This window comes from Manis pentadactyla, chromosome 3, assembly GCF_030020395.1.
Source record: "Manis pentadactyla isolate mManPen7 chromosome 3, mManPen7.hap1, whole genome shotgun sequence".
Lineage (NCBI taxonomy): Eukaryota > Metazoa > Chordata > Mammalia > Pholidota > Manidae > Manis > Manis pentadactyla.
This window is the reverse complement of record NC_080021.1, coordinates 166571396-166643484: the sequence shown is the minus strand read 5'-3', so window position 1 is coordinate 166643484 and position 72089 is coordinate 166571396. Positions and strand designations below refer to the sequence as shown.

At 35.6% G+C, this 72089-nt stretch overlaps 1 protein-coding gene across 1 annotated transcript; it reads right to left on the bottom strand.

Moving 5' to 3' along the window:
• Window positions 1–11982: 11982 nt before the first annotated feature.
• On the bottom strand, window positions 11983–61525 carry LURAP1L (leucine rich adaptor protein 1 like). Its single transcript, XM_036926662.2, has 3 exons — window positions 61135–61525; window positions 60404–61014; window positions 11983–12712 (listed from the first exon to the last, which is right to left on the bottom strand). Exons 2-3 carry the CDS (start codon window positions 60701–60703, stop codon window positions 12338–12340), a joined length of 675 nt encoding a protein of 224 aa, XP_036782557.1. The 5' UTR covers window positions 60704–61014; window positions 61135–61525; the 3' UTR covers window positions 11983–12337.
• Between the last annotated feature and the right edge of the window lie 10564 nt (window positions 61526–72089).

Sequence of the window (72089 nt, the reverse complement as noted above, 5' to 3'; positions counted from 1 at the left end):
ATCAAATACCTGAATGTAAGTCATAAAGCCATAAAACTCTTAGAAAAAAACATAGGCAAAAATCTCATGGACATAAACATGAGCAACTTCTTCATGAATATATCCCCATGGGCAAGGGAAACAAAAGCAAAAATGAACAAGTGGGACCATATCAAGGTGAAAAGCTTCTGTACAGCAAAGGACACCATCAATAGAACAACAAGGTATCCTACAGTATGGGAGAATATATTCATAAATGACATATCTGATAAAGGGTTGACATCCAAAATATATAAAGAGCTCACGCACCTCAACAAACAGGAAGTAAATAATCCAATTAAAAAATGGGCACAGGATCTAAACAGACACTTCTCCAAAGAAGAAATTCAGATGGCCAACAGGCATATGGAAAGATGGTCCACATCACTTATCATCAGAGAAATGCAAATTAAAACCACAATGAGATATCACCTCACACCAGTTAGGATGGCCAACATCCAAAAGACAAACAACAACAAATGTTGATGAGAATGTGGAGAAAGGGGAACCCTCCTACACTGCTGGTGGGAATGTAAATTAGTTCAACCATTGTGGAAAGTAGTATGAAGGTTCCTCAAAAAACTAAAAATAGAAATACCATTTGACCCAGGAATTCCACTCTTAGGAATTTACCCTAAGAATGCAGGAGCCCAGTTTGAATAAGACATATGCACCCCTTTGTTTATTGCAGCACTATTTACAATAGCCAAGAAATGGAAGCAACCTAAGTGTCCATCAGTAGATGAATGGATAAAGAAGAGGTGGTACATATACACAATGGAATATTATTCAGCCATAAGAAGAAACAAATCCTACCATTTGTAACAACATGGATGGAGTTAGAGGGTATTATTTGCTCAGTGAAATAAGCCAGATGGAGAAAGACAAGTATCAAATGATTTCACTCATCTGTGGGGTATAAGAAGAAAGTATAAACTGAAGGAACAAAATAGCAGTAGACTCATAGAACCCAAGAATGTACTAATAGTTACCAAAGGGAGAGGGACAGGGAGGATGGTTAGGAAGGGAGGGATAATGGGGAAAAAGGGGCATTATGATTAGCCCACATGGTGTGGGGTGGGGGCACGGGGAAGGCAGTGTAACACAGAGAAGACAAGTAGTGATTCTATAGCATCTTACTACGCTGATGGACAGTGACTGTAATGGGGTATGTGGTTGGGACTTGATAATGGGGGTATCCTAGTAACTATAATGTTGCTCATGTAATTGTACATTAATGTTACCAAAAAAATAATTTATCACCTTAGCACAGGTAACAAGTAAGTAGTACATGAGCAAGGAATATGTTAACAAACTCTAAACTGTGAACTTATTAGCATTACCTTAAACGGTTCCTTTGGGAAATGGTCCAGGAGTAATACGCAGTTTAATAGCAGTAAGATTTATACAGACATAATTTAAATACCCTTGTAAATCTCGGGAAAATCCCAGGGCAAAATAACTTTGAAACTGAAATCAGTCAAGGAGAGAAATAAAGTTTAAGAAACCTGTTTGTTGCTTACAGGCAGTTGTCCCGCTTCTCTCTCCACCCAGCTGACACAGCAGAGTAAAAAACTCCACCCATCCTGCCAGCTCCCTAGCTGGACCTTGTAATTACCTACTGATATGGAGATGCTCTACTTCTCTTCACCCCTTGGAAACATCTATTGATATGGAGATGCCCTAAAGCCAGGTGAGAGTTTCTGGAAATACTGAAATTTTACCCACATACTGTATCCCTTATTAAGGAAATAATAAAATCAACCTCCCTAAGATATGGTTTTGATATTTCCCAAGGATTTATTTTACTGATTTTGCATTAATTCTCTTGTAATAATACCTCTTTCTACATTAGACTATGCTTTTTATTCAGCAACTATCATACTATATTGTAATTGTCTTTCTTCATTCCTCCTTGGATTGTAAGCTCCATGGAAGAATCATGACCTTTCCGCATAAATGACAAAATAGTTTAGAAAATTTTTGATATTTTGGCTGTGACTCAGGTGGGATTTAAAATAGGGAGTAGAGAAGTCAGTCCCTTACTTGTCACAAAAGCATTTTATTGAAACTAATAACTATAAGTACTTTTATAATATCCATTTTGGCAATACAGGATATACTTGAAGCTTAACAGTTCTTAAAACAAATGTCCATTTGGGAAACACTTCAAGATGAAGGATTACTCTGAACCATAAGAATCACTGAAGATGGAAGCAAATGATAATTATTGTCTGTGGAAGTTAAAATACCTAGTTTTAAAAGATGGTTTATCTCTTAACCATTGTGCTGGGGAGCAGATTACATAGCACACAACTGATTGGTCCAAGTGATATAGCCCAACTCATCATCCTAAGCATACAATGTGCTTTTCAGGTATATAGGATTTTCGGGGCTTCATCCCAGAGTTGTTGCTAGTAGTGTCACTTTACCTATTAGGTGACAAGTCGTATAGTATTCATCATGTTCATGTATGAAGTCAGAAGGAATCGAAGTTTGGTCCACATGAATTACTTTAAAACATGATTTGTGAAAATTGTGGGCAGCTGGCCAAATCCTAATATTGTCTCTCTCTCAATTTAGCGCAGAACTCTTTCTTGTCCAGGTATCTACTTTTGTCCTTGTTAGTAAAAAAGCACAGAACTAAAGCAGAGAAAGACTGAGGTAGAGACATTTTATTAATATAGTAATATTTATAGGTTTTGAAGATTAGGAGGTAGACATCTTTAGGGAATCATTGCACTGCATACCATAGCTGGCTGTGTGGTCCTCCACAATGCACTTCTATCTCACATACAAATGACATTTCACCCCATTCCTGAATGTCTCAATATAATACACTATTTAAGTCCAAAAGTTCATTTAAATCTTATCACCTCAAAAGTCCCACATTTCTTCATCTAAATCTAAATCAGTTATGGGGAGGCTCTGGGTATAGTCCATCCAAAAGCACAGTTCCTCTCCATGTAAACCTATGAAACTCAAGAAATAATATGCTCCCAAAATACAGTGGTAAAACAGGCATAGGACAACCGTTATAAATATTTCAATTCAAAAAGGGAGAAAAGGGAAGGGAAAAATGGGTTGTCAGTCCTAAGCAATTTCAAAATGCAATTGAGACATCAACACTGGGTTTCAAGACCTGGGAATAATTCTCTGTGGTTTTTGGCTCTACCCTCTGGTCTCATGACTCTTTCCTCTGAGGTTGAGTCTCCACGCTTGGCATCATTCTCCCTTTTTCTTCAGGATTAGCAGGTATGCAGCTGTATAGTTTGATCAGCCTGTCTTCTACCTGTGGAATTTTGAGGGTCCAACAGCCTTTTTTTTTTCATTTTGACCTCTCTATCCATTTCAGTCCAAGCTGGCAGTATTTCTGAAGCTAGTATAGCATTACTAAGAACCTTATGAGTCTCCCATGTATGTCACAGGAATTCACTCCATTAGGAAAGAACCCCATCCACAGCCTTTATTAGATAATCTCATCTCTATTTTTAGCTTCTACTAAGCATAGTTGAGGGGATCCATCAGTCACATGCTTAATCTTTTCAAAGAGATCTCTCTGTGACTGAATACTCTGACCTTTTGACCCTTCTGAAGCCTTAGAAAAATGTTGTCCAGGCACACTTTTGGCTTTCCTCTTCAGAAAATTGTTTCTCAATAGTGAATATCCTAATGTTACCATCTTCTACAATCTATATAGCAAATAATTTCCTATTTTATTAAGTTATGTTTTTTTTTTATTAAATTCTTTCCCTTCTTTACCTCTTTATAGAAGCAAAACCCATCCATATGCTGCCTACTCGAGACTCATTTCAGACCTAATGACATACATAGAATGAAAATGAATGGGTGGAAAAAGGTATTTCATGCAAATAAGAGGGAGAAAAAAACAGGAGTAATATTGTTACTGTTTATCAGATAAAATAGACTTCTAAGAAAGAAAGAACAGACAAAGGACATAACATAATGATAAAGGGATCAGTCTAACAACAGGTTATCACAATTATAAATGTCTGTGCACCCAGTATAGGAGCACCTAAATACATAAATACTAATAGACCTAGAGGGAGAAATCAATAGCAACACGATAATACTAGGGTGTATTAACACTCCACTTGTATCAGTGGTTAACTTACACAGACATTACACCAAGAAGGAGCAGAATACACAATTTTCTCAAGTGCACATGGAATGTTCTCTGGAATGGATCAGATTTATGACATAAAAGAGCTTGATAAATATAAAAAAACAAGGTTTATCAAGCATCTTTTCAGATCACAGCAGTTTGAAACTAGAAATAAATTACTTGAAGAAAAAAAAACCCACAAAATACATGGAGGAGGCTAAACTTCTAAATAATCAATAGATCAATGAACAAATCAAAAAGGAAATCAGATGATACATGGAGAAAAATGGAAACAAACACAATGGCTGAAAATATGTGGGATGCAGCAAAAGTAGTTCTAAGTGGGAAGTAAATAGAAACAATCTCAAATAAACAATCTAATCTCCCAACTAGAAGAACTAGAAAAAAAAGAACAAAGTCCAAAGTTAGTAGAAAGAGGGACATAAAAAATATCAGAGTAGAAATAAATACAGCAGAAAATAATAAAACAACAGGGAAAAAAGAACAATGAAACAAAGAGCTGTTTCTATGAGAAGATAAGCAAAATAGGCAAACTACTAGCCAGACTTATTGAGGAAAAAAGAAAAGAAGTAAACAAAATTGAAATTGTAAAAGGAGAAGATATAATTGATACAAGAGAAATTCAAAGAATTATTAGTTTTATGAAAAATTATATGCTGATAAATTGGACAACCTAGATGAAATAGACAAATTCTTAGAAGTGTACTATCTTCCAGGACTGACCCAGGAAGAAGCAGAAAGTCCGAACAGACTAATTACCATGGAAATTGAATTGGTAACCCCAAAATTCCCCACAAACTACCGAGACCAGATGGCTTCATAGTGAATTCTACCAAACATTTAAAGAGCTAATACTCATCCTTTTTAAAGGATTCCAAAAAATGGAAGAGAAGGGAATACTTGTAAACACATTCTATGAGGCCAGCATCACTCTAATACTACAACCAAAGACATTACAAAAAAGAAAAGTATAGATCAGAATCTTTGATGAATATAGATGCAAATTCCTCAACAAAATATTAACATACCAAATTTGAAAATTCATCAAGAAGATCATTCATTATGACCAAGTGCTATTTATTCCAGGAACATACAATATATAAAAATTTATTACAGGACAGTACAATATTTGTAAGTCAGTGTGACACATTACATTAACAAAAGGAGGGATAAAAATCATATCTCAGTGGATTCCTAAAAAGCATTTAACAAAATTAAACATCCATTCATGATAAAAACTCACAACAAAATGGGTACAGAAGGCATATCCTCAACATAATAAGAAGCATGTCTGACAATCCCACAGCATGGATAGGAAGAATTAATTAATATCATAAAACAGTCATCCCTCCCAAAGCAATTTACAGATTTAGTGCAATTTCTTCCAAATACCAATGGCATTTTTTGATAAATTATAACAAATAATCCTTAAATTTATATGGAATCACAAAAGACAACTAATAGCCAAAGCAATTTTGAGAGAGAACAAAGTTGGTGGTATCATGTGCTCTGACTTCAAGCTATACTATGAAGCTACAGTAACTAGAACAAGAACAGACACATACATCAAAGGAACAGAATTGGGAGCCCAGAAATAAACCCATGCATATATGCTTAATTAATATATGACAAAGCAGGCAAGATTATACAATGGTGAAAAAGACAGTCCCTTCAGTAAATGATGTAGGGTACACTAGACAGCTACTATACAGAGAATGAAATTTGGATTACTAACACCATACACAAAAGTAAACTTCAAATAGATTAAACACCTAAATATAAGACACGAGACCATAAAACTCTTAGAATAAAACAGGCAAAAATATCTAGAATATAAGCATGAATAATTTTTTTTTTGACAAGTCTCTCTGGGCAAGGGAAACCAAATAAAAAATGAACAAGGGGGACTATATCAAACTAAAGTCTTCTGTTCAGCCAAGGAAACCAACAAAACAAAAATGCAACTTACTGTATGGAGAATATATTCACAAGTGATATACCTGATAAGGGACTAATATTCAAAATACATAAAGAACTCATGATATTTAACACCAAAAAAACAACCTAATTAAAAATATGCACAGATGACCTGAATAGACATTTTTATAAAGAAGATATACAGATGGCAACTGGCACATGAAAAGATGTTCCATGTCACTAATCATCAGGGAAATGCAAATCAAAACCACAAAGAGATATCACCTCACACCAGCCAGAATGGTTACTATCCAAAAGACAAGAAATAACAAGTGTAGGGGAGGATGTTCAGAACAGGTAACTCTCCTAATCTTTAGGTGGGAATGTAAGTTGGTGCAGTCACTATGAGAAGCTGTATGGATGGACCTCAAAAAACTAAAAGTAGAAATACCACATAACCAGTAATTCCACTTCTGGTAATTTACCCAAGAAAACAAAAGTCTCAGATTCAAAAAAATATATTCACTCCCATGTTTACTGACACTTCATTTAAAATAGCCAAGATAATGGAAGCAAATCATATGTCCATAAATAATGAATGGATGAACAAGGAGTGGTACGTATATGCACTGGGATATTATTCAGCCATAAGAAGATAATAAATCCTGCTATTTGTGACAACATGGATGGACCTAGAGGTTAATATGCTACATGAAATAAGCCAGGCAGAGAAAGACAAATACCATAGGATTTCACTTACTTGTGGAATATAAAAACAAAGCAAAATAGAAGAAACAAACAGCAGTAGACTCACAGACACTGAGAAGTGACTGATGTTTACCATGGGAGAGGGTTTGGGATGCGGATGCTGAAATAGGTGAAGGGGATAAAGAGACACTAAAAAAAGATAAAATCAAGCCACATCTTCAATACTTTGCTTGTATATCTTCTCAGAAAATATCCAAGTTTATCACAAGTTTTATTTTCCATATAATTGTAGGACATAGCCAGTTCTGAACTTGATGCTACTTTATAAAAAGAATTCTCTTCTAGTTTCCAATAATGTCTCTCATTTCCTTGCAAGCCCATAACACCTGCAATTTTACTATCCTTTCTACAAATAGTCGGCTTATAATGACTTAAGTATTCCCTCAAATAAAATAGGTTTTCTTTACTCTGCTTCTCACTTCCTTCTGAGTCTTTAATAGCAGAGTCATTAAAATCCATATTTGTAGTAACAGTCTGTGCAAAGAAATCTAGGCTTTTTCTATCATGGTCCTCAAAATTCACCTACTATCTACTCTTTACTTAATTCCAAACCTCTTCCCCCATTTTTAGGTATTTGTTACAGCAGCATTCCCCTTTCAGTTACCAGTGTCTGTATTAGTTTTTGTTGTTGCTTCAGCAAATTACTACATACTTAGTAGTTTAAAACAGAACTAATTTGTTATCTTAAAATTTTGGACATCAGAAGTCCAAAATGGGTTTTACTCAGCTAAAATTAAGGTGTCAGTAGGGCTGTAGAGGATATGTATTCTTTTGCCTTTTTTAGAATCTAGAAACTTCTTGCTTTTCTTCATTTATGGCTCTTCTACTCTCATGGCCAACAGTATAATGTACTCATCTCTCTCTTTCTCTGACACTTCTGCCTATTTCTTATAAGGACCCTTATAATTACATAGGGCTCACCTGGATAATCAAGGGTTTTCCCATCTCAAATATGTAATTTAATGACATTAAAAAGTCTCTTTTACCATTGTAAGATGTTCATAGGCTCCATGTGTTGGAACATTGTCATCTTTTGGGGGTGAGGCATTATTTTTCCTACTGGAGAAACATATAAAAATGATTTCCTTGAGAGCAGGGATAATACCTCCCTCTTTTTTGCTTTAGAGGACAGTCATAGCTTGGTACCTAGCACATGTTTAATATTTGCTTTTATTAAAAAATATATCTATTTGGTATCTGTTATATGACTGACACTCTTCTAGGTGTGGGGAAATATGTGAGTGAGCAAAACACAGTTCTTTTTTTCTCATAAACTTTACATTTTAGTGTGGTGAAGCAGAGTACACAGAAAAAGTATGTTATTAAGTGATGATTTAAAACCAAACAAACAAACCCAGGGTTAAGGAAAGAATGTGCCAGGTGAGCTATGTAAGAAGTCCTCTCAGACAAGGTGCCATTTGATTGAATACCAAAAAGAACTGGAGTATGAAGACTTTGGAATATGTGGGAGAAGAATGTTTTAGAAAGAGGAAATGTAAGTGCAAGGATTCTGAGGTATAAACATTCAGTGCTTATATTTAAAAATTTTTAAGGAGTAGTAAGGGTGCAAATTAAACTCACAGTGAGAGTAGGGAGAATGGTATGAGGTCAGACATGTAGGAAGGTGACAGATTGCATAAAACTTTGTATTCTAAGTAAAGTTTGGATTATACTTGGAGGAAGATGGAAGTACATTACAGGGTTGGAACAGAGACCGGCAAAAATGTGACTTGCATCTTAAAAGATTACTCTGGTTGCTCTGTTGGATACTAACTGAGGGAAGGGAAGGGTGAAAGCAAGGGAATAGGACAGGGCTGTTGTAGTAGTCCCCAGGAAGAGTGATGGCAGCTTGGATTACATTGGTAGTGTCGGTAGGAGAATTTATAGCTCATTCTGGATATATTTCTCAGGCAGAGCTCACATGATTTTCATGAAAGATTGGATGTGCTGTGAAAAAAAAAAGGAAGAATGACTTCAAGGATTTGGGCTGAACATCTGATGAATGGAGGTACCATTTGCTAAATTGGGGAATATTATAGAATAAGAACAAGAACATTTCAGTTTTGGGTATGTTTAGATCGAGATGCTTATTAGACATTGAGTAGAGATGCTATGGGGACAGATACATGGAAGACGGGAGTTCAGGAGATGTTATGGGGACAGATACATGGAAGACGGGAGTTCAGGAGATCTTAGCTAGTAGATAACACTTAAAGTTGTGAAATTGGATGAAATCCCTAGGGGAGCCATTTGAGAAGAGAAGTGGTGCCAAAATTGAATAAAGGAGCACACTTGTGTTTGGAAGCCAGGGTTATGAAGATAAACCAACAACAGACTGAGCTAACAAGCAGGTACTGGGGAGTGAGGGGGTCCAAGAATAATGTCCTGAAGGCAGAATGAAGGTAGCTTTTTGAGAAAGGAGTGATCAAATATGTCAACTGCTGCTGAGATGTCAGCAAGAGGAGGACTCCAAAATAACTATTTGTTTTGGCATCATGGAGGTAGACTGCATTTTGATGGAGTTGGGGATACAAATGCCTGACTGAAGTTATTCATGGAGTTCCAAGTGCATTTATAATCTACCCAACAGTGAAGAATCTTTATTGCATTTCTAAACATTGACAAATACTTAAAATTTTATGCTATGCAGTTTAGCATTCACTGGTGGTATAAATATTGGAGTCTCTTTGAAGTTTAGTTACGATTTCTAAGTTGGTCATCTAGAGTTTCTTTATTTGCAAAACCCCCAAAATATCCTGTCTTTAAATTGTCTAAATTCCTTACCTCCAATTATCTGCCTCCCTTGTAAGACTCCATAAAATGGAGAGATTAATTTAAATGAGGAACATTACATTTTCCTGAGAGAATATAACTTAGTGCTGGTGGAATAGTTGGAAAGGCACTTTTACTTTAACTTTTACCCATTTCCTCATGGTGCTGACAGAGATCAAATATCAAATGTTCCAGGTCAGAGATTAGTTATGGGGATCCTCTAGTTAAAAATGCATTTGTTCTCTTGAGCCCAATGAATATGTTAGTAATTAGTTTTTTTAACTGAATATTCCCCTTCTCTTAGTAAAATCAACTATCAGAACATTTCTGGCTTTTATGTGGCTCCATATATCTAAGTCATGGACTCTGTATGTGGTATCCTTTGCAAAAAAAGAAGGAACAACTGTAAAGTGCATAAAATATTGAAACTCAAAGTGCCAAAAAAATTCTCCTCAAGAATTCTGCCAGTGTTCATTACAGGTTGCTTAAAATACAACATATAAATGAAAAGTATCCCACACTACTCTGTATTATATTCTTCTTCTTTTTTTCATTTCCATCTCCAGATGGGAGATTTATAGCGAGCGTGAGATAGACAAATAGCAGGGGGAGCTGATTAGGAGAAAGAGAGTGTGAAATTAATTGCCAGATTGAATTTACATTCTGAAACTGTGATCTGAAGACAGAAATTCACATGCTGGACTTGTTCTAGTAAATGTTGGGTCTTGAAGGAGTTACAATTTGCCCTTGATGCCTCTTCAACTACTGCTGTCTGTCCTTTCCCTAGTGTTGGGGTGTTCTCCTTGCAATGCTGGAGACATATGGTTACATATTTCATTACCCTTTGTTTGATATCCATCAGTTTGGTTCTAAAAATGTTTTCTCTGCTAGGTCATAATATGTGCTCTTGAATTTTAATTCTGGTAAACAATCTGTGCTAAAAATTGCTTGGATTAATTCCAGATTAAAACCAAACAAAATAGCCAAACAACCAGTCTTTACTAAATTGAAAGTAAAAGTAAGCAGAAAGGGGAAATGTATTAGGATCAGTTGGCATGTGGCCAACTCACTGATTCACCTATAGATGTAAAACTGACTCTGGGCATGTGATGTTAGGAAAGGGCCTGGAAAGCTCTCAGTATTAAAAATGCAGGTCCCACTGATTGGAAGGAAAATGTTTGGTCACTACCCCTCGCCCCACTATTCCTCCACTGCTCCACAGGCTTACATTTGCTTTTTCATCCACACTTAATTATTTAACTTTAATAATACCAAAGGGGCTATTGAGTGTTGTTATGAATAAGACCCATATTCAAAATCCCAGCTTTGACACTTGACCCAGTTATCTACCTTGTATGCACCTTAGTTTCCTCAAACATAGAAGGGAGGCAATCCCACATCATAAGATTTTTGCAATGAGGATTTATGTCTAGCAATTCATGAAAAAGGACTAGTGTAAAACATAGCCCCTGTAGGTTTTAATTGGAAATTGAGTAAAATAATATACATCCTAGAATCAAATAATAGTTTTAACAAGTGTGTAATAAGTGTATATTAACAAAGGAATTTGGGGGGGAACCATTTCTAGAGTATGGACATTAGTCAATTATAAATAGGAAGACTTCTTGATACATACTATAAAATGTTCAATGCAGAAACATATATCATTACAAAGAACAATTGAAAATCTCAATAGATTCACTCACTGGAGTCAAGGTAAAATAAATGTGGAAGATTAATAATGTTACATCAAAAGTAAATGTTTGTTCACTATGTGAGTTATATTTTCAGATGTCATTTCAGAAAACTAAGACTATCCATCCCAGGATTAAAGGATATCAATTAGACTTAATAAATGAATAGTGATTCTGTTTACCTCTATCTCTCTCTTTATATGGTTTTATCTATCTGTCATCTATCCATCCATATGTATACATCCACGTGTTTATATCCTATCAGAATTGCAAGATACATACAAATAAATGTTAACAAAATCTCAAAATACAATTTAGGACACTTTAACCTCTAGTTACCTTCATACCTAATCCCAGTTATTCTTTGAAATTTGGGAAAATTATATGTGTTATCACACAATTAAGTCTACAGTTTGGGTAGAATCACTGATGACAAAATGCTAATCTACAGTATGAACACAAAGTTGAACAGACAGATTGCATATAGTTGGGGCTTCTAAATGATTGTTAGGTAAAAGTATGTGACCAACAGTGTTGTTGATTGTACACTAGGAAGTTATGGCCTATGTTGTCCCAAGCATTTGGTTCGACCTAATATAAAAGACTAATAAACCTTAATAACTTCTGGAAAATGAAATTTTGAATCATTTAAGAGTACAAACAACATTAAGTGTTATCAGACTTTATTGTAAAATTTAGCAAAGTTTTTCTTGTAATCCCTGACCCCTTGCTCTGAAAACAAAATCAAAAACAATTATTGCTTATTTTTTCCCCCTACAATATTTGTGCCACCGTAAAAGAGGGAGGAAAATTATTATAATAAATAAAAACAGAGATGTGAGAGAGAAAGATAAGTCAGTCCAGAAGAGAAATATTAGGGGCAACAGAAATACCATCAAGCAGTTTCAAAAGAAGCTTCTTTTAAAAGGTCATATAAAAAAAAATCACACCAAAAAATATAGCAGCAGAGAAGGATAAATACTAGTGAATTGCACACCAGTCCCATGCAGAAACAGGGTTGCTAGCCAAAGCAGTAGTATTCAGAATCCAATTTGGGATGCTTGTGCAGTGCCTGTGAGTCTTCTATTATAGAGCTGTCACTGAACTGGTCCAAGTCTGATGGGGTCTGATGGCCTGGGACATCATCTGCCAAAGTGTCCAGAAAGCTCCCCACGGAGATGCCATCCAGTCCATCACTGCCATCATGTAGGCTGTTGTAGCTGCCACGCAAGGAGGTGCTCTGACTCTCCAGTAAACTGCACAGGCTGCCACTGAGACTGCTGCCTCTGCTGGTAATGGTGGCTTTCTCTTCAATCATCCACTTGATGGACTCAATGTTCTCATTGATAATGAGCAACTGGCGCATGAGCCTGACATCTGTGGCTCGGAGGTTAACCTATGGAGAAGAGGGAGAGAGGAAAGACATGCCAGTTATTTTACATTCTTGAATTATCCAAAGTTTATTTGGATTCTGCCTTCTGCAGTCCATAATTTTAAATTCACATAATAAAATATAAATTCACTTGATCTCCAGATTTGTCTGAAAATTGCTGACCAATGGTAGGGGTTTGGTTAATCAACTCAATTCCTGCCAGATGCATCAGACTCCAAAAGAGACAATGAAACTCCCACTGCATCCCTGACCCTAACTATGATGCATGGAAAAACATACTGAATGCCAGGTTCTCTGCAAAGAAACTTATTTTTGGGCCAGATTAGTAGCTCATCCATGTTTACTTGGGAATAAGTAAATTGTCTGGATACTGAGAGGTGGGGAAAGAGGAATGTGTAGAAACTAAGGACTCATCATCATTGTAGCAACTCCTTTGTTTTTGAGAGGTAATGTGCCAGGGTTCATTATAAAACTTCAATATTCATTATAGTAGTAACCTTATACCACAGATATTATTATTTTTATCCCCATTAAACAGATAAAGAAACTGAGATCTACAGAAAGGAGGTAAGAATACAGAAAAGGTCTGTACTCTTTATGACTTTATATGACTTTATATATATAGAGTAATAAATAATGCTTTTATTTTTAAGAGGAACCAAATAACTTTAGTATTCCATGAGTCCAAAGGGTGCAAAAGGGTACAGACACACTAGGCTGATGGACTTCACAAGGTGATCTGGAGAGATATTTTCTGTAAATCTGATTATTTGCTTCAGAAACGTGAGGGGTAATCCCAATCAAAATTGGGGTATAAGACTCTAAGGAGGTTCTCTAGGTGTATAGTCCTTCCCATAGTTGTAAGTTACTTCAGGGAACTCTGTCTTCACAGCCACAAAGCAGAATTCCTTTGTTTGCCCTACATTGTAACAGGAACATTGCTAATGTCAAGGTGTGGTGGTTCTGGGCAAGATGAGGAGAGGGCAGCTGCAAGAACTCTTACAGGAATCCCTGTTCTTGCTGGAATTGAAGAGCTATGGCCCCTTCAGAATGCTGGAACTGGGAAACTAGGATGCATTTGGCCACTAGAGATCTAGGTTACATTCATTATGGTTTGAAATGTATTCCTGTTTTTTCAGTTGGGATCCTTAATCCAAGAGGCTGGGCCTTGATAATTCTCTCTTTAAGATACAGGGCTCATTCAGACTTACGGGTGTCTAGAATTAGGTACTTGGTCATGAATGACTCAAGCCATAAGGGAGAAAGAAGCCTACTGTCTTCAAATGTGTGCATCCATATTTTTTAAATATTTCCTGGTTAGGAGTTAATCTATACTGAAGATGAATTTTGGATTGACTGAACATGATGAATAAATATTAGGAGAGATGGAATTTCTACCAATGACTTCAAAGATGTAGGATAGTAAATTAAAAAATTTTTAATTTTGCTAGGATATTACACAAAGTGACTTTTGGGTGACTTCATGATTTTCTCTGAGAAACGCATGGAAAATAAAATGTCTAGAAGGTAACAGTGAAAATCATTTATCTCTTAGGTGTTCATGAACAGAAGGATATGAACTTAACAGTGCTTTTCTATCTGTGGCATTGTTGTAGTGGCCTTGCAGTGATGTGTTGAGGAGCGAGGCTTTCTGGAAGTGTTTATTTTCACATTCACCCACACCACCAGATGAGTCATCAAAATACTTTCCAAGTTATACAAGTAATACAGCATTGATAAATCACCAACCACTTGTCTAGATCCTCAGAGGAGCCTAAGTAAGCAGTTTGAGCCAAAATAAAATCCTTCAGTTAGGCATCTGCAGATGATGAAACTTGCTGTGCCCATTGTAGGCATGGTGCAGGCAAAATGAGACCGTTTGCCTGCAGCGCCTCACATGAAGCACAGCTGTTCTTGTTCACGTCTCCACCCTGTCCCATGAAAATGCTCCTGCTCTTGCCCAGCTCTGGGTGTGTTTCCTGTTACTGCTCTTGCTTGAAGTACTTGACTCTTTTTCTCTCCAAGTCCTCCCCATTCTTGAAGTCCTAGTTATTATATCAAGCTACTTGCTGATCCCTGCCTTCTTCTACTGGACCACTTAACCTCTATCATCCTTTTAGTTTGTATCTCACAGGATAGCTGGATTTTGTATTGTCTTAATATTGCTACATATTATTGTGTCTTGCAGCCATTTCTTCAACTGATTTTTAAGTTCCTGAAGCCATGTCTTAACATTCCTTCCATTATCTTAAGATCTGTCTTGATTGAGTTTTTAGAAATAGTCACAATTTTAGGGTCTATGAAAGTTCAGCTCTTAAGACAGTAATAATACACATTCCCAACCAATGTATGACTCTGGGACTAAAACACAATTAGGTTAACTTTTTTTTTCAGCAAGATTTGTTTCATTTATAGAATGGCTACATCAGATACAATTTTTTTCCATTTTATTGAGCAATGCAAATAAGAAGGGAATAGATTATGAAGTAACTTAAAAGCGTCCTTTGACCATGAAACAACTTATTTAAATTAAAAAAAAGTCTTTTTCTTCTGAAGGTAAACATTCACAGGTCACTGAACCAGTGCTGGGAAAAAAATGACGGAAGCAAGTCAGTTAGAACGTGTTGATCTGGCTGACAATGATTACAGATTTAACTATGTCTAACTCTGTGTCCTCCTGGGGAGAGAGTAAACAGCTACGGAGTGTGGGAGCGCCGGGCCAGCCAGTTCACACGGCTGCCTGTCCATTATTCCCTGGAGCTCCAGGCTGCTTCACCTGCCTTCCCTAGAAGGAAGGTGCAGTTACCCTCCTGCTGACGGACCTTGGGAGTCTGAGCAGTCCGCGGCAGAGCTAAATCACACTGTCACTTCTGTCCCCAGTAGCTGCCCTGCCTTTCCTCACTGTTATGCATGTCGGTCCTTAGGAAGTCTGGCCGTCAATTAGGAAAAGAGTAGACTTGCTAGCTGGTAGGAAACCGCCGTTCCTTCACATGAGATCTTTGAGGATATTGAGAGTTGGGGTCTCACCTTATCGTCTAAGTGTCCCCTCCTTGGGGAGCCCCTTCCTGATCAATCACAGTATCCAATCCCCCTGCCTAGTTTTATACTACATTCTGTTTCTTCTCCCCTCCCCAGTATTTATGACTAGCTAAAATACTATTTGTTTTCTGTTACCACCATAAACATGATAAGCACCACAGAGGGCAGGGGGCTTGTTCTGCTTTTTTCACTCACCACTCTGTGTCTAAGGCCCAGAAGAGTGCTTGGCACATAGTAGGTACTTGATTAGTATTTATTCAAGGGCTAAATGATTGCTTCAGATTAGACCATCTGTCAGGAACAGCCCTCTCTTGGGTTTTGCTGTGGGTCAGTGTTAGGTGACTTGACGGGAGGACAGAGGAAAGTTCTGGAAAGAGCATTTCAATACTGAAGCATTCCCAGCTTGCAGTATCATTCCTATTCATTTATGGGATTCAAACACGGCATGATTGGTGCAAGGTTATTCCTAGTTTAAATGTCCAGATTACAAAATATTATCTCTGACAGGAAGTGGATTTTAAGGTGTGAATCACATTCCAAACATCATTCTGTTTGTTCCAAGGTAATAACTGGTACTAGCACAGTATGGGTGTTATGTAAACACATGGCGAAATGATTTAAACAAAGGAAACAAATAGGACATTTACCAAAGGAAAAAAAAAAGTTTGCACTGATTGATCCAGAGAGATGGATGTCCTTTCTGCTTTTGCTCTTCACTCTCTCCCACCCCAGGCTCACAGTCATCCCGGGGTGATTCACCTTCATACTTAACAAGTCTTTCGTGCTTCAGCATTGTAGTGTAACAGGTCTCCCTACTTTAGACTGAATGAATGCTGAAATTTCAAGTCATTTTTGGACAGGTGGGTAACTGGGCTTATGGTAGAACTTGTAATGAAGGATCATGAAAGAGCAAATATTCTTAATAATAAACATTTCCAGATCTATGTCTTCTTCAAGACTATCATATTAATACTTGAAAAAAAACAAAGGTTTATGAATTGGCACAATGGAATCCAAGAAAGAGAGAATGTGGTCAAATTACTAAGTACTCAGTTGCTAAAACTGAGTTTTAACAAGTTGGCTTCTTTTGCTGTGTTATGTGAAGATCATGACACTGGGTTCTCATCTCCCACGGCCACTGTTTACCTGTGTGACCTTTGGGCGGACTGGCTTGGCACACAGGACCTCAGCTTTCCTGTCCAGGAGGAAAACTCATGGGATTTTATTCTGAGGTCCATTGAGCTCCAGTATTCATTGGAGGTGCTGAAGCAGTCTGTGAACAAAGGCTAATTTCTGCCCAGTAATGAAAATAGAATTCAGTTGAGGAACCCACCTGTCACTTTGGTCTGCTTTTCATATTGGGGTTTCATTTGAGGTATTATTTGATGAAAAGATGCTGTACATCAGATCATCACAGGATTTCCCTCCATTCTGACACCGACTCTGATTCTTTTGTCATTCCTGTAGCCATTTTTTTATTTCTGCTATGAGAAAATTAGGCTACAGAGGCGACAGAACAATCAGTTCTTTTTTGTTCAATAGCTCCAGAAAAAGATGTAGTAAAAATATGGCTACAGCCAGAAGTTTGAGTTCTATGTGAATTTTAATCACCTTATCAGAAATTGTGCAGTAATAGTAATTTTGGTTCTTGCCATTTGGGTTTAAATAAAAATCTTCTTTGTGTTCTGCTCTGGAATAAACATATATCATCTTAAATGTGTCTATAAAGTAACTGATACGTGCGCATGAGCTGCTGAATATGCCTTCCAGATAGGGACATTGTTCACCCTACTAATCATATTGGAGGTTTGGACAGCGTATCTCCCATAAAGCTCTCCATTGCTATTTTTATCCTTTTATTTATGAGAATCCACTAATCAGGTAAAAGCAGGCCATCTCATACTTATGCATTCCTATTGTAAAATCCACATTATCCATGACCTAAATCTCACACGGCCAGCAAACTGTAACATGAATTAGAAGGGAGAAAGACTATTTTGCAAGTCCACAAACATGTACATAAAGAAAGGAAAACAGATGAGATTTGCCTTTTAATGTGATACTCTAATCCTAGTTTCTGATTAAGAGAAACAAATCAGCATTTTTTTTTCAGATTCGTAATTGGTAGAAGTCCTCTTTTCTAGCCATATTTATTTCCAAATACACAAAAAATTCAAAAGCATATGTGTGTATTAAATTAAAAAGCTGTTGTAAAGGTACTTGGGTATTGTTTTAGTAACAGTTTATCCTAGTTTATTCAAATGCTCCCTTCATATAGCCTCCTGTGTCCACATTTGCTCCCTCTCCAAATTCACCACATCCTCAATTTGATGGCCATAGGAGATTTTCTGCCTACCCATACTTAAAATTTCCAGCAGTTTTATTAATAGCTTTATAAAACCCTCCCCTGACTGTTTTCTCAGAGGGTTTGTAAGGATATTATTGTCTCTCTGCAGTCTGAGAAGACATTGTACAACATTCCCATCTACTGCTTTTGGTTTGGAATGCTGCAGTAGAAAAGCCTGCAGCCCTATACAAGTCAATGCTATTCCACCAAAGGTTCTCTCCACTTTTTCTGCCAGTTGAACATTAACAAAAAAATATTGTTATAACTGGGCAACAGAGGAGAAAGACAAAGTCAGCTTTCTCTTTCTCCATTTGTGTTGTTTATATGTGGAATTGAACAATAACTAAAACAGTTCATTCTTTTCCCTAAACCTTATAGAACAGTAATTTCCCCAAAGACTACGTTATATACATAAAAACACAGTACAGCTGACTGACTTATGTTGTTTTTGATAAATTAGAAAGCTGCATCTGGTGAATTTGAAAGGGTAACATGTGACCCCGCTGAATCTTAAACATAAATTCTTGCACCAGGCCTGCTTGTGAGAGCTGTGTAGTTTCTGCTGGTGTGTCCCCTGATTACAAAAATAAGACAGGGAGCTTCTCAGTCTTATTCCATCAGATTCTAGGTTCAGTTGATATTTGGGTTCCTGTGATGTTAGTGCCTGTTCCATATTCTAATACACTTAAAGAACTGTTTCCCTGAGTGCTTTCTCTCTAAATATATATATGCAAAGTGTAATTAGGGCTAATGAAAGAGATTATAAATCACCTAAGATGAAATTCATTTGGAATGATTTAACAAAAACATGAAGTTCCCACATTTGTGGCAGAGAAGCTCACATAAACAACACAGATCAGACAAGAAGTGTTTCCATTAATTTATAGTAAATATTCTTCATGCACATCTTTTCTCAGTTATTTTTTGTTGTAAAATCTGATGCGTAATCTACTGTTAAACTATTTTTCATTGTAATGCAAATTATATTCATTAAACCAGAACTAGTTTCAGCTTCAGGATTAGTTAGGTGAGAACTTTATTGGTTTGTCAGTGATATGAGCAACTTTGCTATACTGGATAATAGGTTTTGGATACATGAAGAATATCTCCCATTTTTTTGTGTGTGCTGGTGATAATGTAATAGCTAAGAACACATGACAGCTTTTAAGTAACATTTTCTCCATTTTAAGATAATGTTTATTTTAAAACTATCTTAAGATAGTCAACAAAATAAAAATCAAGTCCTGATTTATAGTGCTTTCCAGTTTCTGGTGTAAATACTCCTACCTTCACTGATTTCAAACTACCAATGTGATGTTACTAAACACAGGGTTGGTAAGAAGTGATTCATAGCACAACATTACATAGTATTCTCACTCTACAGGTACAATAAATGTTTTAAATAACCTCAAGAAAATAATTAATAGTAAAATGTAAAATAGTTAAAAAGTGATGAGTGTTGATCTATTTTTCATATAACTTATTAATTTATACTTACATTACATTTTTTTGAGATATAATTGATATATTGTGTTATATTTGGGAATACAGCATGATGATCTGATACATGTACATACTGTGAAATGATTACTACAATAAGTTTAGTTATCATCCATCACCTGATGTAGTTACAAATTGTTTTTCCCTTGTGATGAGAATTTTTAAGACCTAGTCTCCTAGCAAATTTCAAATATTCACTACAGTATTATTATCTTTAGTCAGTATGCTATACATTACACCCCCAGTGTTTATCTTGTAACTGGAAGTTTGTACCTTTGACCACCTTCACCCATTCTGCCTACTCCCACCACCAGCCTCTGGCAAACACCAATCTCTTCCTCCATATCTATGTGTGTGTGTCTTTTTAGATTCCACATGTAAGTGAGATCATGCAGTATTTGCCTTTCTCTCACTTTACTTAGTGTTATGCCCTCAAGGTCTATCTACCTTATAATATCCATCTCTGTAATAACAGAGAATCCTTTTATATGCTAATTTGTTTGTATATCTTCTTTGGAAAATGCCTTTTCAAGTCCTGTAGCACATTAAATCCAATTATTTGCTTTTTTTTTGTTTAGTTGTAAGAGTTCTTTATATACACTGGATATTAACCCTTTTACAAATATGTGGTTTGCAAATATTGCTCCCATTCCATTGATTTTCTTTTCACTTTGTTCATTGTTTCTTAGTAGTTCTTCTAAAACTTTGAGAAGTTTTAAAATTTGATGTAGTCCCGCTTGAGTGTTTTTTGTGCTTGTTGGCCTGTGCTTTTGGCATTATACCTTAAAAAAAGTTCCAAATTCACAAACCTTTTTTCTCATTTCGTTCTAGGAGTTTCATACTTTCAGGTCTTCCATTTAATCTTAAATCAATTTTTTTATATCCCTGTATATAGTGCAAGTTAAGGATCTGACTTCATTTCTTTGCATGCATACCCAGTTTTTCCAGTACAATTTGTGGAGGGTACTGTCCTTTCTGTATTGTGTAACCTTGGCACCCTTGTCAAATGTAATTTGACCTTATATGTGAAAATTTGTTTCTAGGCTCTCTATTCTGTTCTATTTCCAATGTCTCTCTTCATGCCAGTACCATACTATTTTGAGACTATGTAGATCGATACTACTATAGCTTTGTGAAATGCTTTGAAATCAGGAAATGTGAGACCTCCAGCTTTTTCTTTCTCAAGACTGCTTTTGGCTGTTGGTTCTTTTGAGATTCCATATGAATTTTAGGGTAGTTTTTCTATTTCTAGAAAAATGTCATTGGGATTTTTATTGGGATTGCATTGATTCTTTAGTTTGTTTAGAGTAGTATGGGAATTTTAACACTATTTAAAACACTATTACATCTTCCAATACATAAACACAGATTGTCTTTCCACTTAACTTGTTTCCTCTTTAGTTTCCTTCAGCAACACTATGTAATTTTCAGTATACACGTCTTTTACTTCCTTTGTTTATTCCCAAGTATTTTATTCTTTTTGATGCTATTATAAATGGAATCATTTTCTCAATCTCCTTTCCATATTGATCATTATCATTGTATAGAATTGAAACGAATTTGCATGTTGATTTTATATCCTGCAACTTTGCAGAATTTATTAGTTCTATCAGTTTTTTGTGGGTGGAATCTTCAGGGTTTTTTACATAAAAGATTATTTCATTTGTGACTAGGGATATTTTACTTCTTTTCCAATTTGGATGCCTTTTATTTATTTTTGCTTTGGCTAGAACTTCCAGTACTGTGATGAATAGAAATGGTGGAAGAGCATCCTTACCTTGTTGTTTATCTTAAAGGGAAAGCTTTCAACTTTTTACTGCTGATTATATTAGTTGTGAGCTTTTCATATGTAGCCATTATTACGTTGAAGTAATTTCCTTCTGTTCTTAGTTCATTGAGTGTTTTTAGCATGCAAGGGTATTGAATTTTGTCAGATGCTTTTCTGCATCAATTGAGATGATCGTGTGGTTTTTGCCCTTCAGTCTATTAATATGGGGTGTTTGATTGATTTTCCTGTGTTGAACCATTCTTGCATTCCAGGAATAAATCCTACTTGGTCATGGTGTATATAATCCTTTTAGTTTATTTTTGAATTCTATCTGCTAGCATTTAGTTGAGGACTGTTGCATCAATATTAATCAGGACTATTGGTCTACAGTTTTCTTTTCTTGTAGCATCTTTGATTTTGGTATCAGGGTAGTCCTGCCTCATAAATTACTTTGGAAATGTTACTCTTAAATGTCTTGGGAGAGGTTTAGGAGGATTAGATTCTTAAATGTTTGGTAGAATTCTCCAGTGAAGCCATCTGGTCCTGGAATTTTATTTATAGGGAGGTCTTGATTGCTAACTCAGTCTCCCTACTAGTTAAATGTACATGGAAGGGAAAATTTCTCCTTAGCCCTTAGGATCACTAGCTCTGTTAGAAAATTAAACTGACAAAGACATGTTAACAGGAGAAAAGCATATAATTTTTTATAAGCTTTATGTGACATGGGAGCCTGCATAAGGAAATGAAGACCTGAAAAATGGTTAATCCTGAGTGTCTTTATGTTAAGTTTGTTGAAGAGTGGACAGTCATAGAGAAATATGTATGACCTAATAAGGCATATAATAATAGGTATAATAAACTGGGGAAGCCTTAGAGAGGCCTGTTTGTTCACATTCTTCTCCAGGTCCCTTATCATTGGAGGTAAGCATGCTTCTTCCTTTGGAGATGGGAAGGGCACCTTTCACATTAAAGTTTTATGACCAGTTTCAGGAGAAGAATGGAGAAAGGTAGTGAGTGACATTCCTGCTTCTGCTGTTCTCTCAAACTCTCTCAGCTTAAAATATTCAGGATACCAAGGTGCTGTTTTTTGGTGTAGCCTCTCCTAAATGTCATCAGATGTTTCATTTCTTTTTGATTCATCTTGGTAGGTTTTATTTTTCTGGAAATTTACCATTTCATCTAGTCATCCAATTTGTTGGCATATAGTTGTTCACAGTAGTCTTATAATTTTTATTTCTGCTGCATCAGTTATGTCTCCTCTTTAATTTTTGATTTTTGTTATTTAAGTTTTTCTCTTTTTTCTTTAGCCAAGAGGTTGTCAGTTTTGTTGTTCTTTTCAAAAATTTCATTGTTTCATTGATTTTGTTTTCTGTTTTGCTTATTTCTGTTCTGATCTTTTTTTAAATTTGCTTTGTTTTGCAAACTTTGAATTTATTTTGTTTTTCTAGTTTCTTGTGTAAAGTTAGTTGTAGATTTGAGATTCTCTTTTCTAATGTAGGTATTTACTACTCTAAACTTCAAGAGGTACCTAAATTTTATTGAGCATCTTTGGGTCAGGCTCTGTTGTACATGTTATACCTGATCTCATCCAGTTCTTCTAGCCATACTGATCTACTAATCAAGTAGATAATATACAGTCTTCTATGGGTTAGAACATTGATGTAGAGAAACTTATAATTAACTTGTCCAACTGACTAAAATCTAAGAGCTCATTCTGGGAAGAATTGCATATTATTCCTGGTCTTTCAAGATCCAAGCCCATGTTCTTTCCAGGGTACCAATCTGTCTCAGATATCATTGTCCTATACTGTTTTTGTTTGAAAATTTGTAAGGATATAGCAGAGAAATGCCCAAACATACTAAGTCCAAAAGGAAATCAAAACAAAATAAAACTTAAAAGAATCTTTTGTTCCTTATCTGATTTTAGAGGAAGTGCTTAGCTAAAGTATTTCTGTAAAGTGTATAATCCAAGTGCGAGCAAGAATCTGACAAAATCATCTGAATGTTTGATTGTTTGTAATTTTCAAAATAGAAAATAAATAGTGTCTGGATGATAGTATTTCTTGACAACTCAAACAAGAACTTGTTCCTCCTTTTTAAATGTAGACTAGGCATAAAGATAATTGTGATACTTAAGATATAAAAGCAACTGAAAATATTTAGAACTTTTATATAATGATAAAGATCAAACTCTTACCCCTAGTATAAAAATGTTTTCCTAATGAATTGGATAAGCTGAGAATGTGATCTGCTAGTTATAATAATAATATTGTAGTTCCACATAGCATCTTTCATCCCAAAACATCTCATCATTCCATAAACTATTAACTAATCGAGTCTAGCTGCATTTCTCTAAAGTAGCACCAGATATTTTTTTAAAGGTGGTTACGTATATTAAAGACGGCTAAAGCTGTTAAGAAACTTCCTTATAGTGAAGTGAATTAAAAGTTCTTAGGAGTATTTCTTAGGAATCTGTCTCTTTGTTCCTTAGTGTGGAGCACCAGGCCACTTTTTTTCTAAAGGGAAACAGGATTCTCCAAATATATCATCTTATGAAATTTTTACCATATTGACATCATTAAATGCTACTAGGATATAATTTAGGAAGAAAATCTTGCTTTAAGGGCATTTTTAAATGAACTCATTTAAATAAAAAGTGTGTTTAGTAAGTAAGTTAGGAACAGTTAATGCTATTGTTTTTGAAAAGCATGGAGCAAATTTCCTTTGTGTCCATTAAAAAAAGGCAGGATAAACACAGACTTCAGAGAAACTTAAGTATGTTGCCAAATACGGATAACAAGTCAAAACCAAAGAGGAAGAACATATTTGTCATGAGAATTTTGAAGACAATAAGAAGACTGGGTTTATAGGGAGGAAATGGGAGATCAGAATAAGAATTTGGGGTCAAGACCACTGGGCCTTTCTATGTCATATACTTGAAATGCATTTCACCCTTATCTTTGCTTCTGATTGAAAAATGGAAAACAGCCTTGCTTCACAATAAAATGGACTGTTGCTGAATTCCTAGCCTTATTCTCCAAGAGTGAACCTATTGCTTTGGATTCAGGAGAATGATAGTAGTTTACTTACTAATAAAATTAGTCCTGGAAGAGTTAGCTTCCATTCCAGAAAGAGGTGATAAAGTTGGCCTGGTGTCAATCTAAGCTGTAGTCTTATCTAACTTCCTATACAACCAAATTACTTTTTCTTTAATATTCCTTGTTGTTGCAATTTGTAAATTTTTACTCACATGAAAGAACAGGTCTGAGATGCTTATGAAATCCCTTTAAGCTCTTTTGACGGCAGTGCAAAGTCAATAACCCAGAGCAAAACAGTGAGGTAGTTGTATGACCAGTAGCTTCTGTTTAAGACGATGTTGTAAGCTTCTCTATGGAATGGACTGTCATGGCATTTCTCAGCTTTTCTCAACATCCTTGCTTAAAACTCCAGGCATGATATACTTCCAAATGACCTTTCTACCTTCACTTCCTACCACATTCTAGATTCTTAGCCCTTCTGGTTGGCTTACTACTTCCTGAGCATGAAATGAACTTTTACCTCTCTAGAACTTTGATACTTTTCCTTATTGCAGGTTCAAATTTATAGTGTCCTTCTTGGTATAGTTCACCCAAACCCATTTCTCTTTATCCAAATCCATCTTATTTTTTCATTATTCAATTGACATGTTTTTGTTTCTTTTCTCAAATAAAATTAATGCACTCTTATTTACTGCTATATTACCTCATATATGTTTTCCTGTTATTCCCTCTCTCATTCATTTCTTCATTCAACATGTGTTTACTGATTTGTTATGTCCTAATAATCCTAGTTAGAAGGTATGATTAATAGATGATAGGATAGACCCACTGCACTGGTGGAATTCATGCCTACACTTATTTGTCATTTATCTTTTTAATCAGTTGTCATCAATGTGTTTGTTTCTACTACATCTTGAAAATTTCTCTATCTTGAAAAATCCCATTGTTCATATCTAAACCTTTCCACCAATGCAGTCATCTCCCAGAAACAAATTTGAAGATCATTCCAACAGTGCTCTATTGTACACATGTAGGACTCTTTGCCTTTCTTTGCAAACTGTGTACATGATCATACACTGTTAATCTGCTATGTCAGGGAATTAACATTTTGGGGCTGGAAGATTTTAAAAATGATCTCTGATATTCTCATCTAACAGAAAAACAGAGGCATGGGAAGATTAGGCAACTTGTTGCCAGTTATAGTTCAAGTTACTAATGGAACCAAGACCAGAACAAAGTCTTTAGGTTTCCTTGCCATTCTCACTGATCTGTACCATCAATGGGTAGTTGGGTCACAGGATATTATAGGTATAAATAAATAACAAATCATCCACAACCTCTGTTTTAAATTACATTGTTGTTATTTCTGCTGGAAATGGACCAGTGTAGTTATAAACATGATGAATTATATCACATTCAAAGGAAAGCAAACTATCACATCCAGGTAAAATCATCTATGTGAATCAAAGTAAAATCATAGAGAACACTAAGTTGGAAAAATGATTATAATATTTTAGGCAACATTATATCAATACTGTAACTAATTTCATTTATAATAGATCAAATACAAGAATTTTTCAAAATGGTATCATGCAAAGGGACAGTTTGACACTTTAATTTGTAAAAGACAAAGATAAAACACATAAATTTAGTCATTGACAATCTGGTATGCCAGAGATACCATTAAGCTCTGGTGGAAAGTAAAATGTAAACAGCTTGGTAAGATTATAGCACTGAATCATCACCATATTTTGTTTATACTGACTCAGAGAGTTAAATCCATTGGAAATAAAGAGCAAACCATTCTTTCCTTATGGAATTTACCTTGGTTCACACTGAAAAGAGATAGCTTATTTATTTTCATTTGAAATATTAAATTCAGGGTATGAGTATTCTCTTATGCAATGATAATAAATATGAGAGAAGAGTGATTAAATAAAAGTAAAAGAGTTAACACCGAGGACAGATGTTTAACAGAAACTTGTCATAGCAGAGTCACATTTTAAAATTCCTTCATATCATCTGCATTATCTATACTGTTCTGGGCCCATCTATGTTTGTGCTAGTTCTGACAAGATTTCTGTCTGTGGCTCTGTAATTTGATTCTGTCAAGGTACATTTTTCAAAAAAGGTCAAAAACATGACATGCAAATATAAAATAAGTATACAATAAAGATTTATTTAACTCTTTAATGAGATGCATCATCAGGAAAAGGTGAGTAAAGAAGAGAGGATTTAATAGTAAATATAACTGTTGAATAACTATGTTGTATACTTAAAACCAATATAATATTGTATATCAACTATACTTCAACAAAAAAACAGATTTAAAAAAAGAAGTAGAGGAATAAAGGGCAAATAGATCATTAGGAAAGATACTGAGTTAAATTCACCAGGAAGTATCATGCTGATTTTTAATACCTGTAAGACAGGGACCCCAGCAACCTACTTCCTAAATCCAGCTTCCTGTCTTTGTAAATACTTTTTTGGACATAATTGTCTGCACATGCATGCCCAGTCATTTACTCTGGCTGTGGTGACTGCTGTCCATCAGTCTTCATCTAAGGCAATTTGCCAAGGGCCTTGCAAAGACCTCAAAAAATAGTTTGGGCATAAGAGACATCTTAAACTTCCTCTCCCTTCAAATTTAGGGTCTTATCTTGGGAAGGCAAAATTAAAAGGTCTAAAGTATTATTAATATAGATTTAGTTATTTGATTAAAACACTATCAAATGTGCTTGGAAACAGTGAATGGTTACAGTTTGGAGTAAGAATACAACATAATTTTAAGTAACACTCCCTTTTTTTAAATCAAGGACGTGCCAAAGTCAGCACAAATCATAGAATATTTTCAGGTTAGCTAAGGAATCTCTTCTATCTGGGCAGATTACACAGAAAAATAACCTTTTGCTATCTCTTGTTAAGAGCAAACTGCATTCTTTACTGATTTTTCATTCCAACAGAAGAAAAATATTTCTAGCTTCGTACTACTATATGTAGTAGAAGTTAATTCACAGGCTCCTTTAAAAATTTATCTTCTAATAAGTCCATCAAAATTGAGCAAACTTTGCCAAAAATTGTATACGTTTTATTGTTTTTCAGAATCATTCTTTATAGATATTGTAATTCTATTACTTTATTTCAATCTATAAAACAGTGACTCAGTAAAGTACCATTCACTAGACCAGTGGTCCCATGTCTGTCACATCAAATTGTTCAAAAGTAGGAAGAGGCCCTTGCTACTCAAAAGTATGGTCCATATATCAACAGCATTGGTGTATTAGTTATTTATGCTGTGTAACAAATACCTGAAAACTTAGCAATGTAAACAACAAACATGTATCATCTCATGCTTTCTGTGAGTCAGAGGTCTGGGCAAAGGTTAACTGAGTGCCTCTGGTTCAGGGTCTCTACAAGTTTGTATCCAACATGTCTTTTGGGGTTGCAGTCACTTCAATGCTTTATTCAGGAAGAACCTGCTTCCAAGTCACTGTAACCAGTAGCAGTTGGCTGGCCTAGCTCTTGCTAGCTGTTGTCCAGAGATACCAGTTCCTTATCATGTAGATCTCACAATAGGACAATTCTCAGCCTGGCAGATAGCTTCCTCAGAGTGATTGAGAGAGTGTATCCAAGACAAAAACCACAGTGTTCTTTGTGACATTTTTTCAGAAGTGACATCCCTTCATTTTTGCCATATTCCATCCCTTAGACACACGTCAGTAGGCCCAGTCCACACTCAAGGACAGGGAGGTAGACAAGAATGTCAATATCAGATGAGAGGTGGATGGTGGAAAATAGCTTCGTGGCTGCCTACCTCTTTTGGTATCAGCTGGGAACTTGTAGAAATGTAGGATAATGGGACTATTGAACAAAATCTGAATTTAAACAAGATTTTGAGGTGACCTGTGTGCATGTAAAGATTGAGAAGCACTGTTCTAGGGAGCAAGGCCCATGTCCTTTATTCTGTTGCAGAGGTGCTTCCTCACTTAATTTTCCTCACTATTTGAGGTTACTTCCAAAGAATTGGAATGATCAGTTAACCTCATAACTCAGTTCTCCCCTGCTTAATAGATGGGAAAAAAACCTAAGGTTACTGAAGTACTACTGTGCTGCAGATAGCAGATAAGAAGTAAAATTGGGAGATGGAGGAAGATAAAGAGGCATAAGGACTATGACAAATAGATCTAATACCAGCATCAAGAAAGTACTGTGAGAGAAGATTAAGCATTTGGGTGGGTTGGATGTATCTGGAACCATGTAAAAAAAGAAAAAAAACCCAGAACAGTCCTATTTCCTGAAAAATCCTTAAGTACACTGCTGAATAATCCTGCATTAAAAATGCTCTGTTAATAATGGTTGTGCATTATTAGTTTATTCAGCTTGGTACTGTTTATCAAGATAGAGAAGTATGTGGATTATATTAGAAATATATCCATTAAAAATTATAAAGATGAAAATGCTTAAGTGAGTTTTAGCTATCTTGATTATTTTGTTTCCAGGTATATTTCATGAGTCAGTGATGCTTAAAGAATTATCTATATTCAGTATTTGAAATTGTTCCATGAAGTGCTAATAATTTTGATATATTTTATATTTCCCTCAAATTATATTTAGCTGTAAAGATAAAATATTGAACCAAAAAATAAAAATTATATTAAGCCTATACAAAAATAAAAGCCCTGAAGGTGAAAATGAAAGTCTCTTATCTACTTATCATAAAATGCAGATTAGTTAAAACTCTCATTCTTTCTGTACCTTCAGTAGTATCTGGAGCCAACTGCTACTAGGGTATGTAAGCAATTTTAAAATTTTTGGAGTTTTAGGCACTAGTTTTGATTATAGTCATTTTAAAACTGAAAGTAAAAAGACTTGAAACTATAAATCTCCTATAAGAAAACATAGGTGGTAAGCTCTTTGATATCTGTCTTTTAGCAATGACTTTTTGGATTTGCTACCAAAAGCAAAGACCAAAAAAGCAAAAATAAACAAGTGGGATTACATCAAACTAAAAAGCCTCTCCAAAGCAAAGGAAACCATCAACAAAATGAAAAGACAACCTACGGAATTAGAGAAAATATTTGCAAATCATATATCTCATGAGGTGTTAATATCCAAAATATATAAAGAGCTCATATGATGCAATAGTAAAAAAAAGAAAAAACTGATTAAAATAATTAAAATATGGGCAGAGGTTCTGAATAGATATTTTCCAAAGAAGACATAAATATGGCCAACAGGTAGACAGGCAAAAAGATGCTTGACATCACTAATCATCAGGGAAATGCAAATCAAAACCACAAAGATATATTACCTCATACCTATTAGGATGGTTATCATAAAAAGGAAAATAACAAGTATTGGTGAAGATGTGGGAAAAGGAAACCCTTGTGCATTGTTGGTGTGATTGTAAATTGGTGCAGCTACCACAGAAAATGGTATGGAGGGTCCTCAAAATATTAAAAACAGAAATACCATCTGAGCCAGCAATCCCACTGTTGGATATATATCCAAAGGAAACAAAATCACTTTAAATATAATGGTAAATTTTATGTTACATGTTTTTTACTGCAATAAAACATTACCTCCTTTACTTTTAAAATGACCTAAGTGGATTAAAAACAAAACAAAACAAAACAAGCTCCAACAATACGCTGCCTACAAAAGAGTCATTTTAGCTTTAAAGATACACATGGACTGAAAGTGAAGGGATGGAAAAAGACATTTCCAAAAAATGGTAACCAAAAAAAATGGCGAGAGTAGTTATATTAGACAAAACAGAGTCTGAGCTAAAAATGGTAGAAAGAAACAAAGAAGGTCATTATATAATGACAAAAGGGTCCATACATCAAAACGATATAAAATTTATAAATATTTATGTGCCCAACATCAGAGTACCTAAATATATAAAGCACAAACTAACAGAGCTAAAATGAGAAATAAACAGTAATACAGTAATAGTTGGAGACTTTAATAATAACCCACTTTCATCAATGGATGGATCATTCCAGACAGAGAATTAACATGGGAACAGTGGATTTGAACAACAGTATAGAACTAATGAACTTAACACACATATACAGAACATTGTATCTAACCATAGCAGAATACATATTCTTCTCAAGCTCACATTAAAGGCTTTTTAAGATAGGCCACAAAACAAGTCTTAGCAAATTCTAAAAGATTAAAATCATAACAAGAGTCTTCTCTGACCCAAAGGCACGAAACTAGAAATCAACAACCAAAAGAAAACTGGAAAATTCATGAACATAGTCACATAAACAACAGTCTCCTGAACAACCAATGAATCAAAGAAGAAATTACAGGGACAGCAGTTTCTTTACACAAATAATAATGAAAACACAACATTCCAGAACTTACAGGATACAGCAAAAAGTTCTAAGAGAGAAGTTCATAGCAATAAATGATTCCATTCAGAATCAAGAAAGATCCCAAATAAACAGTAAGTTTATGCCCTAAAAAGAAAACTTGAAAAAGAAGAACATACTGAACCCAAAGTGAGCAGAAGAAATGAAATAATACAGATAAGAGCAGAAATAAATGAAGTAGAAAAGAGAAAATAGAAAAAAGAAAGATTATCTAAACTAGGAATTGTCTATGAAAAGATAAAATTGACAAACCCTTATCTAGACTAATCAAGGAAAAAAGAGGAAGGACCCAAAACAAAAAAATTAAAATAAAAAAGACATGACATCTGATACCACAGAAATTGAAAGGATAATAAAAGCCTACTGTGAACAACTATAGGTAACAAACTGGACAACTTAGCAGATATGGAAAAATTCTTAGGAATATATAATTTACCAGAATTGAGTCATGAAGAAATAGAACATATGAATAGACTAGACCAATTACTAGTAAGGAGATTGAATCAGTAACCAAAAATCTCCCAATGGAAAAAATCCCATGACCAGATGATGGCTTCCCTGGTGAATTTTACCAAACATTTAAAGAAGAATTAACACTAATTCTTTCCAAATTCTTCTCAAAAATTGAAGAGGAGGGAACACTCCCAATTCCATTTTACAAGGCCAGCATTATCTTGATAACAAAACAAGAAAAGGACACTGCTAAAGAAGAAAACTCCAGGCCATTAAACATGATAAATATAGATGTAAAAATTCTCAATAAAATAACAGCAAACCAAATTCAGCAGCACATTAAAAGGATCGTTCACCATGATTGAGTGAGATCTATCCCTGGAAGGCAAAGATGGTTCAACATATACAAATTAATCAATGTGATACATCACATTAATAGAATGAAAGGAAAGGGAATCATATGTTCAAACTCAATAGACACAGGAAAAACATTTGACAATTTACACATCCATACACGATAAAAATGCTTAACAAATTAGGCATAGAATAAACATCTCTCAATGTAATAAAGGCCATATGTGACAAGCCCACAGCTAATAACATACACAATAGTGAAATAAAAGCTTTTTCTCTAAGATCAGGCATACGACCAGGATGCTCACTCTCAGCACTCCTATTTAACGTAGTACTGTAAATTCTAGCTAAAGCAATCAGGCAAGAAAAAAAAAGGTGTCATAATTGAAAAAGGAAGTAGTAAAATTGTCTCTATTTGTAGACAACATGATTTTATGTATAGAAAATACTAAAGACACAGCCAAAGAAATAATAGATCTAACCATTTAATTCAATAACATTGCAGGGTAAAAAATTAACACACAATAATCAGTAGTGTTTATATACACTAAAAATGAATTTTCTGAAAAAAATTCTATTTACAATAGCATCGAAGTGGTAAAATACTTAGGAATAAATTTGACTAAGGAGGTGAAAGAACTATGCTGAAAACTAGAAGACACTGATGAAATAATTTAAAGAAGAAACAAATAAATGGAAAGGTAATCTGTGTTCATGGATTGGAAGAGTTAATATTGCTAAAATGTCAATACTACTGAAAGCCATCTACAAATTCAGTGTAGTCTTTATCATCATTATTTCAGTGACATTTTTTACAGATGTAGGAAAATACTCTTAAAATTTATATGTAGCCACAGAAGACCCAGAGTAGCCAAAGAAATCCCAAGAAAGAACAAACAAGAGTATCATACTTCATGATTTCAAGGTATAATATAAATGTATAGTCATTAAGAGAGTATGGTAGTGATGTAAAAACAGAAAAATAAACAAACACATTAGAATCAAGAACCCAGAAATAAACCAAGCATATTATGATCAACTAATATATGACACGGTAGCCAAGAATCTTCAATGGAGAAAAGATGTCTCTTCAAAAATGGTGCTGGGATAATTGGATATTCACATGTAAAAGAATGAAACTGGACCCATATCTTTTACCACTCACAAAAATTAACTCAAAATGGATTGAGAATTTAAATGTAAGACCTTAAACCATGAAACTTCTAAAAGAAAACATGGGATCAAAGCTCTTGACATGAGTCTTGGTAGTGATTTTTTGGATATGACACCTAGAGCACAATAAACAAAATCAAAAACATCAAACTAAAAAGCTTTTGCACAGAAAAGAAAAAAATCAACAAAGTTGAAAAGACAGCCCATGGAAAGGGGGGAAATAGTTGCACCCCCATGTTTATAGCAGCAAAATTCACAATAGCCAAGACATGGAACCAACCTAAATATCAGTGGATAAGTGAATAAAGAAGTTGTGGTATATGTATGGATATATACAATGGAATATTATTCGCCATAAAAAACAAGGAAATCCTACCATTTTTTGACAACATGGATGGACCTTGAAGGCATTATGTTAAGTTAAATAGGCCAGGCAGAAAAAGACAAACACTATATGTTCTCACTTATATGTGGAATCGGCAAAGAAAAAAAATTGAAACTCAGACCAGACCTGTGGTTACCAAAGGCAGAGGTTTGGGAGTCAGAGAGAATTGGAGGAATGTGGCTAAAAAAGTATAAAGTTCCAGTCATAAGAAAAATAAGCACTAGGGTGTAATGTACAACATGATGACTAGAGCTAACTCTGCTGTATGATATACAGGAGAGTTGTTAAGAAAGTAAGTCTTAAGAGTTCTCATCCCAGGGAGAAATTTTATTTTCCTTATTCTTTTCTTTTTGTTACATTGATAAGAAAATATGGATCTTAGCTGAACCTTCTGTGGTAATAATTTCACAATATATGTAAATTAAACCATCATGCTGTACACTTTGAACATACACAATGATATATGCCAATTATTTCTAAATAAAACTGGAAAAACAACCCCAGAAAATACAAAGTAAAAATAAGTAAACAGACCTAAATTTTTCAAAAAATGCCTGCCACGTTTGAAGATGTGCAAGTTAAATGAAATGAAGCAGGTCAATGAAATTGACTGAATTGGTTTCCAATAAAAAATCTGATTGTTCTCTTGTGAGAAAGATTATTTATATATTGGCTTCAACATAGAAAGCCTGCACATACACATTTGTTATGACATTTTCATTTCAAAATACAATGCTACTTCAAAATGTCTATTATCATTGATACCATATATATTGTATTTCAGAATTACATGTAAACATTGAAAAAAAGGATTGATTTATGCATATGTGACTAATTCCAAGCAATAAAGTTTATATACCCTAAATCCAGGCATAAGAATCTCAGATTGCTAGTGCTAAAAGAAGCCATAGTTAATAACTGAGTCATGCTAGTCCAATCTGTGACACATATGTGGACTCAAGATTGGTGACTTGCCCAAAATTGTATCACCACTAAGTGGTGGAAATATAACTGACACCTTGATCATCTGATTCTAATTCAGTGATATTTCCACAATACTAAAGAATTGAGGAATATTACATTATGGTCTGATCATTGTGGTATTAGCTTTGTTTTGAAATTATTTAGTTAATTTTTTTATTAGGTATATTGATACACAATCTTATTATGGTTTCACATGGACAAATTTGTTATTACTACACTCACCAATACTATCAAGTCCCCCCCAACACCCCATTGCAGTCACTTTCCATCAGTGTAGTAGGATTATATAGAGTCATTACTTGTCTTCTCCATGCTATACTGCCTTACCCGTGAACCCCCGACATTATATGTGTTAATCATAATGCCTCTTAATCCCCTGCTCCATCCCTCCCCACCCATTCTCCCCAAACCCTTCCCTTTGGAAAACGCTAGTCCCTTCTTGGAGTCTGTAAGTCTGCTGTTTTGTTCCTTCAGTTTTGCTTTCTTGTTATGTTCCACAAATGAGTGAAATCATTTGGTACTTGTCTTTCTCCACCTGGCTTATTTCACTGAACATAATACCCTCTAGCTCCATCCATGTTGTTGCAAATGGTAGGATTTGTTTTCTTCTTATAGCTGAATAATATTTCATTGTGTATATGTACCACATCTTCATTATTCATTCATCTACTGATGGACACTTAGGTTGCTTCCATATCTTGGCTATTGTAAATAGTGCTGCGATAAACATAGGGGTTCATATGTCTTTTTGATTCTTTGATCTTGTTTTCTTTGGGTAAATTTCTAGGATTGGAATTCCCAGGTCAAATGGTATTTCCATTTTTAGTTTTTTGAGGAACCTCCATACTGCTTTCCCCAATGGTTGAACTAATTTACATCCCAACAATAGTGTTCCCCTTTCTCCACATCCTTACCAGCATTTGTTGTTCCTTGTCTTTTCGATGCTGGCCATCATTACTGGTGTGAGATGATATCTCATTGTGGTTTTAATTTGCATTTTCCTGATAATTAGTGATGTAGAGCATCTTTTCATGTGCCTGTTGGCCATCTGAATTTCTTCTTTGGAGAAGTGTCTGTTCAGATCCTCTGCCAATTGTTAATCAGGTTATTTGCTTTTTGGGTGTTGAGGTTTTTGAGTTCTTTATATATTTTGGATGTTAACCCCTTGTCGGATATGTCATTTATGAGTATATTCTCCCATACTGTAGGATACCTTTTGTTCTACTGATGGTGTCCTTTGCTTTATAGAAACTTTTTAATTTGATGTAGTTGCATTTGTTCATTTTGATTTTGTTTCCTTTGCCCAGGGAGATGTGTTCAGGAAAAAGTTGCTCATGTTTATATTCAAGAGAGTTTTTCCTATATTTTCTTCTAAGAGTTTTATGGTTTCATGACTTAAATTCAAGTCATTGATCCATTTCCAGTTTTCTTTTGTGTATGGAGTTAGAAAATAATCCAGTTTCATTCTCATACATGTAGCGGTCCAGCTTTGCCAACGCCAGTTGTTAAAGAGGCTGTCATTTCCCCATTGTATATTCATGGCCCCTATATCATGTATTAATTGACCATATATGCTTGGGTTTATATCTGGGTGCTCTATTGTGTTCCATTGATCTATGGGTCTGTTCTTGTGCCAGTACCAAATTGTCTTGATTACTATGGCTTTGTAGTAGAGCTTGAAGTCCGGGGGTGTAATCGTCCTATCTTTATTCTTTTTTCTTGGGATTGCTTTGGTTATTTGGGGTCTTTTGTGGTTACAAATGAATTTTAGAACTATTTGTTCTAGTACATTGAAGAATGCTGTTGGTATTTTTATAGGAATTGCATTGAATCTGTAGATTGCTTTAAGCAGGATGACCATTTTGACAGTAGTAATTCTTCCTATCCATGAGCATGGGATATACTTCCATTTATTGGTGTCTTCTTTAATTTCTCTCTTGAGTGTCTTATAGGTCTTTCACCTCCTTGGTTAGGTTTTTTCCTAGGTATTTTATTCTTTTTGATGCAATTGTGAATGGAATTGTTTTCCTGTTTTCTCTTTCTGCTACTGTTCATTAGTGTATAGGAATGCAACAGGTTTCTGTGTATTGATTTTGTATCCTGCAGCTTTGCTGAATTCAGTTATTAGATCTAGTAGTTTTGGGGTGGATTCTTTAGGGTTTTTATGTACAATGTCATGTCATGTGCAAACAGTGACAGTTTAGCTTCTTCCTTACCAATCTGGATGCCTTTTATTTCTTTGTGTTGTCTAATTGTCATGGCAAGTACTTCCAGTACTATGTTGAATAAAAGTGGGGAGAGTGGGTGTCCTTGTCTTGTCCCCACTCTTAGAGGAAAAACGTTTATCTTTCCACGGTTAAATATGATGTTGGCTGTGGGTTTGTCATATATAGCCTTTATTTAAATGCTGAGGTCCTTGCCCTCCATACCCATATTGTTGAGAGTTTTTATCATGAGTGGATGTTGAATTTTTTCAAATGATTTTTCAGCATCTATTGAGATGATGATGTGATTTTTGTCATTCTTTTTGTTGATGTGGTAGAAGATGATGATGGATCTTTGAAAATTGTCCCATCCTCACATCCATGCAATAAATCCCACTTGATCAGGATGGATGATCTTTCTGATGTATTTTTTAATTTGGTTTGCTAATGTGTTGTTGAGTATTTTTGCATCTATGTTCATCAGGACTAGTGGTGTATAATTTTCCTTTCTGTGGTGTCTCTGCCTGGTTTTGGTATTAGAGTGATGCTGGCCTCATAGAATGAGTTTGGAAGTATTCTCTCCTCTTCTACTTTTTGGAAACCTTCAAGGCAGATGGGTATTATGTCTTTTCTAAATGCCTGATAAATTCAACAGTGAAGCCATTTGCTTCAGAGATATTTTCTTAGTTAGTTTTTTTGATGACCAATTCAATTTCATTGCTGGTAATTGGTCTGTTCAGATTTTCTGTTTCTTCCTGGGTCAGTCTTGGAAGGTTGTATTTTCCTAGAAAGTTGTCTATTCTAGGTTATCCAATTTCTTGACATAAATTTTTTCATAGTATTCTCTAATAATTCTTTGTATTTCTGTGGTTTCCATAGTGATTTTTCTAGTCTCATTTCTGATTCTGTTTATGTGTGTACACTGTCTTTTTTTCTTGAAAAGTCTGGCTAGGGGTTTTTCTATTTTGTTTATTTTCTCTAAGAGCCAGCTTCTGGTTTCATCAATTCTTTTTATTTTATTCTTCTCAATTTTATTTGTTTATGCTCTAATCTTTATTATGTCCCTTCTTCTACTGACTTCAGGCTTCTTTTGTTTTTCCATTTCTAGTTTCCATAATTTGAGTTTAGACTGTTCATTTAGGATTGTTTTTTCTTGAGGTAAGTCTGTATTGCAGTATACTTCCCTGCTAGAATGGCCTTCACTGTGTCCCACAGATTTTGGGGTGTTGAGATGTTGCTTTCATTTGTACATATATATTGCTTCATCTCTGTTTTTATTTTGTCAATGATCTATTGATTATTTAGGAGCTTGTTGTTAATCTTCCATGTGTTTGCAGACTTTTTGTTTCTTTGCATAATTTCTAGTTTCATACCTTTGTGCTCTGAGAAGCCGGTTGATACAGTTTCAATTTTTCTGAATTTACGGAGGCTCTTTTTGTGGCCTAGAATGTGATCTATTCTGGAAAATGTTCCATGTGCTCATAAGAAGAACATGTATCCTGCTGTTTTTGTGTGGAGTGTTCTGTATATGTCTGTTAGTTCCATCTGTTCTCATTTGTTGTTCAATGCCTCTGTCTCCTTAACTTATTTTCTCTGGTTGATCTGTCCTTTGGAGTGAGTGGAGTGTTGTAGTGTCCTTAAATGAATGCATTGCTTTTAGTTTCCCCTTTAATTCTGCTAATATTTGTTTTCACATATTTAGATGCTCCAATGTTGGGTGCATAGATATTTATAATGGTTATATCCTCTTGTTGGACTTACCCCTTTATCATTATATAATGTCCTTCTTTGTCTCTTGTTATTTTGTTTTGAAGTCTATTTTGTCTGATACAAGTACTGCAACTCCTGCTTTTTTCTCCTTATTATTTGCATGAAATATCTTTTTCCATCCCTTCACTTTTAGTCTTTGTGTGTCTGGGTTTGAAGTGAGTCTCTTGTAGGCAGCATATAGATGGGTCTTGTTTTTTTATACATTCTGTAACTCTATTTCTTTTTGGCTGGTGCATTCAGTCCATTTACATTCAGGGTTATTATCAATAGGTAAGTACTTATTGCCACTGCAGGCTTTAGATCTGTGGTTATCAAAGGTTCAAGGGTAGCTTCTTTACTATCTAACAGTCTAGCTTTACTTTCTAATAGTCTCACTTATTTAGACTATTTCAAACACAATCTAAGGGTCTTTTTTCCCCCTTTCTTTTTCTTCCTCCTCTGCTCTTTCCATATTAGGTGTTATATTCTCTACTCTTTGTGCATCCTTTAACTGACTTTGTGAGTAGTTGATTTAATTTTCCATTTCCTTAGTAATTAACTGATGTATTTTCTTTACTGTGGCTTTATTTCCTCTGGTGACAGCTATTTACCCTAGAAGCACTTCCATATGTATCAGTCTCTCCAAAATACACTGTAGAGATGGTTTTTGGGAGGTAAATTCCTTCAACTTCTGCTTATCTGGAGATTGTTTAATCTCTGCTTCAAAATTAAATGATAATATTGCTGGGTAGAATACTCTTGTTCAAGGCCCTTTTGTTTTATTGTATTAAATGTATCATGACACTCCCTTCTGGCCTGTAAGGTTTCTGTTGAGAAGTCTGATGATAGCCTGATGGGTTTTCCTTGTATGTGGTCTTTTTTTTCCCTCTCTGGCTGCTTTTAATACTCTGTCCTTTTCCCTGATCTTTGCCATTTTTATTAGTATATATCTTTGTTATGTCTTCCTTGGGTCCCTTGTGTTGGGACATCTGTACACTTCCATGGCCTGAGAGACTATTCCCTTCCCCAAATTGGGAAGTTTTCAGCAATTATTTCCTCAAAGAGACTTTCTATCCCTTTTTCTCTCTTTTCTTTTTCTGGTACCCATATAATGTAAATATTGTTCCATTTGGATTGGTCGCATAGTTCTCTTATTATTTGTTTAATCCTAGAAATCCTTTATTCTCTCTGTGCCTCAGCTTCTTTTTATTCCCATTCTCTTATTTCTATTTCATTGACTGTCTCCTTTACCTCACCTAATCTGCTTTTAAATCCCTCCATTGTCTGTTTCATTTCAGATACTGTATTTTTCAAAATTTCTCTCTTTCTTGAAGTCCTTCTTGAGATCTTTCATATTTTCCTGTAGCTCTGTGAGCATGTTTAAGATTTTTATTTTGAAATCTTAATCAGAAAGATTGGTGATTTCAGTTTCCCTTAGCCCTCTTTTTGGTATTTGACTGATTTTGATTTGTACAAGATTCTTTTGCTGTTTCCTGTTTCTAATGATCCCTATTTTCCTGTTTCTAATGACTTTGTGTAGGTGGCACACTCATGTGCCCAGAAGTTCTATTCTCTTGGAGCTGCCCAGCACCTGGAGCGATGGCAGGTTTCACATTCTAAGTGGCACTCATGCCTGCCAGTAGGAATGAGCTCTTTCCTGCTTCCTGGCTGCAGTGTCTGCCTCTAGTTCCTGGGCCAGTAGGCCAAGCACACAGGGATAACCCTCTGCATTATGCCCCTGTATCTGCTGTAGACGGGGTCACACTCCAGCTGGCCTGGCAAAAGGGTGGTGACTGCGGTTTTGCAAACCAGTGCCAGTTAGGAGAAAGGAGCAGCAGGCTGTGTATCACAGTGGGTGGCTTTGATGCTGTGTTGCCTGCCATGGGGATGGAGAACGTCAGGCTCCTGAAAGTTCCCAACCTGCTTTACAGTGTGTGCCAGGATGATTTTTTTTCCACCTGTCTGTTTTCCTAAGCAGCAAGCTCTGTGCAATCCTTGCCCCTTCTGCAGCCCTTACGCTGTTGGGAAGTATTTCAAAGTTCCCGCCTTTCTTTTGTCCCAGAGTAGCCAGTTGTGGGTATATGTTCTCCAAAAACAACTGGAATCTCTGTCTCTCTTAGTATTCCATCTGTTTTTGCTTTCCAACCCCACTAATCTGAAGAGCACCATGTAATGTTCTGTGTTCATGCTTCCAGAGCAGATCTCCAGGGGTGGATGTTTAGCAGTCCTGGGCTTCTACTCCCTCCCCACTATGTTTCTTTTCCTCCCACCTGTGAGCTGGGGTGGCTGGGAGGGGTGTGCTTTTTAACCCTTTTCCATGAGGTCTCTTTTCCCCAGATGTAGGCTGTTGTTGCAGTCTTCTCTCTGGTTGCTCTTTCAGGATTAGTTGTATTTGCTGTGTTTTCATGTTACATGTGGTTTTGTGAGGAGGTTTCTGCCTCATTTCTCATGCCACCATCTTTTTCCACCTCTCTCCCTAAAATCCGTGGTATTAGCTTTTAATATTTCAGCAGCCCTTTCTAATGACAGTTTAGGATTGGGTAAAAATAGTCTTTTTTTAAAAAAGAATTTTTCTAGTTGGATTAAACAGGGACTGCCTATATAAGCACTGATGAGCAGTCCTATCAACTTGTTAATATAAACTAAACTCATATTTTAGAATCAAGGGTCACTCTTTACATTTTCTGTTAGAGAAATGGAGCTATGGAGGTATTGTGATTAGCTAAATGTTATACACCTATTCAAAAGAGGTAGCTGGGAATAAAATATGTTGTTGATTTCTATTCTTATTCGCTTATACTCCCTTACATCTGCAAATCATTGCTGCCAAATTAAATGGTTTGCAAATAGCTGTTCTCTTGCAGTAAAAATTAGCATAAATTCAATGTTAATTTATCACTTCTAGCTTTGAAGGATCACAAATGAGGGTGATAAAAACAGATGTCTGGCATATGGCAACAGATGGGTCACCACATTTAAAAGAGCTACTGGGAATAGGATGGTTTGCTTTTCTCAATTTTCATCACATGAAAAGGACAGAGGAGGAAATAGGGCATTATAGACAAAATTAGGTCCTAATTTTCCTACAGATTTTAAGTGTCCGTTTAAAATGGAGGACTTGTAGTTTGCTGTAGTATGTTTCATGTCATAATACTGTCCTTAGCCATACAGAAAACTCCATCATAGAAAAAGTCAAGAAAATGTAGGTAAGAATCTTCAATATCCACCAGGAAAATATGGTTGCTGGCGGCAAGAACTATTGGAGCAGATGGCATGTGATGAATTCATCAGAACCTGTCCAGACACCCAGCTTCCTAATAATGCGAAATTTTTTTTTAATGATTTTTGTTCACATGATATTTTATCCTAACATTACACTGAAAATTTCATCTATGAAGCATTCACAATTTTATATTACAATTACACATGCCCTTTGTTATAAATTAGAAATAAGAATGATGCTTAGGATAAAACTTCAACTCAACCATAAAACATTACAAAGATATCCTTAAGATGGGATGCTTGCCCAATGAACTAGCATCTAAATTACTGTTAGTTTTTAAGGAATATTCCTATATCCATTTGGAGTTGGTTCCATAAGTATACCTCACAAACTCAGATGATAGAAAAATAAGTATTTTTATTCACACACATTATAGTAATAATAGATGGATTTTATTGAATATAACTACTTGTCATATAATTAGCAAAAATGATGCCAAATCATATTTTCTCATGGGTGTGAATTTTCTAAATAAGGCTTTATATGAGTTGATCTGATCACTATTAATGAAAGTATATAATTCCTATTAAAATAAAACCCTTTAGGAACTTGTAATTTTCTAAAATAAAAACAAAACTCAAAACCTTACCCTAAATTATAGTACATAAAAAAAGACAAAGTTACTGAAATAAAAGGTCAGACTTTCACTCAAACTATCACTAGAATTTGAGATAATTTTCTATTAATTAAACTCAGTGGATACAGCTTTAAAAATATAATTTCTATTAGACCTCAGGTTCCCCAAAAGTAGTAAAATTTTTTTAAAAAGCCTATTTCTCTTCTCCACACACATCATGTTTCCCTCCTGATCACAAACATAATTTTTGCAAACAGATAAAATTGGGCATTGGTCCCTCCTAACACTCTGTATGTACTTTTATAAACTAATCAGGGGGTGACTTTCCCTGCTGCTCTTCAGTAATAGCAATAGCATCTTTCTAGGTAAGATTTGCAGTTATCACAATTGACTGTTCAGGAAGTAGGGTAAAGAACAGCTGTAGGTAGTATGTTGAATTCTGGGAAATAAGCACAGTATTCATTAGTGGAGCCCTTTGGTTGATGGCAGAAACAGGAAGAGTACTGGTAACAATGCATTTTAAAGGTAGTGGAGGTTTCTGTTGTTGATATTGAATGTTCTGGTTTGATTTTTTTATTGTTTTTGTAATCCCACATAGAAATTTGTAACTAGCCCAAGTTAACTTCCATAGTTACAGCAAAGAATTCTAATAGTAACAACGGCATAAACAATAATAGCTAGCCTTTAATAAAGCACTAGTTCTAGGCACTGTTGCAAGTACTTTTTTAAAATTTAATCTTCATAACTCTCTAAATGGTAGATATGAATACCTTCAAATTGCAACTCAGTGAGTATCTATAACTTGTAAATGTCACACAACTAGAAAATAATGGAGCCAGGATTCAGACCAGGATCTAACTGGCTCTGACACTCATATTTTTATCTGCTTCCTTCCCCTTATTCAAGAGCTCAGAAAACAGAGCATTCATGTAAGCCTTCAAAAAGCAAAGTACTCAAATACTCAGTCTGGCAAAAGAAAAATAAAGAGTTGGAAAACCATATTGCAAAAGGTTATGACATTTATTTCTCCAGCCTAGGAATTATTAAGGAAATAACCTGAAATGTTACACTATCACAACAAAAATAAGAAACAATTCAACTATCCAATACTAGGGCTATGCACATAAAATGGAACATTTTTCAAGCAATACAAATTAGGTTTAGAAAAATCATATAGGAAAAGGTTTAAGATGCAATGTCAAGCAAAAAAATCGGCTCTATAAAAAGTAATATATAAGGTATAATGACTATAACAATGTGAAGGAAAAACTACAAAACAAAAAGTACTTGAACAAAAAGACAAAAATGTTACAATATTGGCCTTGGTTAATGTAACCATGTTTTTTTGTCCTCCCCCACTTTGTTATATTGTATGTACTTTCTAAAATATAATTTAGGAGTGCATACTACATTTTATCAGAAAAATCTTTAATTAGAAAATATATCACACAATCATAAACATAAAGAATTATCTAAATAGCTAATCATGGACAAATGTCATTTGGATAGTTAAAACATTTAATGTTTTTGTTTAGAAAATGTTATAGTAATAAAGGCAATTTAAATTTATTGGCATATTTTGTAATCATAAAAGCTGTGTAATTACATAACTTTATCTGATAGGAAAAAAATAAACATTTTTGAAATATTTATCTTGTTACAAGTATGATCTCTCTCTTCTTGTCTCCAAAGTATTTTTGTCAGTTTTTATTTTATGACATACTTTCATTCCTCAGAAATCAACTTTGAACTTTCTTGTTTATGAGTATTTCAAGAACATAACATACTTTAAGGACTCATAATATAAAACACATGGGAAATGTTTAGTTCTCAAGGGAATTGTAAGAAAAAAAATAACAATAAGTATACAAAAATAAAACAGCTTTCATTACATAACTTCCCTAAAATTGTAACTAAAATTGGTCCTTATTGTCTATCAAACCATACTCAAACTTATTAGTTTAGTATTCTTTGTTACTTTGGATTATTTTATCTTTTCAGTCTTATTTTCATTAATTCCCACATAACTTCCCTATCTACCTCAATCACTCTGATTATAGTTTCCTAGGCAGTCAATGCTTATACTAACCCAAATTTCCTCAAGCTATTACCTCTCTGCCTACTGTTACCTTCCTTTGTAATCACTTCTTTGAAGGTCATTTTCTAGTCATCTTTATTAATTTATTCCTCCAATACTGAACTCTTATATTCTGCTAAATTCTAGAGATGAAATAAACTGTACATGGTTCTAGCCATGAGAGAGAAATTACAGTCTATTGAGGGATAGAAAAAGTAAAAAGTAATAAAAACAAAATATATGTTATCAATGGCATGACTTGAAGGATAAGAACATAGAGGTAAGTGGATGAGGTGTGAGGGACAGGGGTGGGAGAGGAAGAACGGGAGAGGCGAAAGGGACAGCATGTACAAATACTGAGAGTCAGGAGTACATAAGGCACATGTCAGGAACTGAGATGGGGCTGGGATTGCACATTATGATGCGAATGACCAGCTGCTAGACACAGTATTAAATGGTTATGATATAATTTTTTTCTTGCAAATATTACATTTTATTACATATAATGGACCTTTAGGCTTAGATCAGAATTTTCAATACCATGGAAGTTAAAGATTACTAGTACCCTCATGCCCTAGTTGCCTGATTGATTTTCAAGTAACCTGAAATCCATGTCTTTAACTTTATTTATATTTCTTCTAGGGCTTATAAGGAGTGAGATATAGTTGATGCTTAAAAATATGTGTTGTATACACTTTATTCCTATTATAGAAACATTTCCAAAAGCAAAGATGGGGAATAATGTCTAGGGTACATATTTACAGTATTAAATGATGTGCTTCTGAGTGTTTACATCTGTCTTCTAGGCCCAACAAGAAATGAGGATTTGGAAATACATATATTTACTATAGATATTCATCATCAGTGTTTAATTGGAATAACTAACATTTTTGGTTGGGGCAGTATTAATTTCGTGTGTAAGGTCAAGAGATGGCAAACATTCGTGTTAGATTCATTTCCAAGTGTGTGAATGTGACACTCTTAGTATATACTTAAATTATTTTATTCTTGGAAGAGTCAGCACAGTTAAATGGAAGCAAATTTTGCTTATAGAAAAGTATTGGATTATTTTCATGTAGAAGATAAATTATTCGATCCTATTGCATAATATCAATTCAATGATGAAAAAAAAGCAAAAATGTACTTTTGCTTAAAGAATTTTTGGTAAACCCAAATACAATCAGTTTGTCTAAGACTGAAAGCAAACAGAAATAACCCAACACCTAATGTTATGAAATTGCTGAAGATTCCCAGTAATGATGTCTAGACTTCTGAAATTAAAGCATATCTGGAAATGCAATTCCTCTATTTATAGTAGCCACTCCATGTGACTGCACAACTAGTTCGGAAAGTGGCAAATCTGGCCTTGTCTTTATCTACTGTAAATCACTCAGTTTCTGTACCTAAATTTCCAACTCAGCAGTGGGTTTGATAGTAGTTCTAGGAGACTTAATTAATGGTTAGTGGTTTTGAATAAAATAGTGTTACAGACTCTAACAATAATCATTTCAGCCCACTTGCTTATTAAGGCCAATAAGGTAGGATGGTTATACTATGATTATTTAAAAGGTTTTAACACAGAAAATAGCATCCACTTACAGGTTCAGCCATGTTATTTATTTATTGACTGCTAATGACGATATCCTGAACTCATTTCATTTATTAATTAAAATGGGCAATTCCATTTTATGTTGGCAACACCCTTCAAAGCATGTTGATTTTTCATGTCTGGTGCCAGGTAAAGCTATGGTTCCCTAAAAAGATTGCTTTGTATTATGAGTGGGAGGAACACTGTTTGAAGAAACTTTTTCACTGTGTATTTTTAACGGCCCTTTAAAATCATAGTATATATCAGTATAATAATGATAACCTTAAAGATCTCAAAATTCCTGATCTTATCATGTAGGAATCCATATAAGAGTTCTCCTGCAACATAAATAATCAGTTGCTTCACTGAATAAGTTTCCCATCTTCTATGAAATTAGTCTGTAATACCCCACTTGTAATTGTAACATGGTTGGAAAGGAGAACAATTACAAAGCACTGCCACCAAGTAACCTCACAAGTCCAAAAACTGCCTAGCAGGACTTACAGGATGTTCATCAGTCTAATTCTGCACAGTACAGGTCAAAGTCATAGACAGCAAATATGTATGGCAATAAAAATCAACTTCAGTGATAAACCAAAGAAATCATACCCAAATGGAAATTTAAGAAAATAGTTTCACTTTACATTAAGTATTCTGGTGTGGAGAAATCCAGATTTCATTTCCTTAAGGTATCAGATTACCTTGAAGCAGAATGTGTGTTGTGAGACATGATAGTAATTTATATAATTCCCTAGGCCAATGAAGGATGGTGATTGGAGGAAGGGAAGCTGGATGGAGTGGGGGGAATTTTAAGATCCATTTCTAAATCCTTAAGTTTGGTCTCTGTTAAAACTACATTTAATAAAGGTTCATCATTGTGAGTCCAATGTCTACCAAAACAATTCTTGTCATATTGAACTTCATTTTTCCCTCTGACAAAAACACACATACAGAGATGACCATCAATCTCTTAGTTATCCTGGCTTTCTTCACACATATTTATTCTGGTATTCCCACACTAATTTTTTTAAACTTCCAAATAAGGAATAATTGGAATAAGAATAACATTACAAAGCAAATTAAACAACAAATTTGAAAAACAAAGCAATAAACTCAAAGTTAAGCAGAATGTAGAAAGAAGTTCTATTTCATTTCATCAGAGTTACCAGGGTCATAGTTTCTGGCAAACTCTAATCATAGAGTAAATAAATGTGTGGATATTTTTCAAGGATTAATTCAACATATGGATTTTACTATTAAGTATAATCCCCAAAAGGAGCTTGTCTGAAATTCAAAAACTAAATTTAAGATAGGTCATGGCAATAGTCATAGTATGGCTTGATTCATTACTTACTTGGCCAAGTAACTACAATATCAGGCAGGAGGCTATTTTCAATAGTCACATTTATTTCACAAATACTACATTCTAGTAAACATATAGTATAAATACTGTATTGAAACATACTGAGCAAATGTTATATTCATTGTCTTGTTGGTGTAACCTCATAGCCCTAGGACTGAGGAAAGAAGAAAGCAAATGTGGAGATGCTTTGTAAACAGTGGTGTATAGTGCAAAATAGTGACTTGCAGGAGAAATCTTTTCTTAGACAAAAATGTCAAAATATTATTTCCTTTACCTTTTCTCCCTTTTTTCTTACTTAACAAAAATGACTCTCAAATCCTTCCTCCCATAGTTTAAACAGTAGAAGGCAATAGTGTTATTCCTGTATCCAACATTCAAAATTTATTAATGAATACCACATATGGTACAGAATCTTCCACTTACGACTTCATATTTTCTTATCAATCAGAAGCTTAAGCTGAAAAAATGATTTTGTGAGAATAGAATTTCTGGCATTAAGCCAATAGGAAGGTGAGATATTGAGGGTATGTTCTTCTAATTGCCCCTACTATGCTTCAGGTAAAACCATTTCTATTATCTAAACTGATAGTTGGCCTCAGGTAGGTTTTCTGAGTGATTGGAGGTGGCCACTTAATGTGTTGAAAAATATTCTTAGAACAGGTCTGAACTTAGCAGGAAGAAGTGATCCAAGTCATTAATTATGATGGCAATGGACAAAGGAAGGAGTAAGGATACCAGTTATATCCCTACTTGTTATTGTTGTTAAGATATGTCCACTGAAGTATTTTGAAGTAAAGCCATATCATGTCTGTAACTTTTAAGTTGAGAATGTTTAAGAATATGTGTGTGTAGAGGGAGAGTAAAGTCAGGGAGTGAATGAGAAGACAAATGTGGAATGGTAACGTGAGGGAATCTGGTTGCGGGGTGTAGAGTGACTTTTGTAAAGTCTCTGTAAAGACTCTTATGTAAAGTCTAAAGTCAGTTTAAAATAATAAAGAGGTTTTTTTTAGTGCCTGTCACATATTTGGAACTTCTCATGTGGATGATATAAATAAGAAAGACCAAGATTAAAAGCAGCAAAAGCCCAAGTAGTGTGGCTTCTTGGAATGTGATAAAACCAATGTCTTTGGGAAAGTATTTAACAAGTTCATGTAGGGACTAAAAAATCTGGAGGGAAACCCATCTACAGTTGCTGGGTTAGTAGCAACACTAGACTATCTGGTAGCTATTTTTTCATCTTTTGAATCTAGCTCCAAATTACAAACAGAAAAATGGGTTGATTCCTTAAAACTCCTTTCAGTTCTAGAATCTTATAAGAACACTCAGGATACCTGTTTTTTCTCATTCTGTCCACCTAGCTTACACATCTGGACACTGCTGGTATGATGCTCACTGCACCTTTGCTAACTGCCTCAGGTATCTCAGATGCCACATGCACCTCATATACAAGGCACAGTGCACTCCTAAGTTCCCCAGTCTATCCTGAGTGCCAGCATACTTGGAGAGTTAACACACTAATGGTGAATGCTACCCATGTACTAAATTAGGGTGCCAAATTAAATGTATGTTTTCAACCAAACCCACAGACTATGCTATATATCAATATGTATACTAAACAATATTATAATGTTCTTCTTCAAAATTTCTTTGCATTCTGAAACTTCAAAGCCTTATTCCAGAGTACGAAAAGAGAATGGCAAGAACTAGATAGTGTACTTTCTTTATTCACTTATGGGAGGAGAAAAACAGCTTTTCATTTCTATGTTCTGTCAGCACCACTGACAACAGTGGTCCCTGAGACTGACAATATCTGAGGATGAAGTAGGTCCTGCTACCAAGAAGAAGTTCTGCTGCACCACTTCAAAGCAGGCAGAAAGGTTCCTTTTTTCTTTCTTTCTAAGTCAAGTGTCACAGTAACAGATAGAAGAAAGATGTTTTAGTCTGTCTTTAACCAGGAACCTGTATTCCATGTGACTGGGTTTGGCTGGTGGGACGCAGAGGAGGGATTGAGGTTCTGTGTTCCAGTCCAAAAAGGAATTGTTGCTAATGCACTCCAAACAGAAAAATGAGGACGAAGCTTCAGGTGTACTTGAATTTACACATTAAACAAATACTGATCCCTAAATAATTGGTTGGGTATTAGGGAATAAAAGCATTGTTCAGTCATAGCCTCTGTCCGTAAGGAGATGATAGTGATGGAAAAAAAGATAGTGAGCAATGTTATCAGCCAAGTTGAAACATACAGCCTAAAATTTGGCACAATAGGAAAGTAATAAAAATGAAGTCATATAGAGAATTTTGTAAGACTTTCACCCTAGCTCAGAGACTTGTAAATATATTTTAAACAATGATGTGCTTTTATTTTTACTGCAGAAAGATTTTAGTCAATTCACAATGTTTAGTCTACCAATTAAATCACTAAGTTTCAGGTCTCACTAAAATCTTTAAGTCCTTAAGTTAAATTTAAGTTATACTTGGTGGCTACTTGTGTATTATTTCTTCACAATACACTTGCATCACTACATTTTAAAATGGTAGAAAACTATAGTATGGTTTCAGGTCCTTGCCCATATTTCTTGTGAAGTCCTAAAAAGGGCTTTGTGTGTAGTAAATTTTTTTCTAATGCTTGTTTGCATTCTAGGCAAAGACTAATTTTTCTCTCTAAAAACCGATATAAACATCTATTTGAGTCCTAATATTTCTACTCACCTTTTTCTAGCAAGAAGCATTAGGTTCCCAAAGCTCATATGAAGAGACTGTGGAATGCTTTGTAAATATTTCTGAGACTAGCTGTCAACTCCATTATCTTTTTATGGTGAACTTGTCAATGATCAGCATCAATCACTTGGATGAAAATCCTGTGGGGTCAATGGTTTTTAATTCACCTTATTCTACAGAGAGGACTGTCCAGAGTTGAAGTGGCCAGTTCTTACTTGGGCACTGATCATTCCAGGTATTGCTTCTGTGCAGGAACCCTTAATGCCAAATTTAGTAACTCACTTACAGTATGTATGTAAGATAAGTTATTTTACATATTTTCATTCCCCTTTCTTCTATGAAATATAATAGAAGGAAGAAAGGGAAAGATGAATGGTAGGAAAAATTCTAGTCTCTGTCTTTTTCTATAAACCTCAAAGAGTTAAATCATTAATCAAATGGGAAGGACAAAAAAACTATACTTAATGAGTGCTTGCTATTTAGCAGGCAGAATCCCTTTCTGTATATTTAACTCGTGCTTAAAGACACACAGATGGTAAAAGGCAGAACTATGATTCCTTGAGTATAACTCTGCCTTATCCTAATGTCATATTCTTTGATTTTTCTTTTTTTAAAATTCTATCTACCTATAATTATTTTTTATCAAAATGCAATATATACTTACTGCAGAGAAACTAGGTAAAACAAAAGGGCTCAACAGAGAAACAAAAAAAGTCACCCATAACCCCACCATCTTATGATACCACTGTTAACATTGTCGGGCATTTTATTCTAGCCTTTGGCTCTATATATGTATATATCCATAACCACTTTCCCTCTTCTATAAATAATTTTGCCACATAATTTTAATTGTTACACAAATTTGAATCATATACACATAAAGAACCTCCATATCCTTATATTGGTCATTTAGACTATTCCAGTTTTTTCAATTATACATAATATCAGATGTATAAACCTAAACTATTTTTAGACAAATTCATTATTGTTTCCTTGGGGTAAATTTCTCTATTTATCTTAGGTATTACTGGCCCCAAAATTGCCATGTCAAAGAGTATCTTCTTTTCCTCTTTTTATTTTAATACAGTGTCAAGTGTACCTGTGAAGGTGCCTTCAGCATACCCTACCAGCAGCAGTGCAGGAGAGTGCCCATTTCTCTCCATCCTTGACAATGCACAACATTGCTGTTCTTTTCTCATTTTGCAAAAAGGCAAGAGAGCCTTTTATTTTGGCTATATACATACAGAGCTATTAGAAACTCATTGAGCTTCTGTTGTAATTTATACCACATAGAGCTTTCATATTATGTTATAAATCCTTGGTTTGTAGGCACATCTGGTTTGTAGAACCCACCCCACTATGATGAGTGATTATAGAGTGTGTTTTTTGAGGAACAACTGGAATTGCCATTTAACTAATATAATGAATAGAGGTGTCTGAAAATGGAATGGTCTACCTTGGAAGCCAGTGAAGTCCCCATCACTGAGGAAGTTCAAGCAAAGGACGGATGATCAACTGGCTAAGATGACAATGAGGTACTGGTCTAGATGACCTCCAAAGTTTCTTTCCACTCTAAGATTCTATGATGCTATTTTCTATTTTGAGGGATTACTGACTCTGTCTCTTTAATTCACCAAGAATAATATTTTTTATATACAGTGACTCTAACTACTGTCCTTTGCCAGGAATCCATCCAATGGTAGCAGCACTATAAGTTGTGCTTTGAAGCAAAGTGTGTCTGTATACACACACACACACACACACAGACACACACACACAGACATACACACACACACACACACACACATACACACCAGAGTATTTGCTGAATCTAGAAATATGGATGGAAAGAGAGCTCTGCAGAATCTCAATTTTAAAATTATGTAGACATAGACATTCTAAAATATATATCTATTATTATAGCTAAAGTTATTAAAGAAACTATAGGTATGACTGCATATGTTAAAAAATTTCTAAGGTGGATACATAAAATATTATTCATAGTAGTTATCTTTGGGAGTGAAAACTGGGAAGAGGGATGTAGGGAACTTTTATTTTCCACTTTGGATCCTTTTATGTTGTTTGGATGGTTTAGTAACAGCATGTATCATTTTGATAATAATTTAATATTTTAATCAAGAGAAAACTTAGAAACAAAGTTAACTTTACACCCATAAAAAAGCCAATAGTTGCTATTTATGATTAAATTCTCAGCAAAGGAAATATACAAAGGTAATTCTCTGAATTTAGCAGCCTTGAAAGTTGAACTTTATCCCCATAAGTGGGAGTACTTTCCTTCTTTAATTTGGTCTCAAACTTTGGTTGACACCAAACCAATAAAGTGATGTGGACAAGTTTAATTAATGTCTTTTGCAAAAAAAATAAAAATCATGGAAACTGTTAGAATAATAGTCTGTACTAGAAATCACTGAGTTACACCAAATATCTCACTCTTTGGGATGCTCATGTTAACCCGTTTTTATCAGTTTGCTGAGGTGGGTATTCATTTAGTAACAATTTTGTTCTCACCAAATATACGGAAAGTGAAACACTTAATTCTAGCCCACCTCAGGTGTTCTAATTTAAAATTGGGGAAAAAAGAACATTCCATAGTTCTAATTACAAGTAGATGATCCTAATCATTTTTTTTAGTTTATACAAAAATAAGCCATATTATCCAGGAAATGTTTTTTAAAAATTAAAAATTATTCTACAAAAGAAATGTTATGCTGACAGTGGAGGAAGGTGTGCATGTGAATGAATGCAATATGCACCTAGAACTTAGCAGTGCTTACCCTCTGAAAATCTGAAATCAGTCTTAAGGTATCAGAGGTCAGGATTGAAAACTCTCCCCTAAAGACAGGCTAGTAAAACCAACTCCTAATTGATGAGATTAACATTTTGAAGAATCAAATGTATCAGTTAGAATATAGGCTGCATTGCACTGGACATGCTGGTAGACCCAGCCAAGACACTTAAGGGAAAGGGAGGTCCTGATGCTGCCAAGTGAAGCGGTATGGTAGTGCCAGGACACTCTCAGATTCCTTTCCCATTCTTGTCCATATTCATTCCTATCTCGATTGCCTTGCTTCAGAGAGGGCTTATTGGTAATGTATTACAGTTTTAGTTTCATGCACCACTTTTTTGTAAGAGACAATTTGAAGGATGCTAATTATTTCTTCAAAGAATCAAATGTTCTTCCTATGTCTGATCTCTAGGAACAGAATCTGTTTTCTCATCATGAACATTCCAAAGTCTGAAGAAATCTAAGATGTTTTTGAGCCAGGAATGAAGAAGGCAAAGTCAATTTGTGGGTGGCCTTTCTGCCTTCCCTTTATGTCATGGATCACCTTGTGTCATGTTAGCCTTTTGTTCCAACTTCCGGAGGTTTTATTAATGTTATTACTAGAAAAACACTCAAAATGAATATTATGATTAAAGCAGTATATGATTGAGGGGAAGTATATTGTAATTTGAAGACTTTGTTACTTCTCCAATTGAAGAATGTTCTGATTAAGTCAAACTTAAATGCACAGAATTCGCTAAGAGAACTACTAAATGTTTGGATAATCTCTTAGTATAAAGCATCACTTATTTATAAAAATATAAAAGTCACTTATTACAAAAATCACTTTTCAATTAGCAACTAGTTGAGATTAGAATAGGAAAAATGACAAAATAAGACAAATTACTAGATAAAAATTTCTTAAGATCAAGAATCAGTTTATATTACCTAAAAATTTATAGTGCCTACCTCATAAGTGAGTAAGGAATGAGAATTAAATTATGTAATACAGGAAAACAGTTTAGAATTCTAACTGGTGTATTGTAAACCACCCAATAAATATCAGGTAACATAAAATATTATGAAAAATAAGGAAAATGAAATACAAATATACCAAATTTATGTAAGTGTATGTATACATATATATGCAGGCAGAGACAGAGAAAAAGACCTGAGAGTATTCACAGCGCAATGTCACAGGTTTCCTTTGGGATATAGAGTAATATTGGGAGTGTGTGGAAGAGGGGTAAGTAAAAAAGGACTTTTGTTTTTTATTTTACAGTATGTCTTTTTCTGGGAGTTTTATAATGACAGACATTATATAAAATATCTTTATAATGTCTTTATAAAGACAGCTTATACTTAAGTTTTGAAAAGAAATCAGTAATGTTTTTAAAAGAATACCAAAACATCTGTTTGTAGATGTGAAGTTACTATAAAAATGCTCATTCACAATAAATGGGCACAATTCGTTGTGTGTGCATATAGTATGGTTTGGGAGTGAATTAGATGCTGTATAAAGCCAGGTTAGTGGTGGTTCTTGTTTGAATGAATGGCTAGGAAACCAGTTACAGTGACTTAGTCAAATTAGTTAACCTCTGTTAACTAATTTCTAGTTCTTTCAAGTCAGTTATCTAAGTTCCAAGCTTTATTCTGAACAGAATCACTCAGAAAACTAAAATTCTACCAATGGTAAGCTTTTAAAGCTCCAAGTTGTGAACACTATTAAGCTCTATTATTGAGCTCTGAGCCTTCAACTGGTCAGGGCAGGGAATCCTTCACTAGCACCTCTTGTGGAATGGGAAGAAGTATTTATGGAGACAGTGGCAAAAAGAAAGGATACATGTGCAGGGAACCAGGAGACTTCTGGGTATGTTCATCCAAATCTGAGTGTTGCTATGCTCAAACAGAGATTATCTAGTTTTCTTCCTCCCAGGAGGGCTTATGGTAAATAAGCACATGGTTTAACATGCTTAATGTGTTGAAATTTTGAAAGAAGAGCAGATACATACATTTAATCCTGATGTCATCATGAGCATCAAGGTGTTCTAAAGCATGAAAAGTAATAGTGTAGTGATGGTTTAAAGCTCTGATTCTCCCCTCAACTTAGCTCATCCCCTTCGTATCTTGGTAGTCTTGACCATTAACAAGAATCCTCAAAGCTTTATCTGTAAAATAGATGTGAAACTTACATTTAGTTAAGATTATTTTCAAGTTCAAGTGGGATAATGCATATGAAATTTTTAACAGTGCATTGCACATAGAAAGGTCTCACTGTAAGGAACCAAATACTGCTCTCAGTTCCTTAGCTTTCCAAGGCTATCAGAAATGAGATTCTACAATTCTTTAATCTGCTACTATACAATGCAGCATGCTTAGCACATAGTATGTGCTTAGTAAAAGCTAAGTCTGAAATGATAATCAAGATTACCAGCTTCACAGAAGCTGAGAAAGCCTACACATATTTCCTTTCTTTTTTTGCTTTTGTATAGAAACATGGTCTCTAGTGAAGATCTGATGACAGGAGAGGTGCTGTGGTAGTCAGTCTGGTAGAGGTAGACACTTTCACCAGCCCCAAAACCACATCGCCTATCTGGGCTACTTATATAAGATCAACAAAACAGGCCTGTCATTGATATAACATGTCATTTCTATCATCCTTAGCATTTTTGAATGCCTGTTTGATAGTTGGTTTTCTTATATTATTTCATTGAATTTTTACAGTGCATTAGTAGAAATGCTTTTATCCCTGTGTTAACAGAAAAGCAGACCTAGAATAGTTATACAACTTGCTCAATGTCACACACAAGTGAGTGGAAGAGCCAACAGTAGAATGAGAACAGGACAGGCCTTATGTCAAAGAAGCTAGGTCTCCATGGGGACAGAGTGCGGGGCCTTGGCAGCCTGGGCCCTGTTGATTTGTACCATGACTTATTCTAGACTTGACTGGAATCCCAGCTTGTCTAGCTCCAAAGCCTTTGAAGTTTCCACTACACCAGAAGTTTGCCATTTGAGTAGTGAATGAACAACCTTAAAAGAAAAACAGAAAGGAGCATCCTTAAAAACAAATAAATAAATAACATTCTCAGGGAACTCAGGGACTGCAACCATGAATCCCAGTTTCAGAAACAGTATCTCTAAAAACTAAAGTCCTATATGTGAAAAATTAATTGTAACTTATCATTACACAATGGGGGGTAAATGTATATATTTTGGTGCTATCATGGAAGTGAACATAATCATTTAAAAAATTCTCACACAATTTGTGGTTTCTCATGATCAAGGCAGTATAATTGTGCAGTTTGAGTGAAATTGAAGGTGATTCTTTTTTTGTCAAGTGTTCAGGTATGTACCAATAATTCAACAGACATTCCTCGCTATAGGGCAAGGCTTATCCATTTCTGGAAAGGTCACTGTTTTTAAGTTATGTATAAGTCTTCTAAACTTTGTTTCTAGCAAATGTTATTACTGCCTTTGAGTGTGCTGTCCATTTTTGAACCACTGTGTAAGAAACATGTTTCAACAAGATTTGTTTATTAGATTTAGTAAGTATAACAACATTCTGTGTGCAGAATGATATAAGAAGCCACTGTTAGGAATTAGATTTCCCCATCTCCTTGTTGTCTTTAGCCCTAATATTGAGTCCTTAATTTGCATAGTTATCAACATTTTTAATTCCTTGTACAAGGCACAATTACTGTGAAAAATATCTTTGGCTTTATCTATAGTCTCAACACTTATGTCTGATCTCCCATATAACATCATGCACCTGCTGACAGAATAGTTTGTCATCTTCCTCTGGCCAAATTATGTTTTCATTTTATCTCTTCAGCTATCTTGTGAAACTCATCAAGGAAGGCACCTTCTCTTTTATAATTGTATACTAAGGGATTTCCTTAAATGTTTGTCCAACTATAAAAGAAGAGAATGATAGAACAGTAAAACACAGAAAAGTCAACAAGAGGCAGTATCAATAAGTATAAATCTACTACTCTTAAACATTTTGAAATTTTGATTTATGTTGCTCTAGTGTCGTTTATGTATTTGTATGTATGTGTGTTTGTATCCAGTTTTTTAATAGAAAACTATTAAAGCAATAATTGAGGAACTGGGTGTGGTGTTTGAAAGCTTTAATAATGAGAAAAGGTGAGTAACTAGCTTGAGATTGTTTATCCTATTAAACACTATTCCATAGCTGCTATTCAAATAATTGCCAAAAATATGGAAATCAGGACACAGTATTTTCATATCAATTTTCATAATGTCACTATCATCTAAAGATTGGTAGGCATCTCAACATAATACAGAATTGACTAGAACCAGAATATGGCATCAACAGGTAATATATACTTCATTTCAAACTATACTTTGATTTTCTGAACAGTATCTAGGAAAGCAAACTTGGGAGGGTGCATTAGACCTCTCCTAATTCTAGGTTCTGATTCTTCAGTGGTTGCCTTTATAATCTTATCCATTTCAAACTTCTTCCAGAGTAAACTGATGAAAATAATTTTCAGTCTCAAACTAGACATATGATGTGGACACATTAAGATAAACCTTTTGAACACCTTGTAAAAGAAAAGTGCAATATAAAGCATTTCACGAAGTGGTAAAACACAGGTTTTGAAAGATTATTTACATTTATTGGAAAAAGATTTTGCATATAATGAGACATTTTAAAACTTAGACTAGTATTTGATTAGTAATGCTTTAAAGTCCCATTCTTAAGAAAATTTTGCAAAAAAGAATCTTTGCACAGACGGTGGGATATAAACTACAAAAATAGTGCAGAACCTCTGAAGACTGATTTTTTTATTTGTCATATGCTGCCAAAGCCTGGCACATAGTAGGCACTTGGTAAATTACTGATTATTGAATGAGCCTATGTCTGAAACAACCTGTGACATGCAACCTGAGGGCTTCTTTTTGTTGGTCACTTAGTATTCTAGGAGGTTTTGAGATATTACTGATTTGTAAAAACTATATTGTTTTTTATAAATTATTATTGGGATGCAGAGTGGCATGGGGGAAAAGCACAGTACATGGTCAGATAATACGAGTTCAAGTTGTGATTCTGTTCACTAATTAGCTGTGTGACCTTGCTGCTTTCTCAGCTATCCCTAAGCTACAATGATCTCATTCACAAAATGTGGATGAAAATACTTCCTCTTTACCAGTATGACCTTAGGCTCAAATGACAGATACCAAAACACTCTGTGAACTGAAAATTGTGAAAAATTGTTATTGGACAAACTTTGTATGAGAGGCCTGACATCTATTTCCAATAATTTGCTATGTATATCTCTGTGTTTGCTTATTGTACTGTCAGATTTCCCTATCTCTATATTCAAAATAAAATTACTTCACATATTGAGAAAATAGCCCCCTCCCCATAACATCCTGAAGGGTACCTTGAACTGACTAATGTACCAAATATATGGCTGCAAACTTTCTTTTCCAGTATTTTCCCTCCCACACTTCTTATTATGTATGGTGCTCTTTATGTTGTTAATAAGGGTTTCAGCATTAAGAAATGTGGCTACAGAAAGTTTCTCCCATCCCAATCTCTTTCAGCTTGGCTTCTTAATTGATCTAAGAGCATTGTTTATAGCATTACAAATAAGAGGGAAAATTTTACATGAAAGCATAAAAGGAAATGAGAGAGACAATGACAAAACCATGTGTATATACAGAACTCGGTGTTGAGACTGCTTTCCTGCAAGTTTTTGCTACATTATGTCAATGGTACACATCCATTCTAAAAGGAAAAGAAGGTAGACTTAATTCCTGGGAATTTCTAGGAAGGCCTCTACATACAGGGCTAAGGTATGTTACCAAGGAAGGGATTCTGAGGTCGGGCCCAAAAGCCTAGCAATTCCAGATGACCCTGAAGAAAAATCTGTGAACAACTAAAAGTAAGAAGTGTGAAATGTGAGGTTATGTATTAATACAAGGAGGTTAATAAACATTGAGTGCAGAAAGAACATAACAGTCAGATTAAGAGGTCATATTCCAGCTCTAGCTCCCTCATGTCTCCACATGGGGATGCTAGGAGGAGACAGGAAGACTGCAGAACTGCATCTGCTTGGTGTTTATAACAAAACTGCCAAATCTACATACAAACAAATCTGTTTCTTTGCAATTGTGCTGAAGCTGGGGTTTTTATCACCCACAAGAGTTATGTAAAATGGAGGGACAATGGTCTTATTGGCAGTGAATATACCTGTTCTCAATCCCTTCCCTTTAAACATTGCCAGTGTCATCATTTGCTCAGTGGAGACCTTTATTAGAGTACAAAGTTGAATGCAACACATCTGTTCTAGCATAAATTCTCCTAGGTCCATAGATAATTGATGTCTCACATAGAAAATAAAACAAATAGTCAGTGTAGCAGTCTGTCACAGCTTTTGTAGCTGTTTCTGTTTGATTTTTAAAAAATATACGTAAATACCCTAACAGCAAGATCAGGGTGGGAAAACAGATTCTTATTAACTCTATGACATTTTCACTAGGGAAAAATAGATAATGCTAGAAAGTGTCTAGTTGAAAATAACCAGGTTTTTTTCCCCCTATAGAATTCCTCAACACATTTGGCTTGATTTACTACAAATAATAAATGGCAAGTAAGTGCAAGAGATTGACAGTCTTAAATAGACAGGTTCCTTCACTTTTTAATTTTGTAGTTTCAGAATCCAGTTAATTATAAGGGTATGTAGTGTGCTTAATAAACACTCGTTCTCTGAACACATGAACTCTGAAGGCTGGCTTTTTACATCTACATATTTGCCAAGATTACTTTATGCTGTGGAATTTATTCCCTTCCAAGGTTTCCAAACACTGAAAAAAGCTAGGGAGACACTTCTGGTTCCTTCTTCTGCATGCAAAGCCCCTCGACAGGGTCGTTTATATAGGAGATCTTCCTTATTCTCTGGTTTCCGAGACCTGCCGTTGGATCATTCCCCTCTCCATCCTGGGAGACAGTGCTGTTGCTCTGTGGTCATTCTTCAAGGGGTGAGAAAGGAACCATTTCCTCCAACCAGTTCACTGTACAAATAAACTGAGGGCCGCAGGGGAGAAGTGACTTGCCCAACAGCTCCTGGCAAGTTAAGTGTTTCTTTCTAAATTCATTCGAATAACAAGTATTCTCAGACTCTGTACTAGTCTCACCGTCCTATTCTTAAGCTAACGTTGGCAAACAGCAACGAAAACAACAGCAGGTTGTGGATGGAGAGGGGAAGTGTAGGAAGTGGTCATTAGCAAATCCCAGGGCCTGGGGATTACCTGCTGCTAGGTTCAAAACAGTGAAACAAGCTATTCATAAGGACAACAAGGACGATGGGGCCATTGTTTCAAGAACCAGCTGTGGAGAATCAGTTCGGCAGTGGCTTTGGAACAGCTGCAGCTGCACCAAGGGGTGGGGAGGGTGGTGGTGGAGGCGGAGTGAGCAAGGAAGGAGCAGTGCAGGGACTCCGCTTCCCCTCCTCTCCACAAATGAGGAAGTATTTTTTGCAGTAAGTGCAAAGGATGAGCCACCTTTTGAACCGAAAGTGTGAACGGCGCAGAAGCAGGCCCCAGGTGTGTCCAGTAAACCCAAATGCTCAGTCGGCTGCTGTCCAGGAGGCTGCGGATTGGCAGCGAAGCGATAAGAGTCCGGGGTACCGAGTCGGCACTATCAGAAAGTACACAGAGCAGAGTAGGCTCTGCGGTTGCAGCCGACCTTGACCGAGCGAAGTCCGGGGTAAACAAGCCCCGCAGCGGCGGCCCCAGCCTCCGGACGCCCGCCCCAGCGCGCTCCGCTACCCCGCAGTTCCCACGCGCCCAGCCCCCGGCTCTGCCGGCCCCCCTCGCCGCTCCCCCGCCCCACCTCCGATCGCCCCCTTTTGACTCGGGCCTCCACTCCCACCGCTGCCTCCCCACACTCACCATCTCTTGCCTGAGAAGGTGGAGCTTGGTGTCTAGCCTCTCCAGGGCGCTGCAGTGGCGTCGTCGCGGGGAGCCGGAGGTCGGGCTGGACGAAGACGAGGACGAGGACGACAGGGAGGGAGGGAAGCTGCAGCTGCTGTTGCCAGAACTGCAGCCGCCGCCGCTCCCCCCGCCAGGGTCCCGGTCCCTCTCCTGGGGCGCCGGCTCCTCCCCGCGGAGCGAGCGCACTAAGCTCTCCGGTACTTTGCGCCCCAGCTTCAGCTCGATGTCTCTGAGATCTGGCAGCGGGCCGTCTTCCATGACTTCCCAGTAATTAGGATAATGGTGATGAAACGCCGTGGATCAGAGCGGGCAGCGGCCTCCAAGGCTGCCGCGAAAGGAGCTGACCGCTCCCGACTCCTGGGTCTCTAACGGCAGCCCGCGGGCACCGTCGGCTCCATAACCGCCGACGCTCTGTCAACCCTGAGATCCTCACAGGACGCGGCGGGTCGCAGCCGCGGTTTCCTGGGCACTGCAGCTCCTCCGACACTTTCTAAGGCCCTCTTCCTTTTTGGCTACCCCCACTGCAAAGTTGAGTTAATTGATATTGCAGAGCGGGGAGAAAATGCAAGCTATAGACCAAAAGGAAAAAGAGGGAAATGAAGTCTGTTTTAGCTTTATGGGGGAAAAATTCACATTATAAAACTGTCCCTTTACATCACTGAACCATTCACTGACTGCCCATCTGGTACCTCGCGACACAAAATAATGATGTGGCCACACTCCATGTTCGTTTCACTTTCCAGCCATGTGTCTCCAAGCTTTCGAAATATCCTGGACTGTCAAAAATAATCTCTAGTCAGTGATAGCGGAGGTCGGTGGTGGAGATGCTTAGTCTAGCAGGAGTTTAACGGCTTCCTTGATGCAGCAGAAATACCCTTCTTCCCATTTAGGCCGTTTGATCCAAGTCATTGTGTTCGTCCCAGCCTCAGAAACTTTAAACTCCGCTGGCAGGTGGACCAAACCAGGGCCAACCCTTGTACCGTATATCACAGGCAAGAAGAGCAACACAAATTTTCCCAACCTTGCTGCTAGTAGCAGCCTCAGCGTCCTGCTGTAGTCGGGAGTGCCTCATACAGGTATTAGATTTTCAGTTCTGCCAGCGAAGTTGGGGGTAGCTACCACCTTTAAAACAGTTAAGAAAAAATAGAGGCAGAAGAATGACTTTAAGCAGAGTGTCATTTCCTACCCCTCCTCCCATCTTCCTATGAGGCCTTCTAAATCTAGCTTTAGAAGGCTTTACTAATGATTTTATATTAATAAAAAGAATGAAACTCTTTCACCAAAAGTTCAGTGAGAATGTACAATGAAACTTGTTTTCCTTACCAAATGTTACAATATGTCACCGTGAGAAGAAGTGACGAATTAAGTGGCCCGAATACTTTATGACTACCGGATAGGGGCAGTTTTAAGAGGGAAAGTTTTCCTTTAATAACAGAGGAAGAAATACTGAGTATAATTAGTGAAAAGGCTGTCTTCTTTGACAATTTATATTTTCAATTATTTAGAAGAAAAAGCATGCAATCTGTTGGCTAGATACTTCACCTAGTACTCTGAGCTACATGAATTATGGTTTTGATTCAACATTGAGTTTGTGTTAGTAACCTTCAAGTAGAAGATGTTTTCAATCTAGTAAACTCTAATTTTGGGGTTCCACTGGAATATTTCAAAATGTGAGTCCCTCTATTTTGGGGACAAATAAGTGTTTGTGTTCTTAGTCCATGCTATTTCCAGAGACATCACTCAGGTTTTATACTTGGAACCACAAAAGTGGATCCCTCTCAGAGTTAGATTTTAGTATAGCCTCATCTAAGAAATCTAAAGGTAGGAAATATAGGCCTTCAGAATGAAATATTTCATGTCAGGGAGAAAATTGCTGAAATTCTCTTATCAACAGGCCAGAAATGTGTATGTTATTTCTTACTCTGAAAAAGAAATGAAGAAAAATAGTTGTAAATTAAGGCACCTACTTTACAATTAGAATAAACATTTAATCAAGGGATAACAAAACTAAATTGCAAGTCACTGATAACACATGCTTTGTCCTAAAACTGGAAAACCACAAGCTCAATGGATAAGAATTGCACTATGACATGTAATTATGGGAGGCTTATGTTTTAGTCAAGAACAGTTTTTTTTTTTTTTTTTATAAAACCCTTAGTAAGTTCAGCATAGGGCTGGCTGAGAAGAGTAGCTTACAAATGCAATATCAGGAGAGAACTTGGTCAATAAAAAAAGTGTATTGTCAAGTTTTCATCAATGTAACCATACGAAAAAGGAACATCTTTGTTGTGAGGCACGGACAGTAAAATTAGTATATGATACCAAAGGTAACTCAAAAATATAAAATTTTTCTTTGAGTTTTAAATGTCTGCAGAATAAACTTCTTTGAAAGTAAAAATATGACTTATATGTGAAATAATACTTTGTGTTGGTGCAATATAAAAAAATGTGAACTTTGAAAGAAAGCTTATTACATTAAGCCTTTCAAAAATTTCTCAGCTTAATGCTTTATGACATTTTAGTTTTAAATAGAGACATTTTTAATGCCAAAGTTCTAATTTTCAAGACATATTAGAATCACAGAACTCTTTTAGGCTTCTCATAGATTTTGTTAACCCTGTCATCATTGCTTTATGTGCTCTGAACTGTGACTTTTCTTACCCAAAATGTTTAAAAAAATAAGGGTCTTTCTACCTTTGGCTCTTGAAAATATTTTTTGTTTGTTTTCAAGATTATTCTACAATCAAAAAAAATATCTGATTGGTTTAACAAATTGCTGTTAACCTTATATGTTAACAACATATGTTGATTTGATTTTGAAGAATTGATTGATAAGAATTTGAAGTAATGGGTCTAGGATAGGGCCCTGGGGTGGGAGTGAGGTAATTAAACAAGAAGAAGAGGGCCTCGAGGGAGAACTGAGAAAGAAATTAGGAAAACTCTGAAGAGCGACATTTTTCTCACTTACTGGCCATCACTCTAATACTCTCTCCTCACTTCTTCCTCATCCATCTCCTGCCATCACTTGTTTCTTTAGTTAATAGCATTGGCTAGCAACAACCTAAACTCAGATGTTACCTCAACATACTGAAAAATAAATTTACAAAAATAGTTCTTATATTATTTGTGTTTGTGATACAGTTCTTTAGATCCAGGCTGCTTTATTATATGCTTTCTTTTCTGACTGCCTTATGTATGAGCTGGATCATTTTTGGGTTTTTTTTTTATTTTTTAGAATCTAAGAATGGATGTTAAACTATGCAGAACTTTAAGAAACTGAGTTTCTTCCTCACTGGATTATGTTCACAGAGAAGGAAAGAGAGCCTCTCATTTATTATGAAAAAAAAGCTTAGTGGCTTGTTAAGTAGGAACACTGTTGGACATAAATGACAGATCTTCAAAGAGTGCCTCAGTCACTACAACAGGGTGATGTGATGTGCACTTTACACATTCCACACTGAGAACACTTCCTGGTATGAGACACTGTGCTTTCAGCAAAGGTAGCCTCAGCGAGACTTTGTGTGGTATGAGTAATGCCACGCCTTAATCTGCTGCTGGCATTGTGGTTAAAAGAAAAAAGGCCTTCCACCTTCTCTCTGGCACCGACTGAAAGTCTGCAGCGTTCCCAGCTCTTGCTGACACAGAGTTCAAGGCCTAGGGCAGGGTCCCTAACCTGAGACTACACTCCACAGTGCAGACTAGTATTAGGCAGTTTCAGCCTGAGATAACCCTTAAGAATGTTAGGACATAACTATTTGGGTATCAGGTTTTTGAATCTTTGTTTTAAATGTGTAGAGGTGTCAGTCCTGTAAATAATTTTTGTTCTGCTGATGATATGCTTAACAAGGTAAATGTCATAGCAAAACGAGAGATTGCTCCTATCCATATACACTGGAATTATGTATCTGCTAAAACTATGAAGATTTTACCCTGCCTGTTTATGGAGTCATTTAATTCACCTGTCTTTTCCTAGCTGGGTTGGGTCTGTTTTTCTAAGTAAAATAATCTATTACCAGCTTGAGCTACTTATACATGGTATGCCATATAGACTGCTGTATCTCTGTATCTACCTATCTTTTTATCTGAAGTGTGCCTTTCTAATGATCCTTTAACTAGGACTCTGATTGGTATCTAATTAATATTTATAATCAGCGCTAAACACTTCCCAGGGAAGTTTAGTAGACAATACTAAAAGTAGGTCATCAGCATCTAAGTCTGCCTGATCCCCATCAATCTTTCTTTATTATTTGTAATGAAGTCTTTTACTTGCTTTTACTCACTTTCCTGAGCTCAGAGTTCCTACTAGAAAGTACAAAGCTGGGTCTAGAATAGCAGTCTCTTCAGTGAAGATAACCTTTCTATTCCTCTGTATCCACTGCAGTTTGGCTTATGGAATAGACTTACAGGTTATTTCAGTGACATGCCTGTAAATGTTTACAGCTAGCTCTCTGAAAACTGATTTGTAGCTTTTGACAATATTCATGTTGTAAATATTTCCACGTGGCTGATTTCAAGTTTCCATCATGAGTTGGGAAATGATAAATGATAGTATTATATAGTATTTCCATCATATAGATATATTAAACATAAATAACCTCAAGAGTACAGATTATAATAAAATATAGTAAACAAAATTAAGCAGTAGTGAATTTTGATGAGTTACTTTTGTTTTAGTATAGCTTACCTAATATAAAGTTTATACAATTTAATTTTAAGGATAATAACTGTGTTTAGCAATCAGCTTGCAAAATTCCTAAATCTGTAGCAGTAGGCTTCTTCAAACAGTGTGGGCTGACAGCCCCTACACCTCTGGTTCAGGGAATATTGGAGGATGATTATTAATTAAGAAAGCTAATGAAAACATAAAGCCAGAAAAATCAGTTCAGTTTTAAGTCTAAGGATTGGACAAATGATAGTTGGAGACATGAGTCCCAAGTCAAAAGCAGAAAGCCTAGAGAACTCGTAAAACCACATGTGTGTGTTTTGTTGGGGCTGCCAAAACAAAGCAGCACAAACCGAGTGGCTTAAAACAACAGAAACTTATTATCTTACAGTTCTTGAGATGAGAAGCTCAATATCAAGATACTGACAGGGCCGTGCTCCCTCTGAAACCTTTAGTGAAGAATCCTTCCTCGCCTCTTCCCACTTTTGGTAGCTCCTGGTAATCCGTGGCTTTCCACCGTGTAACGAGAGTCTCTGCTTCCACTGTTACATGGCTGCCTTCCCTCTGTGTCTGTGTCCGATCTTCTTTGCTTATTATAAGGACACCAGTCATATAGGACCCACCCGACTACAGTGTATCTTAACTTAGCAAATTAAAGCTGGCAACAACCTCATTACTAAGTAAGGTTACATTCTGAGGTACCATAGGATTAGGATTTCAACATACGCTGTGGTGGTAGGGGGCACAAGTCAGTCCATGATGCTTGGAGTTGTGTTCAGAATTGGGGCTACAATTCAGACTTGAGACTGTGATTAACATAAGGGAGCTGGAGTCTTTTATTTTTATTTTTTATTTGACAGTGAAGTATGGAGGTTGCCTTGAAGGCTTAAAGCCACAGGGAAGAAGTAGGTAACAGATTTTTCCTACTCAAGAAAAATGTGTTAAAAATGACAGGCTAGTATACCCTCTTATTAATAATCACCTACGTGTTAGATAATAACAGCTCTTAGCTTTTTAAAAAGTATGATTTTATAGGCTAAAAACTTTGATCACAGAAACATCGTTTTTCCTCAATCCAGTGGCATAGTCATGGACATAATTCATATAATTCATCTTTGGTATCTTTCACCAAATAACCTTGATGATTTCTAAAATTGAGTTTGATGCGGGCTATAACAATATATGATATAAACATTAAAATGAACATAGAAAGCCTAAAGAAATATCCTATTTCTTCACCAAGGTTTGGAGGGAATGTTACCAATTTGATTTGAAAAAGACTTCATGGACTATATTGAAATATTGATTTTATACAACATGTGCTAAATATATTGAAGCAGAATCCCAGTGAAAGCAGAGAAAAGCAATGGTGAACACTCACAGAGAGCATGGTGTCTAAGACGTTTAGAGAGCACGTGATTTTCTAGAAGGGTTTTGACCTTTGGATTTGGCGCATGCCATAGAATTCTCACCCGAATGTCAAGGCTTTGTGATGAATACCCATTTCTGGCAATGTCTCATGCATATCTCAGTTCTTGCCCGTATTTTAGGCTTCTAGCTTCACTTCTCCATAGTGTTACAGGCACAGAAGGAAAGTAAAATTGCCTTTCACAAGACCTGGGAGGAAAGGAATGAGGAATACAAATTTTTATGCAATTTTTTTTCCTTTAAAAAGATCACAAATGTTCTATGTAAAGACACTCATGTAATAGCATTATTTGGGAGTTAAAACTCAAGAACTGCCCATATTAGAATCACAGATCTTAGTCTTAAGCTTTAAGAGCATTATTGGACAGTTGAAAGTTAGCCTTAAGCTGTTAACCAGCCTCACTGCATGGACAGAGAAAGGGGGGCTGGTGGAGGAAGGAGAGAGAGAGAAAATGTGATTTTTTCTTTCAGAAGTAGGTATGATTCAAAGGGAATATTTTTGTGACCATAATAAGACATATTGAGTATATGTACTGTATGTGAAAGATAAATACTGTAATTATGTCCTCAAAATATTAAGGCAGATAGTTAGTGGTTATAATACCCATTTGATGAATCGGCAAGAACCTTTTTGAAAGTAGAAGAGCACTTTTAATGAGAGGAGCACAAATGACAGTGATCAAGCGGCGAAATTCTGAAGAAGGCTGGCTGCAAGGGAAGCTGTTACATGTTAAACATTATCCAGACTTCTTACATGTTTTATATTGTTTAATGCTTGCAACACCCAGAGAAACAAATGTTACTAACCCTGCTCTTCTGAGATGAAGACCACTTCTAAGAGGTGAGACCACTTGCCCAACGTTCCACTGGCATCAAGTGGGGAAGCTGCGATTTGCCCCACATTATACTTTACTCCCCAGCTCATGTTTTTTGTAGTACCTACAGATGTGCATTAACCTTCTTTCAGAGCTGTTAAAGGGCTCCACTGCTGAACAAATGTTTTTAAGAAACCAACACTGAGTTAGTGCTTCTGATGTTTTTGGAGAATTCATATTCCAAGTGAGATAGAGAAAAAAAGATTTTTAAAAAGAAAGAGAAAAGTGCATACATGGAAGATTCATTTACAAAGAATCATTAAGGGGCATTAGAATGTTCTAGAAGGCTGTTTCCATTCTCCACTTTTGATTTCATATGATTTATTCACTCCTGCAGCATGGGGCCAGTATTTAAGACTAAATCTAATACTTGGGGAAGCCCAGATCTGAATAGATGTTTGAATTAATTCTTCGGGTCACAAAGTGATGGCCCTAAGAGAAATGATGGAAATGGGGTAGCAAAACAACCATGAAAAGGTGCTGCCTGAAAGCTTGTGCAGTAATGAAGTCTGGCAGAAGGGTTTATGACCTTTTGACCAGGGAGACTGCTCCTTGCTGGTCTGATGTGGCATATGCAAAGGGTAGGGCAATTCACAGGGGGAAAAAATGCCCAAGGCACCCTGCCATTACAGAAGATAAAAGGCAACTGGAAGTGCAGTTGCTCAACCTCTTCCCTCTTTCTGTGATCTTTCTATACCCAACCCATGTGTTGTAGCTGATTTTGTGGTGGCTGACTCTCATTCTCACAATAACCTTTGGCTTTGGTAGTTCAAACACTTTAACATTTGTTTCAAGAACTTTTTAAATTCTGTTTAAATGTCATTATTCTCTACCAGAAACACTTCATATTTGGATTGAGTCAGTGCTTGTTGTTAAAGGGCCAATTGAAAAGATGTGATCCTACATATCTGAGGAGCTGTAGCACATGCAGCCAGGTGTGGTCGCTGTGCCTCAACAGACAAATGTGTAGAAATCCGGAGCAGAAACACCTCTCATTTTCATTCTTCTGATCTCTCTCAGTTTTAGTTTTATGCTAGAGATGATTTAGAGGAATAATGGGATTCTGAAAAGATTAATTTTGGTGATTTGTAAGCATATGTTACAATTCTTTTTCAAGAAAAAAAAGCAAAGCATTGTTTGCTTATTTATTAACTTACCTCAAATTCCAAAATAGCTGAGTTATGATTATATCTGGGGTGAATTAAATATGCTCTTGTTATAAATTGCTAACATTTTTAGAAGGCCAGTGATCAATTTTTAAAATTAGGTGTACCATGAGATTCAGCAATTCCTTTTCTAGGAATGTCTCTCTAAAAAGGTAATCAGCAATATGTGGAGAGATATATTTATAAATACATTCAATTTAAAATTCCAAAGAAAAACGATCAAGCAAGCAATAGATGCCACATAATAGCATAGCTGCTACATAATAGTCTGGCAATAAGGAATTAGTTAAATAAGTTATGCATAGCCATAGCTTGGACAAATCTGTAACCAGTAAAAGGGAGGTAGTCGAAGAATACAGAAATGCTATGGGAAATATTGCCAGTGTGTTGTTCACTGAAAAAAAACAAGCTAAAAAAAATTCAGGTATCAGGAACATGTTCAAATATATGTATATTTGTATATACATATATACAAATACACATATAAAATGCTTATCTAATGTCATGTATAATAAATATGCTTATTTAGCAAATAATGAAAAAGCTATCACTGTGTGATGAGGATTTGGGAGGTATTAATTTAATCTTTGTGTTTTTCTATTTTTATTAACTTTATTTAAAAAAGTCAGAACACTGCTTTTAAATTTTCTTCTTAGTGCTTTCCACTTTATTCTTATATGTTTATGTAAACCTTTTATGTAACAAGTGTTTTTTTAATCCTAAAGGAAGAAATTTGTAGAGTATTTTTGAAAGGGAATCCTGGGTGCTTAATAGATTAAAATATCATTTATCCAATAATTTCATATCTTAATTCTGAGGGATTTTCTAAATAGCCTCTGTTAATACTAAATATTAAAAACCTACCTCTATACAGTGCCAATAGTATTATCATTCTCTGGCCACCTCATGGCAAATTTGTGTTGTGCCTCTCCAATAGTGAAATAGGTTATCTACTCTGGCACAATATACTATTTTGGAATAGCCCCTTTAATTGGGGAGCCAGGATAACTCTAGAAACTGGGCAGAATTATTGCCTGATGCAAAATGGAATATAGTCAAATCAGACACCTTGTAACTTCTGTAGAATAGTGAGTTCTCTATATTTTTAATAAATAATCTATCAATATTATCTTCTTTACAACCCTACCACTAAACTTCGTTTTTTATTTTTGTTTTCAAACTTATCTTTCAATTTCAATTAACTAAAAAGGAATACAATCCATAAATATTCAGGAACCTTTAGTGTGGTTTGTGTTAGGCCATGTTGGGTAGCAAATTACTTGGTAAAGGGGATTGAGATTCAAGATAATATGGGAAGAAGTCAAAGCCAAAACTGGAGTGTGGGGATTCAGTTGGGAGCCCTGTACAGTGAGAGATAGATGAGTCCCTGGGTGGGTATGGCTGGATGTGTCAGAGGGAGAGAGTGTTGAGATGTGATGGGCCATCACATGCAACTGCAGATACTATTTCTCCTGTGGCCAACCATGAATGTACATGTCTTACATGTTAAAAATTTGTAAAAGTTTCTTGGTCATCTAAATCTCTGTCTGTATGAAGGATTTCTCAACCATAAGAAAGTTGTATTAAGTCCTAACTCATCATTTGCATCATTTATTAATATTCATTTCCTAAGGATTATGTGAGCTTCTTAAATTGAATTGATTTTGGTTCTTGTGTGAGAACTGTAGTAATCTATAATAAATAGAGCATACAGTTTATTCATTTCTTAAACATGCCATCAACTTCAGACAGATTCCTGAGGCATTTGGTTTAGAGATTCATTAAAAGAATGGTATAGTTGATATATAACCTGGCATTACATCATTCTCATGTATGAATAGGGATTATTAAAAAAAAAAAGCTTTGCTAGTTTGCTGGAATGTAGCCTCTGTTTTATACAACTTAAGTTTCCTGGTGTAATATAATATCTTTGCTTTGTATTATAGCCCCATTCCTAATTATACAAGTGTACTTTGTTTGAAATAGTGCATAAAGGCCAAACCATATTTGACTAAGAAGACTTGCATTGCACATTATTTAAACAGACATTTTTATATAACTTAGAAATATGAAAAAGAAGACACATGAAAGAATTAGATGAAGTCATATTTCAATCTTTTAATAAATTTGGATATATCCAACACCAAAGCTGTTTGATCCCTTATCCTTCTGCTCTTCAAATAAGCTTTCCAATGAATTTTCCATTAACATCTGTTTCCAATTTCATTCACAATTTTATTTTGTTCTCCCATTTCGGTGACAAAGATACAATATATGGAAATTTTAAAATATAAGTATTGATTTTAAGAATTCTTTCCCTGTTTGATTTTACCACTGCTCTTTCCAACTTTTCCCTCCCACTTTAGTCCCACATTCCCTCTCATTTTTATCCTATTTCTCCTTCTTTACCTACCTCTCTCCTCTCCTTATTCTCTCTTCCTCCCTCTCTTCCATTTTGTCTTTCTCTTTTTTTTGTTCTTAAACTGAATGAATAGAAATTAGTGTTGTCTGATTCACACAGATTTAACCCTGTTCCCTTTTCATAATCTTAGCTACTGCTTATTGAGTTTACTTTGTGTATCATCACTTCTTCACAACTCTGGGACGGAGGTCCTCTTATGTGCCCATATTTCCAGTTTGTAGTTTAGCTAACTTCAATTTTCCCATGGCCACACCGCTAGGAGCTGTATTTTATCTCATAATAAACACTCCTCTGATTCCAGGGTCCATGGACTACTCACTATTGAATGCTTTCTCCTCTTTTAATCCCTGTGATCAGGCCCCTCCTTCTACTTGGTTCTAGCTCCTTGTAGATCTGCTGTAATTCAGAGAGCCATATACCCTTGTCACCTACACCACTTTCTCCCTCTTCTACCTGTTTAGCATCCCTGTTTTGTGTTTGCTGAAGCATGTAGAACAAATCAGCTAAAAGGGTAAGGACTTTTTTATTATATTATAGTTAGAAAAATAGAGGTCTTTGGTTGACAGAAGAAAGCTCACACAATCTTGGGACTTGTTTTTCAGAAAATAAATCCTGTGTTCTCTACCAGTTGTTATCTTCCATCCCCTTGAAAGTGGATATGGGAGAGTAACATTCCTCTGTTAGATACTGGAAAGAACAGATAAAACCACTTCTCCATGGAACAGGCAAAAATGTATACCTCTGCTTCTGATCTTTGATTTAGAACTTATGTAAGATTTTACGATGACCACACTTCTAAGAATCACCACCTTATTGAATCCTCACAGTGTGGTAATTATGGCAGGAATTTATGTTGAATATTTTAGGAAACATAAATACCCAAAGATATTAAATGACAATGAAAATAATAAACATTTTAACTACCTTCTCCATATTCTGCACAGAACTAGAGACTTTGCTTATTTGTATCTCTAATAGGTTCTTTCTACTACCTCATGTTACATAAAATTATGTCCAAAATTACTTTTGTCATCTTCCTCAAACCAGCATTCTCTACTTCCTTATTTTAATGTATGGCACCACAGCAGCT

Excerpts from the sequence above, each read along its gene's own strand:
- LURAP1L (XM_036926662.2), bottom strand. The coding sequence starts at position 60,703 with ATGGAAGACGGCCCGCTGCCAGATCTCAGAGACATCGAGCTGAAGCTG. Across the intron at positions 12,713-60,403 it reads ACCTTCTCAGGCAAGAGATG|GTTAACCTCCGAGCCACAGA; the intron begins GTGAGTGTGGGG and ends TCTTCTCCATAG.